Below are 72,089 nucleotides of genomic sequence, written 5' to 3'. Positions count from 1 at the left end.
GGAGCAGGTGGACGCGACGCTCCATGATGAAGCAGTTCTTAAAGCATGCATCCAGCCATGGATTAACGAAGCCTTCACAATCACAGTAGATATTGAAGGAAAGCTCGCGCAGATTTAGGGGATGCATGCACAAATGCAGTGCAACACACCAGAAACAAAGGGCTCAAAAGAGAAAATGAAGCAGGTACAACAAGCAGCAACTCAATGCACTGCAGACATTAAGACCGTTCGGGACCAGCTGGAGAGACTCCATGTCAAGATCGTCATGCCAACAGAGTGACTCGAGGGTGAGTCATAATGTTTTTGTTGGGGGGTTGTTGGGCATGGAATCCCCCCACAGCATGGTTTGGAGCTCAAAGCCCAAGTTTTGAGTAATATTATTGTAAAAACTCCGCGAATTGTGTGTGCGGAGTGTGAATTGTATGTTAGAGTCATAAGGTTGTCCACCCTAAGTTTTGAATGTAGTTTCGGCCTACCCATGGTCCGTGGACCATGGCATTGCATAAATAGAGCGAGACTCTAAGTTGTAAGGTAGTTAGTTAACCAACGGATGGAGTCTAAAAGATAGCGACCATAGAGCAAGAGTCTAAGTATCTTAGGTTGAAGTAGTAGGGACGGCTCTATAGCTAAGTGCGCAGACCCCTGCAGCTGAGTGCACAGGGCGGAGTCAAGTCTGTAACCAAGAAAGAAGAATAATAAAGAGAATTGTTATCTGAATTCCATGTATCTATTCTTGTGTTATTACTTGTTTGATATCATTTACAATTATGCTATTTATTTACTACGCGCATTTGTATGAATGGTGAATATTGTTAAGTATAACTAAAATCATAAAAATAAGCTAAGTTAATCGACTAAAATCGGGTTACTAATAAGGGCTTGGGTAATAACACTATTTGGCCCCCGAGTAGGGCTATGCGAAGACAGCCTCACAGGCTGTGAGGTACTGATCAATGCACATAGCAACGTGTGCATAAGGTCAAACCGCAGACCATTTGGAACCTATCAGACATCCCCAGGGTGTGGAAACTTGGTTCTAGCATCCTCCCATACTACTTCAGGTGAGACCTCAGTGTGCGCTCCACGGACTGTTTCTGAAAGGACTAGTAGTACTGGGATTTGTTTGGCTAAATCATCTCCGAACCTGGGTCAAACCCCAACAAGCCAACAGGTAGGGTTTTGGATGAGATTTTTTTTCCATTCCCAACTTCTTAATAGTTGATTTTAAAATTAGATTGACTTGAGAGCCTAGGTCAAATATTGTTTCTACTTTGGTATGTTTTACTAGAACCCTACTATGGAACAATTCAGTCTTCTTCCATTCGTCAACAAGAGACACATAAGTATAACTTGAATAAGCATGAATTTTAGAGTTTGAATTAACATGAAGAGAGTTGTTACCTTGTATGCCCAAAGTTGTAATATGTGTCTCTTCACTAGAATCAAATACAAGGTCTTGTTACATAGTTTCCATTGTCCTCTACCTCCCTTTTACACCAAATATCTTTAGCTTCAATTTTGGATGTAGCTTTGAAAAATGCTCTTCATCGTGCCCTTCCTTGCAATGTGTACAATATGGCTTCCTTTCTTCTTTCTCGGTTTTAGTTTTCTTCTTTTCCTTTCCCTTTCCTTTTCCTTTGAATTTTCTATTATGAGGTTTGGATGATCTTCCTTGTCATATTTACCCCTGATTTGAATATGGAGAACCTTCACACTAGTTACATCAATAGCAGTGGGTTCAAACAACAATAAAGAATGCAATATATAACTATGTATATAACCAATATATTTCATCATGAAATTCAGTGAATCTAAAGGAATGCCCAATGATAAAGTTTTCTTCATAAATTCCTTTGTGAAAATTTGAAAAAAATTCCCTTTACCTTGCCTCAAATATTTCCATTCATTCATGGCTTTTTGTCAATAGCCCAAAGGATAGAATTGATCTCTCAATGCAAAAATGAATTCAAATAAGGAAGAAAGAAGTTTACCCAAATGTTTTCTAGCTTTCTAACATTCCCTCTACCACCATATGAAAGAGGTGCCTCACAACAAAAGATATGCTAACTGGATATTGGCCTTATCTTCTTCGATATGTTTGATCCATAAATATACTTCAATCTTTATGATCCAATTATTTATTTTTTATGCATTACATTCTTCGTTAAACATGGAAAAAATAAACTTTACATCTGACTTAAAAAAAAATCTTCTTAGAAGATCTTCTAGGCTTATTAGTAGAATAATGAGAAGAAGATGAATAAGCAGAACATACAATGGAAGATGGAGATGGAGGTTCATTAGGTTCTCCTTCATTTTCCTAATTTACCGATGCATGATCATATTCTTTCTTTGCCTTCTTGTTTTCCTTGTTTTCCAATTTCTTCTCATAATTTGCAAACAATTTGTCTACCTTATTCTCCATGGTATAAAAATCTTTGCATAAATCTTGCTCCTCCTCATTATTGGCATTGTCATATGTCATTTTCCTTCTTTGTATTGCATGTCCAATCTCTGGATCAAAGGATTTAAGTTCACCTTCACCCTTTTTGAGCTTGGCCCGGATTATCATTCACACTCACAAATCACATCAACAAGAAGACCACTCTGATACCAAATATGATCCAATATATTTACCTCATTGATGTTTACATAATTGCATGAAAAACCACATGTGAAAATACTTAGAGAAGAGGAAACATAAATGAAACCATAAATACAATGCACACAAAAATTTGATAACAGAGTTTGTTTAGTGTGGACTATATCTCTAGGCCTTGCTTCAATAGTGGAGATACCTCTTCATTCATCCAAGCAAAAATAAGGAGAACATATTAAAATACATAATTATACGTCCACTCTTAAGAGTGACCTGAAAATGGATTACTGGGATCCAAAAACAAACCGCGCCAGTGAAATCATCTTGAAAATTTGAGTATAAACTTGACCATATTCGGTCACCTGCAAGTCTAGCCCCTTAGAGAATCTAAAAAATTCAATGCAAATTTTGTGGGAGAATATTCTTGGAATATTCCCCTATTGGAACCGTAAATCCTGGTTCAGGGTGCACATAGTTCTTCCCCTCGGCTCTTGGTTCCAAGCGTGGTTTTGGTCCACACAGGCACCATTTTGGTCCCTCCTCTCGTCGAATACACAATGGTCATTTAGATATAATTGGTGGGTGATATCACCAACATCGATTTGTTGGCCCAATAATGACCCTACCATAAATTGTCTTTTTCACATATGGTAGGTCAAGGGTTCAAACCCCATGACCATCAAGCATTGGTATCTTTATAAAATAAAACAAATGTTCCTCAATAACATATTTTTCCAACCAATCATTAATTGCTAATGTGACAAAATTCACCATTAAATCCTTTCCACTGGCCACTAGATTAACCATCCCATAAAATAAAAAAAATTCCATGTAGATTTAATCGGGCCCCATGGGTTGCCACCATGGTGCCATGTGGTGCCAACTAATTGGCCCATGTGGCATCATGCCATTGGTCTCCCTGTACCCAATCAATTTCCCAGTCACCGATCTGTACTGCCATGTGTTGTAATCTGATTGGACTAGGATTCGTACTATCGCTAACAAGATGTTGTCCATACTAATACATTGCAGCGTATGGGAGTGCCACGCGGCACCTTAAGGTACACCTGCAATTTTTTTTTGCTATTCGACAAAAACTTCATTTGGTCATAACTTTTGCATACAGTGTTAGATTGAGGCATTGTTTGCACTGTTAGATTTAGAATGATGATCTCTTCAATTTGAGGTAGGTTTTCCTGAGATTTGAAGACTTCAAAATTTTGGCCTTTTGGGATCCTCTTGTATCACTATTTGTGCAATTCATTCAATTCGTCAGGGTGATAGGTAATGAAAGTAAATGAGTTGGGTGTGGTATGTTTTTGACACACCACAAGCAACCTTTCCACTTCAAAACTATGAACTAGTATCCTCTCCTTCATCTCAATCATTAATTGCACTTAATGCAGATCCACATCTCTTTATGCAGATCCCAGTCTCAGCAACAGAACCATTTGTTAGCTTAGGGGGTCCTAACATAGGTTCAGAGTTAGTTGCACCAAACAAATCCCTACACTACTTGCCCTTTCGGCATTAATCCGCGGTGTGCGCACTGAAGTTTCACCTGAAGTAGTATGGGGGGACGCTGGAATCAAGTTTCCGCACCCAGAGATCAGTGTGATGCCCTTTTCACACTCTAGATTTGCCTTCGCACGAATCTCCAAGCCCTTAAGACCTGGTATTGTATCTTCCCTCTAATGGCCTTTAGACCTCTGCGAAGGTCTACGATTGTATTTTGCATACTCTAAATAGGAAAATTAGCTACTTACACGCACCATAGGTTGTCCTTAGATCAGTATTTACTTACTTCTAACTAAGTACTTGATAAACATAATAGAAAGTCCTATTATCTTCGCGTAATCACTTATTATTAATTGCGTTCAGTTAATTGACTGTATCCAATAAATTCGTGCATCAATACAACATTATTTCATAAAGACATCATTCATCATAGCATATATCACAAAAGTAAGGAGATAAAACACAGGAATTTCTACAACAGTCATCTTTATCGATCTTTAGTAAAGGTTTATAGACTCAATCTTCCCTGCGCACTCAGCTATAGGGGTTTGTGCACTCAGTTGCGGACACTACTCTAGGCCTCTGCGCACTCAGCTTCAGAGCCTTTCTTCCCCTATTTGACCTACTTCTCTGTGCTATTACTTCACTTCTATTGACCCATTACTTCTAAGAAATCTCTCTTAGACTCTCTCATACGCCTATTTATACAATCCCATGGTACACAGACCATGGGTAGATCTCAAAAACCGACTCAAGTTTACATAAATAAGGGTAAAGACCATATTTGACTCCTGACTAGCTACGTGCTCTGTGTCCATAATTTGCGGAGACTTTACATCTTTTTACATCAAAATTTGTGCTTTTGCCCCAAAAAACTGACCCAGGGGACCCCATCCGAACACTTAATAAACAAAAAATGTATGCTTATGACATGTGCAGAGGTGAGTTGAAAATAAATGGCGTAGTCTAACTTATAGACGAAATGGTCTCTTTCACGACATTTTTCCTAATTAATTTTAATCAAAATTCAACATGGATTTTTAAAAACTTGATTTTAAATGGTTTAATCTGCATAATTTCACTGTCTCAAGAGTTTTTCAGAGTGTTGAATCCATTTATGCATTCAAACATGTATTTTAAACAACAAAAAATCTTGAAATTGTAATGCCGGATTTTGATGAATTATGGTGAAAAAAGTTATTTGGTCTATAAATTAGTTTATGTTAGACAAAAAAAAATTGGAATCATAAGTTTGAGTTATAAACTCTCCAAAATCTGAATGTCTCAAAGTTTTTAACAGTACAGAATCCATCAAAACCCATTTTACAACATAAAAAATAATATTTAACCAATCTCTTTTAACAAATTCCAATCAAATAATCCAAAATGTAACATGTTTAAACAACCTTTTTACTGTGTTAAATATTACCACGTGACATAAATTAAAAGTTTTGTAAAACCTTTTTACTGTGTTAAATATTACCACGTCAGAGTGTAGTGAATAATGATATCCAACAAAATTAGAGGCGACAAACCGAGAAAAAACATTTGAATAATGGAAATAATAAATTTATGAATTTTCATAAACCATATGAAATGGAAAATGACAAGTAGTGTTAATATAATTAAAAGTGTTTCTCGATGTGTAAAATAATAGCACGTGATAGTTCCACAGCATACGAGTCTATATGCACCAGCTTACAGTGGGGCACATGCTGAGGGTATAGCCATTGCAAACACCTGCAGGCTGTAACAAACCTCAATTATTTCTGAAGTTCACCATTATACAATCTCTATGCATCCCTTTCATTGCAGACAAATCCATTACTGAACGGTGAATCTAAATATTGGGACTCTGAATTCCTGACTACAATCTTGATATTTGCAGAAGTGCTGACACATTTGTGAGCCCCTCTGCCATCACATGCTGAATTAACTCCAAATCACTATATTGCTCCAGAAAATGTCTCATGGACTCCTCGGCTGCCTCTCTTCGTGTAGCGACCAATGATATCCAACAAAATTAGAAGCGGCAAACCAAAAAATACATTTAAATAATGGAAATAATAAATTACTCAAAATCTGAAATAATAAATATTAACTCTCACGTAGTGCATCCTTGTCTCCAATGAAAATGACGGCTTCACAGTTTAGTGGTGCACTCATTCAAATAACATTGCATGAAAAAAGGTGATGTGACTCGAACAACAATACTAATATTTTAATATATGAGATTCCAAGATAGGCATAGAATCATTAGTAGAGGATCTTTGAATTTTTTACAAGAAAATTAACTTTTAAGCACACTATGTAATCTTGAGTTTTACATACTTGGGTCTAAACCATAAACATTGAAAATTGAAGCACAAAGTTTGAGACTCGCACAACATGTCTATGCTCATGGGTCATTGGTATTAGATCCATTGCTATTCTATATAAAACATTAACTAGTTTGTGAAATAGTAGTTCTTTGTTTGATTTTTAGAGTTTATGTAGTTTTTTTAGTGTTGGCACACTCTTGATAGAGCTAAGCTTTCATAAAATGGATCTATTTATTAGTTTGATTAGAAAATAAATGCTTTTGTGGTTGTATATGAGAACCTCAAATGTGTGGTTACCAGGGTTATAATATCTTCCATACATTCATACTCGAATCAAATGTGTGGTTACCAAGATTATGATGCCTTCCATACATTCATACTTGAATCTAAACAACATTAGGTGTGGATATTTTAGGTGTTAGTATGTGTGTCAAAAACATGAATTTCTTCAAAATGCATGCCCTCCTTATTATTGTTTGAAATGTTACAATCCTCTTAATTTCTTATTTAAAAGTGGTTTCAAACTGGTTCTATTATTTATAATATGCTCCTTAAGTCCAACTCATCACATGGAAATCTAAAATGGATAAATGGTCTTCAAAATACATTAAAGTTTAATGGTTTTGACCAAGTTACTTGACAGCCTTTCAAGAATGGTCTAGCATATGTGTAAAATCTTTGAAATTACATAAATAATGATTATACATAATTGCATTGAATCATTGGCTAGTTTGGTAGTAGGAATGAACATGGTTGACTAAGTTTTATCTTTCTAAAGTAATGTAAAACATAAACCTCTATGATACTATTTGGTTGAATAGTATTTTATTTGGTTAAAAAAATTACTAAGGCAAAACACAAAGCTTATCTTAATAAAAGAGTTGTTTTTAACTTCATAACAAAAAATTAACAAAAATACATATTCATGACATTTAAATGATGGGTAAAAATAAAGATCAAACCTCATGAAGGAGAATTTTAAAAGGAAAATCTTCATAAAAAATTTACTTGATGGCTAGAAGTTCCAATCAAATTTATTTCTTGTCCCTAAATGAGGTTCAAATTCTTTCCCCTTTTTTTTCTATTTTGTAATTTAAAACTTAAAGGTTGATTTTGAAACCTTACATTTTATTAATTCGTAAAAATATTAAAATTTAGTAATCCCATCACAAAATGTGTTAAGTATCAACTTATAATAATAATAATAATAATAATAATAATTTAAATTCAAGGTCATGGTTAAGCCATAGACTAGATTAGTGTATGAGACCCCTTTGTTTGTGGGACAAGCAACCCATTAGAGATCAAGTTAGTGTATGAAGCTCCATTGTCCTAGTGCATAAGAAGCCTCTTGTTCATGAGACAAGGGACCTGCGAGACACCAAATTGGTGTATAAGGTTCCCTTGTTTATGGTACAAGGGATGTGCCTTCGTGAAATAATTTTTCTACCAAAAGTATACAAAGGTGTACAAAGTCTACCCCCCTTTGGATTTAAACTTGCAATCTCTTGGGAGGAAACACATTTCTTAATCATTAGGCCACTCAAGATTATATAAAAAGATTTATTTAAAGGTAATGCTTTATGCACTCAAGGGGTAGAAGGTGTCGAAGATGGGGAATTATTCAACCACAAAGGAAAATTTGAATTAACATATCCCTAGACCTTGGATATTGTATCAAAACAATCAAACAAAGTTGTATGTTATGCTACAAGATATTAATCCAGCTAGGAAATCCTCAAATTCACAAGATAATTATTGTAGGTGTCTCCAATAACATTATAAGGCACCTAAGACAGATACTACACACTCATATCTAAAGCTATAAATCATTTATAGGTGGACTAAATCAAGCCTATCCTCTATTCCAAAATACCAAACTATACATGTGTTACAAATGTTAAACCTGTTGGAAAAATCATTGGAAAACTAGGTAACTTTCACTTGCTTAGAACATTGTCGATGAGTTGTTCCACTCAAGTCCATCTCGCCCCTTGATCTAAGTGTATGGTTCATGGAGATGGACTAGTTAGTTGAGTGTTTGTACTTCTAGTCACATCGAGGAAGATGTTAACACAATGCTTGAGGTCTAAACATCGTGATCCCATTAAGAAATTTGCAAGGAAGATCTCCATCATGTATGATCTAGGTGGAAAATAATTACCGCAGTTATTTTTATGTCAATGGTTATTTTTTTTGTTAGTCAAATTTCTTTAGTTATATTGTCATAAACATAGACAGTACAAAATGTGTCTCTATGGCCCCCTGAGCCTCATTCTAACCAGACTTGTTGGCATTGGGGGTTAAAGTATGCCAAAGATTAATTCTTACAAGCATTATCTTCTCTAGGCTTAAGAGCCATACATCACAAAAAAAGAGACAAAAAGAGCACAAATACTAACAATGTCATATTAAGGAGGGGGATGGGGCGGAACTATAGGAGTTCTAACATGAAAGTAAACACGTTCATGCATGTGGAAGTCGATATGTTCAACTCAAGCTTCCAGATCGCGAAGATGCTCATTCGTGTGATGGTGACTTTGAAAAAGATTGTCCAGCTGCTTGAGAATCTCGTTTTGGCTAAACTGAATGGATTCATATATGCAACCAACTCATTACAGTCCTCATATAGGTGTTCTCGAATAATGTCCATCTTTTCCTGAATTCCTCCAAGTTTCTCTACAATGGAATCCAATGAAGCTAGAATGTCCACCTGACCATGAAAATGAACCAAAGCGTGAGCCACCTCACTGTCATGTTCCATACATGTTGAATTGTCTAAAGGAAAGCTTTGGTTGTGTGCTAGATGACCTGCAAGGGTATGGTGGTTGCCCCAACAACGTGGCCTCCCATGATAGCGCGACATGGCCATTAAACAATGAATAATATCGAGTAGTATGTGATAAGGGACTCGACACCCCCTAACAGAGAAAAATATAAAGCCCCTACCAAAAACCCATAGGGTCCTGCCTAGTTTTGAAGCATTACTCACCTAGCGAGGAGAAGCCCTTTAAAGAGAAGAAATAAACTTATTCCAAGCTAAAATTATGACAGGGATGCCTTCAAAAACTATATAAAAAACCATCCAAATTATCATTGCATGCACCCAATTAATCGGAGAACCTACCCATAGGGAATTAACCCCATACCAGCAACAACACAGAGAAAATAGAGGGAAAAAGAGAGCTATAAGAAACCACTGACACAAGACAATGAATAAGGTGGACATGAGAGCCATATTAGAACAAAGAAGGTGGTAAAATTCAAGTGGAGATAGACATAAGCTAGAAACTATGCCAACTAGGGCTTCAGCAGTTGAAACCCCCCAACTTAGACCCCCTAAATCCCCACTGCAAGAATTACCATTGCTACTCTCTTGGTCAATTTTCCACCCCACGAGACTCCATCCGGAAATGACCTAGAGAACATCCACTGAACAAACAAAAACCCATCCAGAGTATCAAATACAAAGTAGAGGGGTTACCTTCACGAAACACAAAAACTAGTCCACCTTAAACCTGCTTTCAGAATTGATGAGAATTTGCCTTATTTCCCATCCAAGATCAACACTAAGAAGAATTCTGCCTCTCAGAGTTATGCCCAGGTCCCAAATACTTATTTTAAAATCAGTGTGAAGCAAGACTACAACAAGACAGTCGACCATTGTGCTGAGCCAGCTGAGCCAGCACCCAGGCAAGCACACATGGTCTTTGTCGTGAACCTTACAGCTCTCCCTACGCACAAAACCCACCACCTGTGTTATGAACATTAGGTAATTACCCAATGCAGCATTTAACAACCAAGACTTAGCTTTTGAAGGGTTTTCACGATATGATTACTGTCATCGTGAACCAAAATTAATAACTAGCATGTTTGCTGCATGGGATGAGGGCATAGCCCATGTCCACCCCCATTGGGGATCTGTCAGTGGTTGTTAAAACCATGGATAATGCATGATAATAAACAAAATAAATCATAACATTAAAGTGAGAATCTAATCGCACAATGATTTCAATTGTACTATCGTAATTATGATACTCATCCATGGTATTCACCCATGGATTTTATAAACCATGGTATTTACCCATGGTATTTGAAATGTAATAAGAGGCATGAATCAATGAAAGATACACATAAAAAATTATAAATACGAAACTTCGCGTAAAGTAAATCATCCTTTTTTCTCATAATGTAATCTCATGGTATATTACCCATTTCAATAAGTATTTGATTTCCTCTTGCGTTATTTTTATGCAATATTTGTGTTATGCATTGAGTTCTTAAAATAATGTTTTTATACAATATCTCTTTTATGCATCATGTCATATTCTAAGTTCTTAATATACTATTGTTGTGCAATATTTCTCTTAAGAGTCTTGACATATTCGTTTTTCATTCATGAAGTTTCCTTTATTAAATAACTTGGATCACATTGACATTAATGTATTATATCTTATAAAAAATCTACAGTTGAGTGCACCTGGGTTGGAGTAATATTGGGATCAGTGACTTGCCAAGAAGTTTTAATTTTTTATTCTTGTGTCAATATTTAAGTCTCATTCCTCCAATGATATAGATTAGTGGTATTAGATTGTTCATGTCTATTTTTTTGCACCTGTGCCCAATGAGGTCAGGGTATAATGATCTCAAACTCAAACTATTGCAGCCTTTGCAATATTATCCTTGCCAACCCCAACAAACTCACATGGAAGCTGAAAAGAAAAATGAGAGAGCAGGGGATCCTGTTAAATTGTTGCTTGAGGAAGCACTTACACAACAGAGGAGTGAGATGATGGAATCCCTTGTAACAGCTCATTGGATAGTGAGAAGCTACAAAGATAAGTCATCAGATCTCTACTAGGCAGATCAATAAGTGAACTATCTTAGCACCGTTATGGATCAACCACACAAAACTGTTGCCACCGAAGTCCATTTGTTAGGCCACACACATTCAACATCACAGCTGGCCCACAAGCATTACAAGGTATCTCTATCCTCAAATCTTTGTTCATTGTGGTTATCAGTCAACCACACAAAACCATTTCCACCGAAGTCCATTTTCTAGGTTGCACGTTGTCAGCATCACGACTGGCCCACAAAAATTACAGGGTATCTCTATCCTCGGATATTCATTCATCATGGTTAAGGGTCATCCACAAACCCATGGTTATGTGTCAACCATGCAAAACCTTTGTCTTAAAAAATAATTGGTTTTGGGTCATCCACAAACTCACATTTATGCTCTTATTCAACAAAGGCTTCCCTGGAAGGAAATTTACATTATGGGGACCATTTCTTCTCAAGAGGGGATGATTAATCCAAGTGGAAAATAATTACCATAGTTAATAACTATTTTTCTATCAATGGTTGTTAAAACCATGGATAATTCATGATAATAAACAAAATAAATCTTAATATTACCATCGTAATTATGATACTCACCCATGGTATTCACCCAAGGACTTTGTAAACCATGGCATTTGAAATGTAATAGGAGGCATGACTCTCGGTGAAAGATACCCATAAAAATTATAAATACAAAACTTCACCATGGAGGAAAACACCCATTTTTCTCATAATATAGTCTCATGGTGTGTTACCCATTTCAATATTTGAGTTTCTCTTGTGTTATTTTTATGCAATATTTCACTTACGCATTAAGTTCTCATTATAATGTTTTTATACAATATCTCTTTTATGCATCATGCCATATTATGAGTTATTATTATACTATTGTTGTGCAATATTTCTCTTAAGAATTGTGACATATTCATTTTCCATACATCAATTTTCCTTTATTAAACAACTTGGATCACAATGACATTAATGCATTAAATCTCATGAGAGCACTACACTTGAGTGCATCTAGGCCAGAATAGTACTGTGATTGGTGACTTACTCGGAAGTTTTAATATTTTATTCTTGTGTTAATATTTAAGTCCCATTCCTCCAGTGATTTGGATCAACATACATGATCCACATGGGGTATTACAATTTAGAGATTGACATAGAATTGGAAATAAAAATATCCCTATAGACATAAAATAAAAATGGTCCATGGTATTAAGAACCCATGGTGTTCATGTGGAATATAACCAATTTAAAGGGGCAACTTAAACCAACCTGGATCCATCTTAACTCTATATCTACCAAGCGTCGATAGGGATCAAATCTCTTGATATGCAAACCTCTTTTAGAGTGAAAAAATATTTGATCCCTCTCGACCTTTGGTAGACCTAGAGTTAAGGTGGATCTAGGTTGGTACATCTAAATAGACGTTGAAAACATTGAATAAATACCATTTACTAATAAAAATAAATATGTATGAGCTTAATAAACAAACTGAGATATAGTTGTGACATGTGGCAGAGGTCAGTTGAAAATAATTTTTATTGAGATAAAGAATATTCTTAAAGTCATATTTTATCTGTTCTATGTTTTGGAGGGTTTTTGGCATATTTCCTGGTTCAATTTGCTTAGAATCTGACAAGGAATTCTTAGAATCACAAGTTTGAGTTGTAAACTCTCCAGAATCTGAGTGCCTCAAGGTTCTTCAAGGATTTGAATCCACATATGAAGTCAAAAACACATTTTAGATAATAAAAATTAAGATTTGGCAAAAACAAATTGCTAGATTCCAACCAAAAAATCCAAAACATAGCATGTTTAAAAAATTCCATTATTGAATGAGTCATCATATTATTGTGACATAATTTTTTTTTTTTGTAAATCTTTTCAATGTGTAAAATAATATCACATCATAGTGTAACAACAAATGATATTCAACAAAATCAGAGGAAACAAACAAAAAAAACACTTGAATAATGGAAATAATAAATTAATCAAAATCTAAAAAATAAATATATTAACTTGCATAAACCATATGAAATAGAAACTACCAAGCAGTGTTAATATATTTTTAAGATAAGATGCAGTCCATTTTAAAAGCATGGGGTGGAAGTATCATGTGAGCTTTGTATTTCCTGGCAAGTAATGGAGTGGGATCTCTAGTGTGGAGTGGCATCAAAGTTGTAGAAAAAAGCCTACAGGAGGCTAGGGCTTTCCTTTCGACCTTGATTTCAGTGACCTAATCTCTAGTTCCTTATATTTTATCTTCTGACAATGTTATCTCCTACCTTTTCTTTCTTCTCATTCCTCGAAGGTGTTTCTAGGTAGGATTTTGGTGGTTAAAGCTATGGACTGGTCCACATCTATGGAATTTTCACCCAAATAGGTACTACAAAAAGCATAAAGAATCCTTCACACTGAGTTGGGACTGATTTTCCCCAATGGTTAGAATGGGGTGCTCATTATTGATGGGCCTCTAAATTAGACATAAATTAAGGCCCATATCTCTAAATTAAACATTAATTCAAGGCCTATGACCATCATTAAGCACATTAAACCTCACTTTATACATTAGATAATTTATTTTTAACTTTAACATATTCATTACGAAGTTTTATGAATAATTGGATATTTGTGCCTAATATTTTTTATTTTAGTGGAATTATATGAGAATATTGAGCAGATTATGAAGATTTGGAGGAGGAGATAATTTAGGGACTTGTTCCCTACTACAGGAGGATCAATAATAAATAATAAATCAACAAGATATTATGGAATTATGGCACAGGTTGTGGAACTCCAATGATTGAGAAATGTGTTCCACTAATCAAGGGACCAGATCCACTAATCAAGGGATTTTAGTGGGGAAAGCTTCCTCCATTCATGGGGAATGATTCCTAATCATTTTGTATAAGTACCAAGTCAAATTTTCCTCTAGGGATATATTTTAATTAGTGTTATTGTGGAGAGAACTCATATTTCTGCAGCTCCATTATATTTTGTTCCAGGGATGTAATTGTATTGATAAAATAATGAAGATTGGTGTCATGTTCAACTTCTAAATCTTGTTCTCCTCCATAGGTCTCTAATTTTCCTTGGTTTTGGCCATCCCAATAACCTCAAAGCCCTTTTGTATCATTTTCTTTCCTTCTTTTCATTGCTTATTCACATGCATCTCTAGTTTTTATTTCTTTCTACTTCTGCATTTAGAATTAATGATTTCTTGTTGTAGGATTAAGTTAAATGGTTGATGTAAGTTCTTTTGCAGAATCACAAGCACTATTTCATCCTTAAAAAAGCTTTGGAAGTTCATAGTAATCATTGAGCTGCTTGGATTAGTCTTCTTATTCCCAAATCTAGATTGCTGGACCTCCTTTTTAGCAAAGAACAGTAAATTTCTGCTATTTTTTAGAGCATGATAACAAGCTTCAATAGAGTTAGTTCCAACCATTAGATCACAAAAACATTCTAGTTTAGAACAAAAACTACCCCATTGCATTTGCACTTGATTGGTTAGGAATTTTTTAGATTTACTAGCTCACTAGTTCTCGAATTTCTATATTTTCGACTACTAATGTTTTTTATATTTTTTGCATGTGTTAACAGAGATTTTTTTTGAGCGATTCCACTTGGAATAGGGACCTAAGACATCATATCTAATAACAAAATTTATCCCATCCAATTTGGATTTGATTTTCTTGGTCATTAAACCCTCACAAATTTCATCATTTCACAAGGAAACTTCTCCAAGCTTTTTGAGCAAATCCATCCATCTCCCAACTTTGGTTTTGAGTTTTGAAGTGGTCCTAGGCACTCCATTGACTCATTACATCCACCAAACACCTTCCCTAAGCTTTCCATCACCTTCAAAATCCATAATTTTTCTCTCGGCTGTATCCTGTAGGTTTTTAGGGGATCCTATAGGTTTTTAGTACATCCTGTAGGTTTTCCTGTAGTGGCCTGTTTTGAGGCCAAATTGAGGGAAAACCTCCAGGAAGCCACACAAGGTCACCTAAGGGTCTCCCAAGCCTTCCAACCATCCACCATCATCTCCAAGCCACCTGCCACATCACCAAAAGAGATTAGCTTTCACACTCTCACGTGAAAAAAGGCAAAAATAAAAAAAGATTTATTTTATTCATTTACATGCATAGTAGTAGAAGGTTTGATGGTTTGAATATGCATGCTTAGGACAATAGGATTGCATACATGTTAACTTAGAATTCTTTTGAAGCAAATCCTCTTAGCAGTTAGTTAGAAAATGGTGTGTTTTAGCATTTGATTTCAGTCTCTTTCCTTGTACTTTCTTTCTTGCAATAGGTTAAGGTTCCATTTCGAACATTTCATTTTCTGGAATTAGTTTAGGATTTGACTTTAGTACATGCACTCCATTACATCATGACAACAAAGGAAGGACACATTGTATGCCACACATATAGTGTTGATACCTCTTAAGTTTGTATGAACCCCGAGTTGATAATTAAAGTCGGTAGCCTTGGGAGTTGCAACATTCTTGTTGCAATATCGAGACTCATCACTTTTTGGCACCGTTGTCGAGGAGGTGTCAAAGTATGCATTGTTTTCTTCCCTAGTTGATTCATTCTTTTTCACTTTTTGAAAAAACAAAAAAATTAATTGCATTAGGCATATTTCATTTCAAAATTGCATTGCATTAGTATTTTCATTCAATCATAAAAACAAAAAAAATCTCCAACACCAACCCACCTCGCCATTTGATCATGTGGTGCAGTAAGAGCCACATCACCATTCAATTTTGCAGGTAAAAGAAGAATATGGCAAAGAATGTTGAAGAAATGGATGGAGATGATGACAATGAGGAAGATCCTCTCAAATTTTCCATTCAAGGTACTGATGGTAGTGTGCACATGAAGAATGTCCCTCCATCTTTTCTTCCAAAATTTCATGGTCTAAGGTCAAAGGATCCATAAACCTTTCTCCGTGAATTTGAAATTGTTTGTAGATCTTATGGTTACTTATTAAAAACTCAAAAACTGAGATTGTTTCCAGCAACATTGAAGGATAGAGCTCTTAAATGGTTCATGATTTTAGGGACTAATTCAATAAGATCATGGAATGATATGCAAAATATAGTTCTAGAAAAATATAAAGATCATGATCTTAAGGAAGAAATCTTTAGAATAAATCAAAGAGAAGATAAGAGTCTAGAGGATCTAATAGAGAGGTTCATGTATAATGTTAACAGGGGAAAACTACATCATTTAGGATCCAACACACTAAAAACCCTCTTACTTAGAACAATTAGTGATGAATGGATTGATCTCATTAATCTGATGAGTATAGGTGATGTATATCAATTATCATTTGCGGAAATTTGTGAAACATGCAAACACATATCAAGAGGAAAAGCAAGAGTAGGTAAATCAACATCAAGATCGGTAAGTCAAGCTAAACTTGGAAATTTGTTTGATGATTTTAAAACAGAACTTCTTAGCAATCTAACAAAACAAGTAGAAATGTTAAGAATGCAAGATGAAGGAAAATAAAATGCTAATATTTGTGTTCAGAATCATATGATGTTAAACATTTTCCATCATTACCAAGGTTGAAAGAAGTTTACCAAGAGGACAATGGACAAAGTCAATCACAAATGCAGCTATGTTAAGTAGCTCCAAGAGGACCATGGCAGCCTGTTCAACCTAGTATGATGCAAGAGCCTAATTCACAATTTCAAGGTTATGCATATCCACCTCAAAGTAATTGGAACACACCCTCTCCTTGGCAACATTGGTCATCTCAACCCCAAACCCAATCTTGGCAACAAGGTTTTCAAGGAACTTATGGGAGCCATCCATAATATGCTCAATATTTTCCTCAATATCCTCCATACCCAACTCCATGTTATCCCTACCATTCACCTCCACCACAACCACAACCCCATCCACATCCATCTCAAATATACACTCCCACTCAACTACCTATACCACCATTTCCAAACCCACACATTGAAGTAGCTCAGCCCACTTACAATGCCGAGGTACAACACTTCCAAACATCTCCTCTTGAGATCAATGGTATTCACCATAGCTCAGGAAGAGTATTTCAAAAAGGAGATTGTCTTGATATCATTGAAGGACCACATCCAGAAGAAGAAGATTCAAATGAGAATACCATAGAATCATGGGTTGCGCTTGATGAAGAGTAGACATCAAAATCATATATTGAGAAAGCTCCCTCATGGTTACCATCAAATCCTCCATGTATTCAAGAGAACAATCAGCAAAAAGAGGAAGATTTGAAGGTCATGGTAGAAGAAGACATGAAGAATGATCCAGATCAGCAAAAGGACCAGGGACATCACAACTATATTGAAATATGGTTCTAGACAGTCACTAAGTTGCGGCAACACTCTCTTCTTCAATTGTGCTTGATATCATCAAATTCAAATCATTTGATCTCTCAAATTCAGGTACATGTCAAACCATACATCTCAAGCCTACACATAAGTTTTTCTATCATGTTGATGTGCACATGAATCCATTGGAAGTATTCTTATACTTGAAAGTGATTTTGTTTTTCAAGCAGGGTAGGGTAGGGTTAAAAAAAAAAAATCTCAGGTGAAAACCTCCTTTGAGGCACCTCAGATTGGCTCATTGATTGAAAACCTCCATGAGGCAGTCAATGGGTTGGGAAAAAAGAAAAAAATATCCTAGGTGAAAACCTCCTTTAAGGTGCCTAGGCAAACCTACTAGTTGAAAACCTCATTGAGGCAGCTAGTAGGCCTAGAAGAAAAAAAAGAGGAAAAAAAAAATCCTTGCTCCATGCATCTCTTTGATGAATGCATGTACTCTCCAACATTTGCAAACAACAAGAACAAGTTGGTACCAAAAGGAAAATTGGTCAAGTCTAGTCAAAAGAAGTCAAATTATGATTTTCTTCTCCATGCTCCAACAAGGCCAAGGTCATGATAATCCATCACCCTCATCTATTTTCACCATCCACCCATCATTCTCAAGCTTCTACCATTTAGTTTTCTTGTTGTCCTAAAAAACTACAGGATGCTCTGTTTTACTACAGGATATAAAAATACATAGAGAAGATTTTTTTTTTTTTCCATAACTTGAAAACCATGCATCCATTTGCCAAGCTGTTTTAGGGGGAGATGCATATACATGATGGTAACATGCTCAAGAAATTTCAGCAAATTCTAGTGCAAAGTTTTCTCGAAATTAGCCTCCATCACCTACATCCATTTTTTTATTTTCTCGATATCTGTACATCCATTTAAAAAGTTGTTTCATGGGGAGATGTATATGGATTATGGTAACATGTCTAAGAAATTTCAGAAAATTCTAGTGCATGGTTTCCAAGAAATTGGCCTCCATCACCTTCAGCCATTTTTAGTTTTTCTTGAGATCCATGCATCCATTGACCAAATTGTTTTTATGGGGAGGTGCATAATGATGATGGAAACATGCTTTGAAAGTTTCAGATCAATCCATTCTACTGTTTGGGAGATATGGGCAAAACAAGTCATTATCCTGAAAACCTACAGGATCCTATAGGATACAAAACATCACCTACAGGATTGAAAATGAACAATTTTATAAGGGAAAAATACAGGTTGGCTTCATCAAGTAGTGTTAAGGAGGTAGGCTCTACATTTCCCCACATTTTTCCAATTGAAAGGAACATGAAAAAAAAAAAAAAAAACCTTAGTTTGTTGAAAGCGATTACAACTTAAGGGAATTGTATACACGAAATTTTTAAATTTGGTATCAGAAATATACAAACCTCCATCCATCAGGGAAAAATGACAGGGGGAACCAATCAACACAGTGAGGATTCATCAGCACCTCCTGTACTAGAGATATTCACAAGGAAAAATTGGATGGGTTTCTTTGAAAAATTGAGGGGATATGAAGATGAAGTAGCCAGAGATTTGCAGTCAGCTTCAACATGGAGATCCAAAGGTCAAAGAAGCTCGTCTAGAGCTTAGCAATAGCATTAGGATCATCAACATCACCATCCAACACCTGCACATCAACATCAACTCAGCAACATCATGCATGTCTCTCCAACAACCATCAAGTAGGTACAGGTATGCAATATTCTTGACCTCTTCTCTTGAGCATATTATAGTTAAAAATTTCTTATCAATGCATGAGAGATGAGGTTTTATAAGCTAAGGATGGGTCAGCAGTCTTAGCTACCTTCAACTAGTTAATTGCAGCTCACTCCTTCACTCATGCAATATTGAAAAGTCTAATTATGAAGGGTGATGATTTCAAGGAATGAGGACAGCAGTTAAAAGAAGAATTTTTTCCAAAGGCCAAAGTCACTACAATACTCCAAGCCTCCATCCACTTCATATTCACTATCTATTCATCATTCATCAATCCCATTTCATTCTTGAAAAAAACAACAAACAGGGAATCCTCTCCATTTTCACAAACCTACACTACTCCCTTGGAGCCTTAGAATCATCATCCAATCCCTCTTCATCGTTTCTCATCACTCCCATACAGATAAAAGAACCTGAAAGAGGAGGAATGACTACTACAGGAAGGAAGAATGTTGCTACAAGAAGGAAGAAATGAACAAATTATGCTAAACCCCAAGATGGAAAAGCTTCAAAGAAACCTAATCAAGACAGAGAACTCCAAGGCAATTAGGCAGTCATCTAGGCCACAAGAGAGAAGAAGAAGGCAACAAAAGGAAATAAGGCATTCACCATCAAAACAAAACTCAAACTGCAGTGATGAAAAGAATTTTTCCAAGAGGTCTCCAATCTCTTGCTAGCTTTTGTCTAAGGCCTAAAAATGGGAAAAAGGCATGGGAGTCAAGTTGAGAACCTTTCCTAGGCTCATAATATCATTTATGCTCAAAAAGGGGTTTCCTGTAGTTTTAACAGGGTTTCCTATAGGTTTCCTATAGTTTTGACAGGAATTAATACAAGATGTCCTAGTTCTCATCTAAATGCATTTTGAAGGTGTTAAAGGTGTCTAAATGGCGGAACAAGGTAGCAGAAGGTTGATAAGGGTGTGGAAGACCTTGCCAAACTGAAAGATATTCAAGAACCCATCTTGAATAAGGGGAAGAAGGAAAGCTAATGGTCTCAAGAAACAATGATTTTTCTTTACAAAAATATGTTTTTTGGCTTGTCCTTGCAGAACTTACAGCCAATATTCTTAATGCACAAAAGAGAGGCCACCAGGGCCATGAATGAGGCACAATGAGGTCACTAAGTTGCTCAGAGGATGAGCAACACTTTCAACAGGGGGGTATGATGGGCCTCTAAATTAGACATAAATTAAGGCCCATACCTCTAAATTAAACATTAATTTAAGGCCTATGACCATCCTTTAGCGCATTAAACCTCTCTTTATACATTAGATAATTTATTTTTAACTTTAATATATTCATTATGAAGGTTTATGAATAATTGGATATTTGTGCCTAATACTATTTCTTTTTGTGGAATATTATGAGAATATTGGGCAAATTTTGAAGATTTTGAGAAGGTGATAATTTAGGGACTTGTTCCCTACTACAGGAGGATCAATAATAAATAATAAATCAACAAGATATTATGGAATTATGGCATAGGTTGTGGAACTCCAATGATTGAGAAAATCTAGGAATGTGTTCCACTAATCAAGGGACCAGATCCAGTAATCAAGGGATTTTGGTGGGGGAAGCTTCCTCCATTCTTGGGGAATGATTCCTAATCATTTTGTATACGTACCAAGTCGAATTTGCCTCTAGGGATAGAATTTCATTAGCATTATTGTGGAGAGAACTTGTACTTCTGCATCTCCATTGTATTTTCTTGCAGGGATGTTACTATATTGATGAAATAATGAAGATTAGTGTCATGTTCAACTTCTAAATCTTGTTCTCGTCCATAGGTCTCTATTTTTTCTTGGGCTTGGCTATCCTAGGAACCTCAGAGCCCTTTTGTATCATTTTCTTTCCTTCTTTTCATTACTTATCACATGCATCTCTAGTTTTTATTTCCTTCTACTTCTGCATGTAGAATTAATGATTTCTTGTTGTAGGATTAATTTAAATGGTTTATGTAAGTTATCTTGCAGGATCATAAGCATTATTTCATACTTTGGAAATTTTTGGAAGTTCATAGTAATCGTTGAGCTGCTTGGATTAGTCTTCTTATTCCCAAATCCAGATTGTTGGACCTCCTTTTTAGCAAAGAATAATAAATTTATGCTATTTTTTAGAGCATGCTAACAAGCTTCAATCGAGTTGGTTCCACTTTCATTAGATCACAAAAGCATTCTTGTTCATAACAAAAATCACCCCATTGCATTTGCACTTGATTTGTTTAGGCATTTTTTATATTTACTAGCTCACTAGTTCTCAAATGTCTAGATTTTCGACTAGTAATGTTTTTTAGTTTTTTTGCATGGTTAACAGAGGTCTTTTTAAGTGATTCCACTTGGAATAGGGACCTAATACATCCTAGTTAATAAAAAAATTTGTTCCATCTAATTTCGATTTGATTTTCTTGGTCATTAAACCCTCACCAATTTCATCATTTCACAAGGAAACTTCTCCAAGATTTTTGAGCAAATCCATCCATCTCCCAACTTTGGTTTTGAGTTCTGAAATGGTCCTAGGCACTCCCTTGACTCATTCCATCCACCAACCACCTTCCCCAAGCTTTCCATCACCTTAAAAATCCATCATTTTTCTCTTGTTTGTATCTTGTAGGTTTTCATGGGATCCTGTAGGTTTTTAGTACATCCTGTAGATCTTCCTGTAGTGGCTTTTTTTGAGGCTGAATTGAGGGAAAACCTCTAGGAAGCCACAAAAGGTCACCTAAGGGTCTTCCAAGCCTTCCAACCATCCACCATCATCTCCAAGCCACCTTCCACATCACCAAAAGAGATTAGCTTTCACACTCTCACATGAAAAAATACAAAAAGAAAAACAGATTTATTTTATTCATTTACATGCATAGCAGTAGAAGGTTTGAATCTACTTGCTTAGGACAGTAGGATTGCGTAAATGTTAACTTAGCATTCTTTTGAAGCAAAGAATCTTAGTAGTTAGTTAGAAAATGGTGTGTTTTAGCATTTTATTTAATCTCTTTCCTTGTACTTTCTTTCTTGTAATAGATTAAGGTTCCATTTCGAACATTTCATTTTCTACAATTAGTTTAGGATTTGACTTCAGTACATGCAGTCCATTACATCATGACATCAAAGGAAAGACACATTGTATGCTGCACATATAGTGTAGATACCTCTTAAGTTTGTACGAACCCTGGGTTGATAATTAAAGTCTGTAGCCTTGGGAGTTGCGGCATTCTTGTTGCAATACTGAGGCTCATCAATTATCTCAAAGAAACTCCCACCAATCAGTGGAAAAGTAGTGTCCTCTTGACTTTGTTAGTGAAGAACAACTTGGTGATGGTTTCGCTAATGTTCCAGGAGCAAGAGGAGAAGGGTTTTTTTCAAACTTTGGTAATAGGAAGTAAAAATAGAAACACATCCAAAAACATGTAGAGGCGATGGTTGCAATGAAGGAATTAACCCTAGGGGAAGACATCGACTTGGATAGAGTGGAATCCCTTTCTAAGAGAGCTTTAGTGGGTAGGCTTAGTTACATAAAAATGATGCATGAAAACCTATAACCTTGGTTAGGGTGACATGGAAACCATTAGTAGGTTATACTCCGATTGTGAGTATATTGGTTAACAAATGGATCCACTTTCACTTTCTATCAAAGGATGATCTTGAACTAATCCTCTGTAAGCCTTGGGTTATAGGCAGGGACTCTCTCTAGATACAACAGTGGCATCCTTCTTTTTTTAAGAGGACCAAATGATCCAGGTGGATATTGGTGGCCACCCACCTATTCTGTTGAAAATGCAACAAGATGATGGAGCTTAGTAAATAGAAGTCGCCTTCACTAAGTGGGCCCGCAGGCTATTTTTGGCGCAAAGTCTATTTTTAGACTATGTCCATTTTTAGACATATGGATCATGGTATATGAGTTGCAAGATGCTATTTGTGGATGATTGGTCATGTTGGTAAAAATAGATGGACTTATATTTTTAGACATATGGGCAAAGTCTATTTTTAGACTGCCAGTCTAAAAGTAGAACAGTCAAATATTATTAGCTCATAATAATATTTGGACTATAAATATTATCCTATCCTCTTGGAGCACTTTAGTTTGAGCTACAGATGTGGCACATGCAGCTGTCAGAAGGAAATACGCTTTTCTTATGAGTTAGTTGAGCTATTGCATGGTGGACTTCAGTTAGAACTCATGTGGTTGAGTTTGGTGGAGTTGATTGAGGAGTTGATGGAGTTGTGTTCAGTTTGACTTGGTTAAACTAGTTGTATTTTAGTCTAACTAAAGAATACACTAGTGATGAGTTGTGTGAATTAATTATTAATTAATTCACTAATTATTAACTCATAAAGAAACTAAAGAATACATCAGTTAACTCAGTGCATGGATAGTTCAGTGGAGACAAGTGTTAGAGGTTGAGATTGCTATCAGTTGTGACTATAGTTGTGCATGAGATTTGCACATGCATGGATGGAGATTGCCAATGAGGCTTGCGTAGTATAACTAAGGGAATTCGAATTCATAGAGTCATATATTCTCATTTAGGATTGTGCAGTGGAGGCAGGCAAGCAGCGGAGGAGATTTGAACCTATGATTGATTCAGATCTGAGCTAGTTTGTGTGTAACAGGTGGAGATAATACTGAGTACTTGCGAGGAGTATTGTACTATGTATTGTTATATGTTCTCAATCAATATAATATATAGATAGTTGGGGGTTTTCAGCTATATGCTTTCCCCGGGTACATACTGTGTTGATATGTGCGATTGATGTTTCTATGTGCGCATGCAATTGTTTCTGATTCTGCAAAATTGATGATCAATAGTAGAGGAGGTTATGTGTTATGCATGCATTCCGCAAATAGTGTATAATCAGGATAATCTCTGTGAATAAGTGTTATATTATTCAAAATTTCTACATTGTATCAGAGCAGAGTTGATCATCAGATCTATTATTCAGAAAGTTATTACATTTTATTTCTTCAGTCAGAGTCTGTAATTGGGCCAAGTAGCCTCTGGATTCATCCTTCTTTTGGAAGGTGAGATATCTGGTAAAATCCCATACAGTCAATCTTTGTATGAGAAATACTTTGTTCTCACGAATTTTACATCAGAAGCGGTTGAGTTTTTGAGCTAGTGGAATTCGAATTTGCAACAGTGTTTTCTTGGTGTCAAAGTTGAATTGCGATTGGAGTATGCCCTTGAAGGCAGCTTGAATTATATTGCATGGAAAGACAGGATGGAGGCGGTGTTAGATGAAAATGGGTTGAAGAAGTTCATAGATAATGATGTCCCAAAGCCTACTGATGCTGCTCATGTTGAGGCTTGGCAAAAGAAGACAGCAAAGTGTCGAAGGATTCTGTTGGAGGGCGTGAAGGATCACATTGTATCCAACCTGCATGGAAAGGCTTCTCCATACTTGATGTGGAAAGCATTGACAGATTTATTCCAAAGCAAGAGCGACTAGAGGAAGTTGGCACTCAAGGATAAACTCAGAAACATTAAGTGTGAGAATGGAGACAGTATGCCCAAGTATCTCACGAAGTTCACCCAATGTCGGGATGAGCTGGGAAGTGTGGGGGTAACTGTCGATGATGAGGACTTGGTGAGCTTGGCTCTCCTTGGTCTTCCGAAGAGTTGGCATTCCTATCAGGACTTTGTCAATGGTTGGGAGAAATTGCCAGGATGGGAGAGACTTTGGTCAGATCTTGTGCAAGAGGAGATCAGGCGGAATACCAGGGATGGATCTTCATCAAAGGCATCTGATGAAGAAAATTGTGCTTTGGCTGCCAAAGAAAAGAAGGGGAAGGAGAGGGGTTCTCTTTCCAAATCCAGTTCTTCCAATGATGGGAAGAAGGTTGACAAATCGAAAGTGCAATGCTTTCGTTGTCATGAGGTGGCCATTATGCTGCAAATTGTCCACAGAGGAAATCCAAGAAGGGATCCGGGGAAGGATCTGAAGGTGAGGCACTTGCTTCAAAGTTTGAGTTGGATTTCACACTCTTCGCATGCATGGTTTCATCCATGGTGGGAAGTGGTTGGTTTCTTGACAGTGGAGCTTCTTTCCACATGACCGGTGACAAGAGTTTGTTCAGCACTTTGGAGGAGAAAGATCTCCAGATACTCATAGCGATGGGTAATGATGAGAAGTATAGTGTCTCAGGTGTAGGCACAGTTTTTTTTTAGAGGGCGCATGGAGCTCGCCTTAGCTTGACCGATGTCAAGTATATACCAGGACTGAAGAGAAACTTGGTGTCGATCACGATGCTGGAAGACAGAGGCTATGATGTAGTCTTTAGTAAGGGAAAGGTTTTCCTTGGACACATCATCACTAGACAGTTGAAGCAGATTGGTTCACGGGTCAAGAACCTGTATGCTCTTGAGGTTCAAGAGGCATGCAAAGCCTTGAGAATCGAGGCAACTGATGGAGACTTGGTGGTTGAGAGGGAGCGTATATTACCTCTCAACATGTAGAGCCAGAAGAAGTCTCAGACGATTGTGGAGGAGCCACAATTGGTGCAGCAGCTTCAGGAGGTTGTGGAGCAACCACAACAAGGGAAGCTAAGAGGAGATTAAGTAGAGACATCTACTCATGCAAAAACCTCCAGTAGGGGTAAACTTCGAGCCAGGTGGGTTGAGGGATCGCATGAAACCATGCCTCCAGGTAGGAGGTGGGGTAATGTGGATTGTTCGTCCCAAGGAGGAGGGGCAGGATCCTTGAGGTACCCAACCTCTTGGATGAGACCTTGCTACGGGAGCCCTGATGTGGAGTAACAGGAACTGACTGATTGGATAGAGACAGATACGGATGGAGCAGCAGAGAGAGCGACAATGTAGGGAATCCCAGGACAGCGCATAGCTAGCAGGCTGCAGCAATGCGAGAGGCACAAGTGTTTTGCACAGTGCTAGGTGGCACAGAGAGGTGTGCAATGGTGCGAGATGCATGGAGACGTTGCAGTAGCGCAGATGTCAGAAAGGGAGCACTTGTCAGCAGCAGGTAGAGCTTCAACATCAGAGTATGTTCCTAGCCCAATGGAGTGGTCAGTTGGGAGTGTTTTCGTTCCAAGTGTTATTGGAGCAAGTGGACCGGGCAAATGTGTTGCATGCAGAACATTCCAGAGTTGCAGGATAGGGGTTGCAGAAAATCCATATCTTGTTGAGAGGGAGTGTTGAAAATGCAACAAGATGATGGAGTTTAGTGAATATAAGTCGCCTTCACTAAGTGGGCCCGCAGGCTATTTTTTGCGCAAAGTCTATTTTTAGATATATGGATCATGGTCTATGAGTTGTAGGATGCTATTTGTGGATGATTAGTCATGTTGGTAAAAATAGATGGACTTCTATTTTTAGACATATGGGCGGAGTCTATTTTTATACTGCCAGTCTAAAAATAGAACAGTCAAATATTATTAGCTCATAATAATATTTGGACTATAAACATTATCTTATCCTCTTGGAGCACTTCAGTTTGAGCTACAGATGTGGCACATGCAGCTATCAGAAGGAAGTACACTTTTCTTATGAGTCAGTTGAGCTATTGCATGGTGGACTTCAGTTAGAACTCATGTGGTTGAGTTTGGTGGAGTTGATTGAGGAGTTGATGGAGTTGTGTTCAGTTTGACTTGGTTGAACTCGTTGTATTTTAGTCTAACTAAAGAATACACTAGTGATGAGTTGTGTGAATTAATTATTAATTAATTCACTAATTATTAACTCATAAAGAAACTAAAGAATACATCAGTTAACTCAGTGCATGGACAGTTCAATGGAGACAGGAGTTAGAGGTTGAGATCGCTATCAGTTGTCACTATAGTTGTGCATGAGATTTGCACATGCATGGATGGAGATTGCCAATGAGGCTTGCATAGTATAACCAAGGAAATTCGAATTCACAGAGTCATCTATTCTCATGCAGGATTGCGCAGTGGAGGAAGGCAAGCAGCGGAGGAGATTTGAACCTGTGATTGATTCAGATCTGAGCTAGTTTGTGTGTAACAGGTGGAGATAGTACTGAGTACTTGCTTTCCCCGGGTACATACTGTGTTGATATGTGAGATTGATGTTTCTATGTGTGCATGCAATTGTTTCTGATTCCGCAAAATTGATGATCAATAGTAGAGGAGGTTATGTATTATGCACGAATTCTGCAAATAGTGTATAATCAGGATAATCTCTGTGAATAAGTGTTATATTATTCAAAATTTCTACATATTCCAACTTGACCCCTAGGCAGTTTCTTCTATTTCCTTGATTATTGCAGCATTTACTTTTTTTAGTAATTTTTTGAGTCTTAAATTTCTAGAGTTGTTTTGACCCCCTAAACATCATTTTATGAGCTCTGTAGCAGAATTGTAGCCATAGGTTGGGGCTTGTGACAAATCCTGTAGTATTCAAAGAGAAATTTACAATGAGGTATCTTACGTGGAAAACAAAGATCATATGACCAAGTTACGACCTCAAGAAGTCGGTTGCCCAACTAACCCCAATAGGACCCACAAGCTCTTGGCATTTCACCTCCTCGGGTTATGGCCTTGGTTGTTTAGGGTTTTTCCTTTGATGTTCAATAATAGAAATGCCCTTGAGCCTCATTGTAACATAGTTCAGAGGCATGTAGCTGCAATATGTTGTCTCAGAGATAAGCTACCATCGCTCGAGATATTTTATTTCCATTATGTATGTAAACATATTTCAGTCCTTGGAGATTAATGAAATGAATTTTTATTTTTGCTACATCTCTATGTCTATGTTTATATATGTATTCTATTGCATTCCTTCATAAGTCTAGATCAATGGTATCAGAGCGGTCTGCTCTTTTTCTGTTTTTCTTTGCGTGTCCCTAATGAGGTTAGGGTATAAGGAGTTAGGGCTCAAATTGGTTGAACCTTTTCAAGATGAGCCTCGCAAACATTGACAACCTCCCATGGTGGAAGAAATGAAATACGATGGAGCAAGAGATCCTTTTAAAATACTGCTCGAGGATACCCTTGATAAACAGAGGAACACGATGATGGATAACTTTGCCTGGATCCTTCGATGACTACCCACATGTGATGCAACTTCATCCAGTAGCCACTTTGGGGGCACCACTCCTTTTAAGGTACAAGTTAATTTTGACATTCCCATATTTGAAGGCTAGATAGATGCAGATGTCATAGATAGATGGTTAAATCTGTTGGAAGGATATTTTTCAGTTCATGACTTTTCCAATCTGGAAAAAATTACTTTTTCACTCTTCAAAATTGCCCCCTGGGTCAAGGATTGGTGGGAAACCTACTGTGAGAAAAAGAATGAGAGGGAATCCTAATTATTTTCAGCCACACCCACTTGGAATTCTTTTTGAGATGCCATCAAGGAACAATATTACCCTGTTGGGAGATATGAAGATAAATACATAAAGTGGACCACACTGTGGCAAGGAAAGGACCAAGATGCACCAAAGTTCACAAAATTTTTTCATGCCCTTCACACGAATTTGGGTATCAAGTATTCTGAGCGACATTTGGTACTCATGTACCATGGTTTTTTACATAAGTACGTCTAGCATGAAATGGAGTTCCTAGAAATCTCCACTCTCAGTTCCACCTATCGATATTCTATCAAGATCAAGCATAAGTTTAAACAAAAGAAGAGAGACTTTGGATCTACAAATCTGAAGCAAGGGAAATGCACCCCCAAACCACAAAACAAAGGAAAAATCCAAGGAGGGGTGACCCAGGACAACACTACAAAGACAAAGAAGGACATGGGAAAGTGGTGTGAGTTCCATAAGAGCCCGACTCACAACATGAGTGAGTGTTGAGCCAAGCAGCCCCTGGTGGTCGAGTTGAACGCTTTCGAATCAGATGCATGTTCTAACTATGATTCAAAACCCAACAAGGGGAATGAAAAAGGGAAACATAGTATTTATGCGAGGCCCAGTGCCATTATTTCCACCACCAACATTTAGAAGATTTAGTTTGAGGATCCATAGGAGGGAGAACACCTCTTCCACTCACAAATGTGGGTGAAGGGTTCCTCATTGTAGTTCATTGTTGACAATGGGAGCCAAAATAACCTCATTTCAATAGAGGTCATGAATCCACTGAGCCTACTGGCCACACCACACCCACAGTTGTACACCATCGGGTGGCTTCACTAAGGACGAGATATTTGCATCAGCCAACAGTGTCGCCTCCCCTATAACATCAAGCCCTTCACAGATCAGGTACTGTGTGATGTTTCTCATCTTGAATTTTGTGATGTATTATTAGGCCAACCATACTTATGGAAGCATGATGATGTATATGAGTCTAGGCCTCACATTGTTATTATTACTTTTGGAAATAAGTTGTACATGATACCGGTGGTAGCATCACTTACTGCCATCTATTTGACACTGTAAAGTAACGCAGTAAGATCATTTCTAAGATGAGGAAATTTGTATTCCTCATGATTTTCCCTCAAGGCAAGAAGAAGATTGTGGCCACCTCCAAGACCTCCAGACAGGGCTCCTCTACACAACAACAACAGATGGCCAAGGTAATGGAGGAATATAGGGACATCTTCACCTCACCCACAATGATACCTCTACACTGTCAATTCAATCACTCCATCGGCCTGACCCCGGATGCGCTGCTACCTAATGGAACAATCTATCGATACTCTGTTATGGAGAACTTCAAGATCATAAGGTAGATTCAGGAGCTATTGCAGAAAGGACACATCGGGGCAAGTTCATCACCCAATGCGAGCCTGATCATGTTGGTACTAAAGAAGGATGGAACTTAGAGGCTCTGTATTGAATATCTGGTGCTCAATAAGATCACTATCTAGAATAGGTATTCAATCCCATAGATTGATGACCTTCTGGACTAGCTAAAAGGTTCCAAATACTTCATCAATATTGAGCTGAAGTTCAGTTATCACCAGGTACCTATTGAACCCTCTGATGTTTGGAAGATCACCTTCAAATCCAAGGAGGACATTTTTGAATGGTTGGCTATGCCTTTTGAGTTGAAAAATTCCCCCACAACCTTCATGCAGATGATAGAAAAATCTTGTGGCCCTTCACCAACTCATTCGTGGCAGTGTAACTGGATGACATCCTGATCTCCAGTCAGACCTGGGAAGATCACATACATCATATTCGATAGGTCCTCCAAACTGTGTGACAACACAAATTGTGTGCCAATTTAGAGAAATGAATTTTTGGTATGACCCAAGTTCAGTATATGGGGTACATCATTTATGAGTGAGGTGTGCATGTGGACCCAACTAAGATACAAGTTATTCGAGATTGGCCAGCCCCAACTCCTCTAACAGAGCTCCACAACTTTCTAGTCTTGCAAATTTTTATCACAAGTTCATGTTGGGATTCTCTCATATCACATTGACTTTGAGTCAAGTCACCAAGGGCAACACGAAAGAAAATTTATTTTGGTCTATATCCTAGCAAAATGTGTCTATCGATTTGAATCATCGTCTCTACTCTACACCAGTGCTCACATTGCCATACTTGCAACAACCATTTGAAATTGAGATAGATACCTCTGACTATGATATTGGTGTAGCTCTTACCCAACAGGGGCATCCTATGGCATATCAGAGTGAAAAACTTTTAGATACAGTCCAAAATTATCCCACTTATGAAAAATAGGTGTTGAATTGTGTAGTTTTGCCGACAATTGAAACGTTACATTATGGGGAAGGAAACGGTCTGTTAGGATATTCCGACACATAGGAAATAGTTAAGTATAACTTGGTCTAGTGTATAGTTAGGTAAAGTGTGTTTATTTACTATGTACTTTTGTAACTTCAATCCAACAGTCACGATATGTAGTGATCTAACGGTTCATTCTCTCCTCGGTATTACCTACACTTGATCTGTGGCTTAACACCAAATTGGTCCATGATCTCTATTTAAAGAGCATGGAGGGTCATTTTTAGGGTGACCCTTCATGAGAGAAGCTTATGTAAATTTTCATTCTTTTATTAATAAATTTCCTGAAGTGGCCGCATTGGTTCAGGCTGTGGACTGTTTCCCTCTTTGAGGGTTTTAACCACGTCAAGAATACTGGTGTATTGATCTGTGATCTATTTGTGAGTGGTGTAATTTGGTGTTTTGTCTGAGGAACTTACCCTATAAATTCCTACATGGTATCAGAGCTATTTGAGGGCTGTATCTGTTGGTGATCCAAATCTAAAGCTGGTAGAACTGCATCTGATTGTCGTTTCCTAGATCTACTGTTTCTAACTGCTTTCGGGCCAAGAGGACTGCTCTATTGTGTTAGGATCATCTGTTCCAGGGAGGAACCCCTTTTGTTTGATGTGAAAAGTTTTCTGGTAGCCCTAGCTATGTCATTTTTAAGATCTGGAGGTATACAATGTTCATTTGTAGTTTTTAGCTATTTTCTCTCTATTTATTTAGCTCTCTGTTTTTTATTACCAGATCTATACCTTTCATTTTTGTGTATGCTCTTTGCCCCATGACTCTATGCGATCAGGGAAAATTAGAAACATAAAGGAAGGATTTTTCTCATGCGTATGCTCTTTTCTGTAGCGCCTTAGTGTGATCTCGGAAAATCAGAAACATTGAGGAAAATATTTAGTTTCCGGCTCAAGCTAACTTCAAGCCGTAAGGTTTTTTTTTTTTTGTATGTTCATGATGGTTTTTGTGTTTTTTGTTTTGTAGGCAAAAAAGAGATTCCTCAAGTAAGCATGCATTGTTATCGGGAAATCTAGTGTCCACTCGGAGTTGCTAGTCCCACTAAGACGGGTAGCTATCTTAGAAACAAACAAACCAAAGCTACTTTCGTTTTCCTTTATGAGAAGTAGATAAGAGGGGAACAAAGGAGACCAACCTCAGTCTTGCGCTTGGTTCCTTGCTTGGTTCCTCTCCCTTCTGACAGATCTTTGCCACTCCTTCCTTGCTTACCCAGCTTCAAAGAGCACCTGTAGAGTCAAAGCAGCATAACACTATCGAAGAACAGAGATCTACAATCATAAACAATATAGGACCAGATATATATTGACCACACAAATGAGTATATCATCAATCGTACAAGAATGTGGAGGAAAACTCGAATAGCTTTATTAATATCAAGAAATAGCAAAGAGGATTACAACCTGTTATTCTAACCCAACATCATCCTCCCAGCATGAAAGCCCTTCTTCACCTCATGAAAAGCTTAAATCACCCAACACTATGATATTTCACCAACAAACCAGCAGAACTTCCTTACAAAATACAAGACTCTAGCCTCTGGATCTCTGTGATGAGGGATCCAAATATAGATGTTTGCAGGGGGGTGAGTCAGCTGTTGGGTTTTTTATTAGTGTCCTCTCTCTGATAGTTCTTGGTTCCACTTGGAGATTCATGATCTCTTACTCATCCCTGGGTGAATTCAGAGAGGCAAGTGTCATAGGAGAAGTTTCTGGAAGATTCCATGATCCTCCACCTTGCAAATTGTCTCTGCCATTTGTCCATTCTCGCTCATCGCACCCTATAGAAGGGCTTTGCAGTATGCATCACACTTTTTGCACTGAGCAGGTGAGATGCATCGCACCCTTAGGATTGAGCAGCTCGTATGGTCCAGTTTTGACCAGTTTTGAGTAGTTTTCCATGGAGAACTTCTGGGAGATGATGTAATCAGTTGACCTTGTTCTTTTAGGGTGTGAAGCAACACTTTTAGGGACTTAGAAGCCCTTGGTTTATAGACATGTATGATTGGGCTTGCAGTGCCCAAAAATGTATATAACAGTTGCCCCCTAAAACATGAGGTCATTAATCTTTTGATATCGGGTGAAATGCTTTATCATGAGGATCCGAAGTTTTTTCGAGCTAGAAGGCGACCTGTAATAAGATACAATACAATACATTATATTCATAATATTTTCATGATCTAGCTGACATTCCCATTCTTAGCTTTATAAATTTTCATTTTCATGTACATAGTATAGATGACCGTCTGTGTAGCAGAATGATGATTCAGATGGAGTCATCATCCTTTGATTCGGATGATCATCTGTTCGGCAATGATGTACATTTGATGTCTTTATCTCCCTGAATATATCGCAGCCCGGATGGATGAAACTAGATCCAGGGTCTTCAAACTCGTTCAATCTTCGCCCAGAGTACAAGTCGATCCATGTGAAAAAATGTTTTGGAGTCGAACATGGAAAGACATCACCTGATTGCCAGCCAATGATGTAAGTTGTTAACATGCGAGAGGAATCACCGATAATGATGATGACCCTCAAGGTACGATAGTACAATTCACGTGGTGTGAAAAAGGGACTTGGCGTCGAACACCACGTAAAATCTTTCAGTCGAAGGCCATTGATGTAAACCTATCGCCGGAAGTGAGAAACTTGCCATTGAGGCACGCAAGCTTCAAAGTACTGAAAGGGTTGTTCCTAGGTTGACTTCTTGGATAATGAGTTGACGTCGACAAGAAGAGACCCATCGTAGGAGGGCCTTAATAAATCCCACATCTACGACACGGAACGGAGCAAATGATTTTGGAGGTGAAAACGATCTGATGATACAAGGTTCAGGGTGGCAGTCATGAAAGAATGGAGCGTAAATGTATTGTAGCGGATGAGACACAGGTGAATTCTCTGAGCGACTTCTCTTGAACATATCGGCAACATTGTAATGGATTGGTAGTGTTAACCCCAAAGATGGATGGTACGATGGACTAATGGCGATATGACCGGTGGACGGAATAACCCAACCCGACTCGGACGTGGAGTGAAAGTGTCATGTTCAAGAGCGACTTGCCACCAATAAAGTTTCTTCAAGTTTTCTTCCCGATTTTCCCCTATCATTGCTGACCAGTACCTCTTTATTTTTATCAAGCTTGAGGAGGATAACATATGCTTGTTCTATAATTTTCCCTTCGGGCAAACCCGTCGCTATGTTTTAATGAGCCTAGCGACAGTGAAACTCGTTCTTGTCTATATGACAAGTTTGTCGCTATTGATTTTAACGAGTTTAACGACAATGATAACTCGGTCCTTTTTCAATTTTAGAGAGTCTGAAAAGGGATAGAAAGGAAACTCCAATAATCCTTTTTCGTCATATAAACCCTTTAGTATGAAAAAGTGTAAAATAATATGAAATGGATGAGTTTTCGATAGTTTTAACGAGTCGAACAAGACAAGCGCTCAATCTTTTTGTGTAATAATCCCTCAGGTCCAAAAAGATTAAAATCTAGAGGAGGGATAGCACTTCTGGTAGCTTTAACGAGCTGGAGAGGCATTTCGCTCGGCAATCTTTTCATTTTTTACGAGTTAGATGAAAAGAGCTTAGAGGAGGCTTGTTTTTTGAGGAACGAGTGATGATTTCGGGTAGTTACTGATTCCAGGTAAGGTTTGGAATTTTCCAATCATGGCGGTGTCACAAGGATGGCTAACAGAATCACTTGTCGCAGATGTTCCTCAAAAGGGTAAACAATCAAATGGAGGCGTATGATCGGCCAAAATAGAGTGGGGGTGATGATGAGAACATGACCAAGGCTCAAATAGCTGATGATAATGCATTCACAATGGTTATTTACCAAAAATTGGTTCTTTTTTTAATGAGCTTAAACTCTGGGGGAAACATTTGCTCATTGCTTAGGTTTAATTTTTAACAAGCTCGAACTTCACATAAAAACTGCTTGTGCCAGTCATATAATAAGGACATCTCATCGATAGATTCCATTTTTATGGAGCTTGCACCTTTCGAAGCTTTTCTCTACTGCCTCTCACATGCAAGCTAGGAATGACCAACTACTGTCCTAGGGGTTAGTTAACTACCAAGGTCAGGTAGGAAAATTTTTCCTTTACTTTGCTGGTGCCATTTGGCTCCTGTGAAGGAGAGCAGTCGATTCGACTACTCACCCAACTTAAGCAGTTAAAGTTAGCAGAAATATAGAGGTCATTTTTCACTCATGCACAAGAGGTTTGCATGCCCCCAGGTATAGCGAAGTAGAGTTTCTAGGTTACCCCTCAATTTGCAGACAAAACCTTTGTTCTATCGGGAAAAGCCTACCTTTCCCAGGTTACTCTTCAATTTGCAGACAAAACATTTGTTCTATCGAGAAAGGCTTACCTTGACGGAGGTATCTTATTCTAGTCTAACTCCCTTTCCCTATACGGATGTGTGTCAGACCAATCATATATCCTCCGCGGAAACCTACCCTATACCTGAAGTTTCCCTGCCGAAGCAGGACAGGGTTCATGCCCCTTGGGTTTCAGTCATGACCCCCCGAATTATTAGCGCTCTTCAAGTGGTCGGACTGGATATTGATGAGACATTACTTGCACGAAAAGACAATTTAGGGATGGCATTTGACCATTTGCTATGTGTGAGCTGGGGAACGAAAGTGTTGGAAATAATACTGAGAGGGGGGGTGAATCAATATTATTAAAACTTTTCAATATACCATCCAAATTTATACTTTAAATTATTCTTCAGATATTGATGATTAACTTATGCATAATAATGAACAAGAACATGAAAAACAGATAGTCACACCATAGAACACCAGATATAAGGTGGAAACCCAATGTGGGTGAAAACCACCTGCTGCAATATGTCTCTATCTTCTTTCAATTAGAAACTTCTTTTACAATGGTTTTGTACTGGTGCAGTCCTTTACCAGTACGCAGGCTGCAACCTGCAGAGAGCCACAACTCTCTCTCGTTTTCCAGTCTCTCCTGGAAGGGAGCTACAACCCCCTACTTCTTTTCTTTCAAGGACCACTTTTCATAAATTTTCAAACTAGATCCATGAACATCAAATGATCATCAAATACATGTAAATCACCCAGTCAGCTGCAGTAACCAGATCAACAGTAACAGTAAACTAAACCCAGAACACCTTATCAACAGAGAAAAGTCAGCCAATAAATGCCTTAAGACAGATCCGCAGTTTCTCTTTGAATGGCCTGCGTGGTTCTGCACTTCACCTTCAGCACCTCTGCGTATCCCCGCAGAGAGCCTTCTACTGCACCGTGTACACATGCACCTGTGCCTTCACTGGTGTCGTGTACTTACACTGTGCCCCCGCACCCTCTGCTTCTATCGCGCTGCGTACTTTAACTGTACCTCCGCACCCTTCTCTTCTATCGCGCTGCGTACCTACGCACCTGCGGCTACGGTCGCGCTGTGTACATTTACTGTGCCTCCGCACCAGAACTTCCTATCACGCCGCGTACCACCGCACAAGGACTTTTGTACAACTGCGTACCCTCGCAGTCTCTCGGTGTATCACCTGCGTATCTCCGCACCAGGGCTTTTGTTGTACAGCGTATGCCCGCACTTTCACAGTGGATGGTCTGCGTACCTCTGATTAGAACCCAATCAACAGTCCTCTTATGTGCCACTGACAGTCAGATTCATAGATCTGATCTTGCGCTCGAGAGATCACACTCCATAGATTCACTTCCAACTTCACTTTTATAAAGATCAAGCTTTCAAACCGATAACCCAAAATTTCAGATCTTCAGATATTCAAGATTCAAGTGTGTATAGCCAAGTGATCTCCTTTCCCTTTTATAGGTGAGCCCTTACTAAAACCATGAATCAAAACCATAGAGAACCAATACAAGGGACCCAAAAACCTTGGGCTCAATAATAATAATAATATAGAAACAATACCACGGATCAAAACCGTAGGATCATGATCGACGGGCTAAATACCACGGGCCAAACATAAGAAACCCCACGTGAGCGTGCTTCTCTGCCTTGGAGTGAGTGAAATGGGGGACCGCACCTTCTGAACGGGGCACCTGCGTATATGTACGCACTTCTTGGTCAGCATACCTGCGTGTATGCACCTTTTTCACTGAGCACCTGCGTACCTCTTATTTTTCATCATTTTGAGAGCTTGATCAGAGATTTTCCACCTGTATGAGTTGCCATCAAGTACAACACTTGTACCATAGAGCCAAACCAGAAACATAATGCCAACAGAAAGCTGGTCTATGAGCTAGACCATTCTACCTTCATGCGGAAAACACATTTATCGAAAGAGTGAGGAGACAATGGCTCCCATGCAATAAATATAGTCACGCCCAAGGAGTAGATTATAGTCTAGAGGTCCTTCGACTACCATTACATTCGCATAAACAGTTTTCCTTCTCAATGTTATAGGCACATTGGGAAGGATCCATAACGGTTGACTGGTTCCTTTGTTGAAGCCTGTTAGATTTCTCATCTGAGGCAGAAGTGATGGTGAACCAAGTGCTTCCCAAGCAGTCGAGGAAAGGATACTCACGAAGCCTCTTCATCTATGATGGTACTGACCGTGACCATTCTGTATGCTTGTACAATGATTCGGAACGGTACACTAGCCGGTAAGCGGGGTCTGCGTAGTGGATTCCAATCGAAGGAAACAACTAGGCTGCTTGGAGGTGGGACCGAATATACAGCCAAATATGACTCTGAAGAACTTCCTTCCTGCGGTAAAGGAACGGGTAGATTGCCCCCATGTTCATCGGAGTCTGTGTTTATGAAAATAATTTGAAAGGTGTCATTCTCATTCTCTTCAGTGATGGTATCATTTGAAGATGGACCTTCTGAAGGCAAGACTGGGTTGACCGCTACCTCGACCTTTTGACTTTCGTCTGGTGTGGATTCGGAGGGTTTATCTTTAATGATAGATGCTTCAACCGACAATAATAGCGTGTCAGTCGGATTTTCAACTAGTGATGGACTCGGCAAGAGTTTCTTGTATCTAGGAGGAAGCCGTATCGGTGAATCTGGACGATTATTCAAGACTATTTTAGCTTCGTCTAGGAAGGGACAACGGTGGACGACGTGATCGCCTTCACACAGTTTCCAAGGAAATTTACATTTCCTCTTCTATCCAAATACTTTGCTTTCACTAGTTGACGGTGTACTTTCAACATGATCTTCAGGGGTTGATGACACCGGGTTGTGCAAACGAGGAGACCAGTCCCTTAAGATCCGAGGGATGCAAGGACAATCTCGATGATAGTGGTCTCCTTTGCAAATGACACATGGAGATTTAGTCTTAGACAGTGTAGTGTGTGGATTTTCAATAGATGATGCACGGTTACTCCTTTTTGCCTTTGGCTCCTTCTTCTTCATTTCCTTCTTCTCCTTCTTAGTTACTTGATTTTTGGCTTTACCAGCTTCATCAAGCGAAGAGGAAGGAGGAGAGGGAGAAACGGACAAAGTAGAAGGTTGGTGGGTAACTTTAGTATCATCTAGTTGTTGACTTGATTGTTCAAGAATCACGGTGTTCTGAATGATGGAGGTTGAGAAGAGCCATATTGGCAAGCCAATCGTCAATCCTGGAAGTGACAATGTGGCCATATGAGGTGCACCAACATCTCCCCAAGAGGAGAAAGGACAAGAATTTCCTCCAAGGGGAAATCCTTAGTTGGTGGACTCCATTTTCCTCAACCTAAGACCAACACAAGAATAGTGATATTATTTCGATTAAAATAAATTTTAGATGCCTTTTCACAACTTGCTTTTTCATTTTTTAAGAGTTGAGAAAAAACAAAAGATGACTCTAGTCGCCTTCAATTTTTAATGAGCCTGAAGTGACAAGTGCTCAGATGGACCTTTTCCTTTAAGGAGTCTGAAAAGGAATGAAAGAGACTACTTTGGAAATCTAGACAGAGGGATTACCAAACCAATTGCAAAACTGCAGAATACTTTTTACGGTACGGCAGTCAATCTTCCCGAATGTTGTGTTCAGTGCATTGTGATCAATAGGGCGGCAGACACGGCTTCCTAAGGATAAAGGAAATAGCCTATTGTGGTCTCCCAATATATACTCGACGGTATGTGGGAGCACAAGTCTGTACTGGCACTTGTCGTCTCAGAGAGGAGGAGTCACCCAACCAGCAATGAAAGCGATAGTTATAGGCTTTACGACGCCGGAATACGTCTCTAGCATAGACTTCAAAATGTTGTGCGTTAGGTTCCAAAGTGTTTTATTGTTCATTGAATTTATTTTACAATTGATCTTGCTTAAGAATTTTCCTTTTAGGTTCACCGCGTGATGTAGATATATAATTCCTAAAATGCAGCCTAAGATGATAAACAATCATTTAATCTTCTTTTTGCAATGAAAATCCTAGCTACTAAGAGAAATGAGGTTCTTTCACCATAGAGCACAGAGCACACACTATATGAACTGTCCTAAATCGAACCAACAAGTAGTCTAAATGCAAATGCACATGCATGTATTTGTTTTTTGCTTTATTAATGTGTGAATGACAAAAAGAATGCTGAGCACAAATTTGAATTATCTTTTCAAAGTGACAGTACTAACAAATTTCTCTTCAAAACGAAAGGAGGATAATGATGATACTTTGCGATTTTGAATTAAAAATTGCTTTCGACACTTGAAAAAACAACTAATTCAAATCAAATACAAGAGAAACAGTATAATCGACCATCAATAACAATAGGATTCTTTTATTTGACTAAAAATGACACTTGTGACACTTCTAAATCAAGAAACGACAGTTTGATTACACTACTTCTTTGTAAAAGAGAACTGAAAACGGCGCACAATACATAAAAACATTCACAGTTCTTTGCACAATGGAGGTGGAATGATGGAAAGGAAGGGGGTTTCCATAGTGGTATATTGATCACAGACAACAAAACTCCTTAATAGAGCTGAAGAGAGTGAAGAAAAACCAAAGTCTGAAGGCAAAATTAGCCTTGCCTGATCATTGCACCTGCTACACAGGGAAAAAAGTATGCATCTCACCTACTGCACACAGGAAGTGCGATGCATATAGACTTCCTTGAAGAGAGGGTGTGATGGTACCAGTACGAGACTTCAACTTGGTCTTTGATCACAGTTTGCAGCTCAGTTTAGGGATTTAAGCCGAGCAAGTGATAGTCAGTAAATATAAATCACGAGGGCTAATCTAATGAGGTTACTAGAGCCACCACTAGGGCAATTAGAATGTTTTCAAATCAATTTTTCAATTTATAAACAAAACCCGGAGATAGACTGAAGCAGCATTGATCTACTTTGCACTTGCATAGAAAATGTAGTTCGAAGGCGAGCTGGCTTGACTTTAGGGTCTGTCTGTAAGTTTATAAAGCAAACAAATATAGACAAGCAAACAAGCTATTCATTCCCCAGTGGAGTCGCCATTTTGTTATCGGGAAATCTAGTGTCCACTTGGAGCTACTAGTCCCACTAAGACGGGTAGCTATCTTAGAAATAAACAAACTAAAGCTACTTTCGTTTTCCTTTATGAGAAGTAGATAAGAGGGGAACAAAGGAGACCAACCTCAGTCTTGTGCTTGGTTCCGTGCTTGGTTCCTCTCCCTTCTGAAAGATCTTTGTCGCTCCTTCCTTGCTTACCCAACTTCAAAGAGCACATGTAGAGTCAAAGTAGCATAACACTATCGAAGAACAGATATCTACAATCATAAACAATATAGGACTAGATATATATTGACCACACAAATGCATATATCATCAATAATACAAGAATGTGGAGGAAAACTCGAATAGCTTTATTAATATCAAGAAATAGCAAAGAGGATTACAACCTATTGTTCTGACCCAGCATCATCCTCCCAACATGAAAGCCCTTCTTCACCTCATGAAAAGCTTATATCACCCAACACTATGATATTTCACCAACAAACCAACAACACTTCCTTACAAAATACAAGATTCCAGCCTCTGGATCACTGTGATGAGGGATCCATATATAGATGTTTGCAGGGGGGTGAGTTAGCTGCTGGGTTTTTTATTAGTATCCTCTCTCTGATAGTTCTTGGTTCCACTTGGAGATTCATGATCTCTTACTCATCCCTGGGTGAATTCAGAGAGGCAAGTGTCATAGGAGAAGTTTCTGGAAGACTCCATGATCCTCCACCTTGCAAACTGTCTCTGCCATTTGTCCATTATCTATCATCGCACCCTACAGAAGGGCTTTCCAGTATGCATCGCACTTTTTGCACTAACCAGGTGAGATGCATCGCACCCTTAGCACTGAGTAGCTTGTATGGTCCAATTTTGACTAGTTCTGAGCAGTTTTCCATGGAGAACTTCTGGGAGATGATGTAATCAGCTGACCTTGTTCTTTTAGGGTGTGAAGCAACACTTTTAGGGACTTAGAAGCCCTTGGTTTATAGACATGTATGATTGGGGTTGCAGTGCCCAAAAATGTCTATAACAGTTGCCCCCTAAAGCATGAGGTCGTTAATCTTTTGATGTCGGGTGAAATGCTTTATCATGAGGATCCGAAGTTTTTTCGAGCTAGAAGGCGACCTGTAATAAGATACAATACAATAAATTATCTTCATAATATTTTCATGATCTAGCTGAGGCAGGCATTCCCATGCTCAACTTTATAAATTCATTTTCATGTACATAGGACAGATGACCGTCTGTGTAGCAAATTGATGATTCGAACGGAGTCATCATCCTTTGATCGGGATGATCATCTGTTTGGCAATGATGTACATTTGATGTCTTTATCTCCCTGAATATATCACAGTCCAGATGGATGAAACTAGATCCGGGGTCTTCAAACTCATTCAATCTTCGCCCGGAGTACAAGTCGATCCATGTTCTGGAGTCGAACATGGAAAGACATCGCTTGATTACTAGCCAATGATGTAAGTTGTTAACAGGTGCAAGAGGAATCATCGATAATGATGATGACCCGCAAGGTATGATAGTACAATTCACGTGGTGTGAAAAAGGGACTTGGCATCGAACACCACGTAAAATCTTTTGGTCGAAGGCCATTGATGTAAACCTGTCGCCGGAAGTGAGAAACTTGCCATTGAGGCATGCAAACTTCAAAGTACTGAAAGGGTTGTTCCTAGGTCGACTTCTTGGATAATGAGCTAACGTCGTCAAGAAGCAACCCACCATAGGAGGGCCTTAATGAATCCCACATCTACGACATGGAACGGAGCAAATGATTTTGGAGGTGAAAACGATCTGATGATACAAGGTTCAGGGTGGCAGTCATGAAAGAATGGAGCGTAAATGTATTGCAGCAGATGAGACACAGGTGAATTCTCTAAGCGACTTCTCTTGAACATACCGGCGACACTGTAATGGATTGGTAGCGTTAACCCCAAAGATGGATAGTACGATGGACCAATGGTGATATGGCCGGTGAACGGAATAACCCAACCAGACTCGGACGTGGAGTGAAAGTGTCATGTTCAAGAGCGACTTGCCACCAATAAAGTTTCTTCAAGTTTTCTTCCCAATTTTCCCTAGTCATTGCTGACCAGTACCTCTTTATTTTTATCAAGCTTGAGGAGGCTAACATATGCTTGTTCTATAATTCACCCTTCAGGCAAACCTGTCGCTATCTTTTAACGGGACTAGCGATAGTGAAACTCGTTCTTGTCTATATGAAAAGTTTGTCGCTATTGATTTTAACGAGTTTAACGACAATGATAACTCAGTCCTTTTTCAATTTTAGAGAGTCTGAAAAGGGATGAAAAGGAAACTCCGATAATCCTTTTTTGTCATATAAACCCTTTAGTCTGAAAAAGTATAAAATAATATGAAAGGGATGAGTTTTCGATAGTTTTAACGAGTCGAACAAGACAAGCGCTCAATATTTTTGTGTAATAATCCCTTGGTTCCAACAATATTAAAATCTAGAGGAGGGATATCACTTCCGGTAGCTTTAACAAGCTGGAGAGGCCAATTGCTTGGCAACCTTTTCATTTTTTACGAGTCAGATGAAAAGAGCTTAAAGGAGACTCGTTTTTTGAGGAACGAGTGATGATTTTTGGTAGCTACTGATTCCAGGTAAGGTTTGGAATTTTCCAATCATGGTAGTGTCACAAGGATGGCTAACAGAATCACTCGTCGCAGATGTTCCTCAAAAGGGTAAACAATCAAATGGAGGCGTATGATCGGCCAAAACAGAGTGGAGGTGATGATGAGAACACGACCAAGGCTCAAATAGCTGATGATAATGCATTCACAATGGTTATTTATTGAAGATTAGTTCATTTTTTAATTGCTTAAAATCTGGGGGAAACATTTGCTCATTGCTTAGGTTTAATTTTTAACGAGCTTGAACTTCACATAAAAACTGCTCGTGCCAGTCATATAATAAGGACATCTCATCGATAGATTCCATTTTTATGGAGCTTGCACCTTTCGAAGCTTTGCTCTGCTGCCTCTCGCATGCAAGCTAGGAACGACCAACTACTATCCTAGGGGTTAGTTAACTACCAAGGTCAGGTAGGAAAATTTTTCCTTTACTTTGTCGGTGCCATTTGGCTCCTGCGAAGGCGAGCTGTCGATTCGGCTACTCACCCAACTTAAGCAGTTAAAGTTAGCAGAACTATAGAGGTCATTTTTCACTCATGCACAAGAGGTTTGCATGTCCCCAGGTATAGCGAAGTAGAGTTTCCAGGTTACCCCTCAATTTGTAGACAAAACCTTTGTTCTATCTGTTATAGGGAAAAGTGTCTATATAGAACTGCTCTATCCCACTAAGGTGTGGTAGCTGCCTTAGAAACAACAGAGAAAAGTCTACTTTGGTCTCTTTTATAATAGATAGATGAAAGAATAATAAGGAGGCCAACCTCTGTCTTTTGCTTGACTCCTTGTTCGGTTCTTCTCCCTTCTTACAGTCTTTCACTGCTTGCCCTCTCGTACACCCAGCTTCCCAGAGTACCTGCAAGATCACAGCAGCACAAAACTATGAAAGAGCATGGATCCACTATCATAAATAATCTAGGGTCAGATACAAATTAACCATACAAATGCATAAAACATGAATTACACAAGAATATGGAAGAAAACAAGAATAGATTTATTGATAATCAAAGTAGAGTCAAGAGAGTTACAACCAGCTGTTCCGACCCAGCATCATCCTCTTGACAACAAAAGCCCTCTTTTCACCTCATACAAAGCTTAGATCACCCAACATACACTGATATCACCTCAAGAAACTAACAACAATTCCTTACAAGATGCCAAATTCCAACCTCTGGATCTCTGGGATGAGGGATCCATATATAGATATCTGTAAGGGGAATGAGTCAGCTTTGTGTTTTTGATTAGTGTCCTCCCACTGATAGTCCTTGCTTCCACTTAGAGATTGAGCATCTCTTACTTATCCTTGGTCGAATTCAGAGAGGCAAGTGTCACAGGAGAAAGTTATGGAAGATTCCATGCCTTTCCACCTTTCAAAATGACACTGCCATTTGTCTCTTCTCGCTCAACGCACCCCCTAGAAGGGCTTTTTGCATTGCAACGCACCCCCACAGTGTATTTAGGTGAGCTGCAGTGCACCTTGACCATGGAGCAAGTGCATTGATCCTGATTTGACCCATTCTGAGCAGTTTTTCATGGAGAACTTTTGGGAGAAGCTGTAATCAGTTGACCTTGTTCCTTTAGGGGTTGGAACAACACTTTTAGGGACTTAGGAGCCCTTAGTTTATGGATATTTATGCTTGGGGTTGTAGGGCCCAAAAATATCTATAACAGTTTCCCCATAAAGCATGAGGTCATTAATTCTTTTTTTTTTTAAATGTCGGGTGAAATGCTTTATAATGAGGATCTAGAGTTCTTTCGAGCCAAGAGGAGACCTGTAATAAGATACAACACAATACATTATCTTCATAACATTTTCATGATCTAGCTGAGGCGGGCATTCCCATGCTCAGCTTTATAAATTCATTCTCATGTACATAGGACAGACAATCGTCTGAGTATAGACTGATGATCCGGATAGAGCCATCATCCTTTTGACTGGATGATTATCTGTGCCGTAATGCCGTACTTTTGATGTTTTTATTTTCTTGAATATATATCGCAGCCCGGATGGATGAAACTAGATCTGGGGTCTTCAATCTCATTCGATCTTCACTCAAAGTACAAGTCGATCCATGTGAAAAATGTTTTGGAGTCGAACATGGAAAGACATCACCTGATTACCAGCCAATGATGTAAGCTGTTAACAGGCGCGAGAGGAATCACCGATAATGATGATGACCCTCAAGGTACTGCAGTACAATCTACGTGGTGTGAATAAAGGACTTGGCATCGAACACCACGCAAAATCTTTCGGTCGAAGGCCATTGATGTAAACCTTTCACCGGAAGTGAGAAACTTGCCATTAAGGCATGCAAGCTTCAAAGTACTGGGGGGGTATTCCTAGATCAACTTCTTGGATAATGAGCTGATGTCGACAAGAAGTGATCTGTCATAGGAGGGCCTTAATGAATCCCACATCAATGACACGGAACGGAGAAAATGATTTTTATGGAGGTGAAAATTGTCTGATGATATAAGGTTCAGGATGGCGGTCATGAAAGAATGGAGTATAAGTGTATTGTGGTGGGCGAGACCTGGGTGAATTCTCTGAATGACTTCTCTTGAACATATCGGTGACACTGACATGATGGATTGGTAGCATTAACCCCAAATGTGGATGGCGTGATGTGACCATGGTGATGTGACCGGTAAATGAAACAACCCAACCCGACATGGAAGCGGAGTGAAAGTGTCATGTTCAAGAGCGACTTGCTACCAACAAAGTTTCTTCAGGTTTTCTTCCCAATTTTTCCCCAGTCATTGCTGACCAGTACCTCTTTATTTTTGTCAAGCTTGAGGAGGATAACATATGCTTGTTCTATAATTTTCCCTTTGGGCAAACCCATCACTTTGTTTTGCCGAGCTTAGCAATAGTGAAACTCGTTCTTGTCTGCCACGGACAAGTTTGTCGCTATTATGCTTTTAACGAGTTTAACGACAAAGATAACTCGGTCCTTTTCAATTTTAGAGAGTCTGAAAAGGTATGTAAAGACAACTCCAACATTCCTTTTTCGTCACCTAATCCCTTAAGTTCGAAAAGGTATAAAACAATACAGAAGGGATGGATTTTCGATTCTTTTAACGAGCCGAACAAAACAAGCGCTCGATCTTTTTGTGTAATGATCCCTCAAGTCCAAAAAGATTAAAATCTAAAGGAGGGATAACACTTCCGATCGCTTTAACGAGCTGGAGAGGCCAATAGCTTAGCAATCTTTTCATATTTTACGAGTCGATTTTGAAAAGAGCTTAAAGACGACTCATCTTTTGAGGAACGAGTGATGAAATGGGTAGCAGCTGATTCCGGGTAAGGCTTGGAATTTTCCAATCATGGCAGTGTTACAAGGATGGCTAACATGATCACTCTTCGCAGCTGTTCCTCAAAATGGGTAAACAATCAAAATGGAGGTGAATGATCGACCAATGCAAAATGGAGGTGATGGTGCAAACATGCCCAAGGCTTTAAAGGCTGAAATCTTACATTCACGATGGTTATTTACCAGAAATTGGTTCATTTTTTAATGAGCTTAAACTCTGGAGGAACATGTGCTCATTGCTTATATTTATTTTTTAACGAGCATGAAGTCCGCATTAAAACTGCTCGATAAATCCAGTCGTATAATAAGAATGTCTCATTTCATACGGCAATTTTTCAATTCTTTGCCCTTGAGCCTCTTACATGCAAGCTAGGAGCGACCAACTACTGTTTATGGAGTTAGCTGGCCACTAAAGCAAGGTAGGAGATCTCTCCTTTAATTCGCCGAGCCTTTTCGAAAAAAGGCTCTGCAACGAAACGAATGGTCGATTCGACCATTCACCCGACTCGAGTAGTTATGGTTAGAGAACGAATGAGGTTAGCGTTACGCTGGTCACTCTTCACTTGCATGCCAAAAGGTTTGCATGCCCCCAGGTATAAAATAGAGTTTCAAAGTTACCCCTACTTCTATCCGCTAAAACATTTGTTTTACCGAGAGAGGCCTACCTCTTACAGGTTACCAAAGATTGTTTTATTCACGTTGCAAATGAAACACTTCTTCGGCGATGTCTACTGAAATAAACAAAGGTGAGTGACGAGGCCCGCCAACCCACATAACTTTGACAAGAGAATCTTTTTCTAGACCAACCCCCGTTTCCAATCTCGGAGGGGAGTGTCAGACTAGTCATATATCTCTCACGGAAACTTATCCTATACCTGAAGTTTTCCTGCCGAAGCAGACCAGGGTGCATGCCCCCTGGGTTTCAGTCACGCCCCCGAATTACTCGCGCTCATCGGGCTGACGGACTGGGTGTTGAGACATTCCTTGTGTGAAAAGACCATTTAGGAATGGTGTACGACTATTTGCTATGTGTGAGCCGGGTAATGAAAGCTGGTCTATGAGCTTGACCACTCTTCCTTCGTGCGGAAAACACATTACTCTAAAGAGTGAGGAGACAATCGCTCCCATGCAATAAATATAGTCTCACCGAAGGAGTAGATTATAATCTAAGGGACCTTGGACTACCGTCACGTTCATTTGAACGGTTTTCCTTTTCAATGTTATCGGCACATTGGGAAGGATTCCTAGAGGTCGACTGGTTCCTTTGTCAAAGCCTGTTAGATTTCTCATTTCAGGCAAAAGCGATGGCGAACCAAGCGCTTTCCAAGCAGTCGAGGAAAGGATACTCACAGAAGCCCCTTCATCTATGATGGTGCCGGCCATAACCATTTGATATATTTGAACAATGATTCGAAATGGTATACTAGCCGGTAAACGGGGTCTGCCTAGTTGATTCCAGTCGAAGGAAACAACTAGGTTGCTTGGAGGTGGGACCGAATAGACGGCCGGATATGACTCTGACGAACTTCCTTCCTGTGGTAAAGGAATGGGTAAATTGTTCCCTTGTTCATCAGAGTCTGTGTTCACGAAAAGAATTTGGACGGTGTCATCCTTATTCTCTTCGGTGACGGTATCATCCGAAGATGGAACCTCTGAAGGCAAGACCAGGTCAACTGCCGTCTCGACCTTTTGACTTTCGTCTGGTGTGGATTCAGACGGTTCATCTTCAATGATAGATGCTTCGGCTGACCACTTGAGTGGGCCAGCCAGATTTTCGACTAGTGATGGACTCAGCAAGAGTTTTTTATATCTAGGTGGATGTCGTAATTGCGAAACCGGACGATCTTCCAGCACTCTTTTAGTCTCGTCTAAGAAGGTACAACAGTGGATGGCGTGATCGCTTTCACACAGTTTACAAGGAAATCTATATTTTCCTTTTTGTCCATGGGCTTCACTCTCACTAGTCGACAGTGTGCTTTCAACATGATTATCAGAGGTTGACGACACTGGATTGTGAAAACGAGGAGACCAGTCCCTTAGGATCCGAGGGATGCAGGGACAATCTTTGTGATAGTGGTCTCCTTTGCAAATGACACATGGCGATTTAGGCCTAGTCGGTGTAGTGTGTGGATTTTCGCTAGATAATGATTTGTTGCCCCCTTTCATTTTTGGCTCCTTCTCCTTCTTCTCTCTCTTCTTCTTTTCTTTCTTCTTCTTGGGTACTTGATTCTTGGCTTTACCAGCTCCATCAAGCGAAGAGGAAGGAAGAGAGGAAGAATTGGATGAAGTGGAGGTTTGGGGGGTAACTCTTGGATCGTCTAGCTGATGACTTGATTGTTCAGGAATTGCGGTGTTCATAACGACAGAGGTTGAGAAGAGCCATACCGGCAAGCCTATTGTCAACCCTGGAAGTGACAATGTGGCCATGTGGGGTGCACCAATATCTCCCCAAGAGGAGAAGGGACTAGGATTCCCTCCAAGGGGAATTCCTTGGTTGGTGGACTCCATTTTCTCAACCCAAGATCAACATAGGAAAGGTGGTGATTATTCCGTTTAAAATAAATTTTAAGACGCTTTGACACAACTTGTTTTTTCAATTTTAAAGAGTCGAGAAAAAACAAAAGATGACTCTAGTCTCCTTCGATTTTTAATGAGCTTGAAGTGACAAGTGCTCAGATGGACCTTTTCTGTTAAAGAGTCTGAAAAGGAACGAAAGGGACTGCTCTGGAGATCTAGGTAGAGGGTTTACCAAACCAATCACAAAACTGCAGAATACGTTTTACGGTACGGCAGTCAATCTTCCTGAATGCTGTGTTCGGTGCATTGCGATCGATAAGGCGGCAGACACGGCTTCCTATGGATAAAGGATAGAGCCTATAATGGTCTCCCAAAATATACTCGACGGTACGTGGGAGCACAAGTCCATATTAGCACTTGTCATCTCAAAGTGGAGGAATCACCCAACCAACAGTGAAAGCGATAGTTACCACGTTTTACGACGCCGGAACACGTCTCTATCCTAGACCTCTAGATGTTGCGTTAAGTTCCAAAGCATTGTTAGATTCATTCAATTTATTTTAGAGTTGATCTTGTTTATGAAATTTGCCTTTTGGGTTCACCGCGTGATGTATAGATATAATTCCTAAAATGCAATCTAAGATGATAAACAAACTTTTATCTTCTTTACGCCATGAAAATCCTAGCTACTAAGGAAAGATAGACAGATTTCTTTCAACAAATAGCAAAGAGCACACACTATATGCACTTTTCCTAAATCAAACCAATCAGACTGTCTAAATGCAAATGCACATGCATGTATTTTTTCGACTTTCTTAATATATAGATGATAAAAAGAAAGTTTAATGTGCAAATTTGAATTACTTTTAAAGCGACAGCAATTTAACAATTTTCTTTCCAAAAATAAGTGAGGGTAAAAGAGACACTCAACGATTTTGAAAGGAAATATTGCTTTTCGACACTTTAAAAATCACACCAATTCAAATCATATGCAACAGTAAATCATATAATCGACTACCAACAGGAGGATTGTTGTCTATGGCTGAAAACGACAGTTACGACACTTTCAAATCAAATAACGACAGCTCGATTATGTTACTTTTTACAAATGAGAACTGAAAATGACTAAAATACACTCAAAACACTGACAGTTCTTTGCACATTAGAGGCGGAATATCATCAAGGAAAAGGGTTTCAAACAGAGGTTTACTGATCATAGGCTGCAAAATTCAAGAATAGAACTGAAAGGAGTGAACCCAGAAACCAACATCCAGTGGCAAAGTCCAATCTGATCAGCGCACCTGTAACACAGGGAAACTGAATTGCAGCGCAGGTTCCTCACTCGGGAAGTGCGCTGAAATGGAGTTTCTCAGAACAGAGGGTGCGCTGGTCCAGAGACGAGACTTTGAACAAGCTCCAGGTCACAATTTGCAATTCAGTTCAGGGTTTTTGGCCGTGAAAATGATGATCAGTAACTTGACAATCAGGGGTAGATCTAAATGAGGTTACTAAGGCCACCACAAAGGGCAAGTAGAGAGCTTGTAGATCAAATGTTCAAGTTATAAACAAACCCGGAGATTGATTGAAGCAGCGTTGATCTACTTTGCATTCGTAAAACGAATGCAGTTCGAAGGCTAGCTGGCTTAGCTTCAGGCTCCGTCTGTGTGTTTATAAAGCAAACAAATGTAAATGAACAAACAATCTATTCGCTCCCCAGCGGAGTCGCCATTTTGTTATAGGGAAAAGTGTCTATATAGAACTGCTCTATCCCACTAAGGTGTGGTAGCTGCCTTAGAAACAACAGAGAAAAGTCTACTTTGGTTTCTTTTATAATAGATAGATGAAAGAAGAATAAGGAGGCCAACCTCTGTCTTTCGCTTGACTCCTTGTTCGGTTCTTCTCCCTTCTTACAGTCTTTCACTGCTTGCCCTCTCGTACACCCAGCTTCCCAGAGTACCTGCAAGATCACAGTAGCACAAAACTATGCAAGAACATGGATCCACTATCATAAATAATCTAGGGTCAGATACAGATTAACCATACAAATGCATAAAACATGAATTACACAAGAATATGGAAGAAAACAAGAATAGCTTTATTGATAATCAAAGTAGAGTCAAGAGAGTTACAACCAGCTGTTCCGACCCAGCATCATCCTCTTGACAAGAAAAGCCCTCTTTTCACCTCATACAAAGCTTAGATCACCCAACATACACTGATATCACCTCAAGAAACTAACAGCAATTCCTTACAAGATGCCAAATTCCAACCTCTGGATCTCTGGGATGAGGGATCCATATATAGATATCTGTAAGGGGGATGAGTCAGCTTTGTGTTTTTGATTAGTGTCCTCCCACTGATAGTCCTTGCTTCCACTTGGAGATTGAGCATCTCTTACTCATCCTTGGTCGAATTCAGAGAGGCAAGTGTCACAGGAGAAAGTTATGGAAGATTCCATGCCTTTCCACCTTGCAAAATGACACTGCCATTTGTCTCTTCTCGCTCAGCGCACCCCATAGAAGGGCTTTTTGCATTGCAACGCACCCCCATAGTGTATTTAGGTGAGCTGCAGCGCACCTTGACCATGGAGCAAGTGCACTGATCCTGATTTGACCCATTCTGAGCAGTTTTTCATGGAGAACTTCTGGGAGAAGCTGTAATCAGTTGACCTTGTTCCTTTATGGGTTGGAACAACACTTTTAGGGATTTAGGAGCCCTTAGTTTATGGATATTTATGCTTGGGGTTGTAGGGCCCAAAAATATCTATAACACTATCGGGAAAAGCCTACCCTTTCCAGGTTACTCTTCAATTTGCAGACAAAAAATTTGTTCTATCGAGAAAGGCTTACCTTGACAGAGGTATCTTATTCCAGTCTAACTCCCTTTCCCTATATGGATGGGTGTCGGACCAGTCATATATCCTCCGTGGAAACCTACCCTATACCTGAAGTTTCCCTGCCGAAGTAGGCCAGGGTGCATGCCCCCTGGGTTTCAGTCATGACCCCCCGAATTACTCGCGCTCTTCAGGTGGTTGAACTGAAGATTGATGAGACATTCCTTGCATGAAAAGACCATTTAGGGATGGAATTTTACTATTTACTATGTGTCAGCCAGGGAACAAAAGCTGGTCTACGAGTTGGACCATTCTGCCTTCATGCAGAAAAAACATTACTCGAAAGAGTGAGGAGACAATGGCACCCATGCAATAAATATAGTCACGCCCAAGGAGTAGATTATAGTCTAGAGGTCCTTGGACTACCATTACGTTGACACAAACGATTTTCCTTCTCAACGTTATAGGCACATTGGGAAGGATCCCTAATGGTCGACTGGTTCCTTTGTTGAAGCCTGTCATATTTCTCATCTGAGGCAGAAGTGATGGTGAACCAAGCGCTTCCCAAGCAGTCGAGGAAAGGATACTCACAAAAGCCCCTTCATCTATGATGGTACTGACCATGACCATTCTGTATGCTTGTACAATGATTCAGAACGGTACACTAGTTGGTAAGCGGGGTCTGCCTAGTAGATTCCAATCGAAGGAAACAACTAGGTTCCCTAGAAGTGGGACCGAATATACGGTCGGATACGACTCTGAAGAAATTCCTTCCTGCGGTAAAGGAACGGGTAGATTGCCCCCATGTTCATCGAAGTCTGTGTCTATGAAAATAATTTGAACGGTGTCGTTCTCATTCTCTTCAGTGATGGTATCATCTGAAGATGGAACTTCTGAAGGCAACACTGGGTCGACCGCCACCTCGACCTTTTAACTTTCATTTGGTGTGGATTCGGAGGGTTTATCTTCAATGCTAGATGCTTCTACTGACCATAATAGTGTGTCAGTCAGATTTTCAACTAGTGATGGACTCGGCAAGAGTTTCTTGTATCCAGGAGGAAGCTGTAGCGGTGAAGCTAGACGGTTATTCAAGACTCTTTTAGCTTCATCTAGGAAGGGACAACGGTGGACGACGTGATCACCTTCACACAGTTTACAAGGAAATTTACATTTCCTCTTCTATCCAAATACTTCGCTTTCACTAGTTGAAGGTGTACTTTCAACATGATCTTCAGGGGTTGATGACGCTAGATTTTGCAAACGAGGAGACTAGTCCCTTAAGATCCGAGGGATGCAAGGACCATCTTGATGATAGTGGTCTCCTTTGCAAATGACACATGGAGATTTAGGCTTAGATGGTGCAGTGTGTTGTGGGGAAAAATGCCTATGCAGGACGATCCTATCCACCTAAGGCGTGATAGTGCCTTAGCAACAAACGAATGCAGCTACTTCGGTTTCTTCCTTTATGAAATATGAAAGAGAGGAGATCAGTAGACTTACCGTTATCTTTCGGTTGTCCCTCGATCTAGATCCTCTCCTCTTTGTGTGTCCACAGCTACTTGCCTCCTCGCTTTTGCTCCCACGAGATCACAAGAGAACAACTACCTGTGACAAGAGAACAGCTACTTGCAGCAAGAGAAGGACACAATACAAAGGCAAATATACATATTCATAAATGATTCAGGATTAGAAATAAATCAAATACACTAATGCAAATCATACAATAAACACCAGCATATAGGAAAGAACCAAGAAGATTTATTGATTGATAAACAAGGTTCAGGAAGAGATACAACCCATAGGGTTCCAACCCAGCATCTCCTTCCCAGCAGAATGGAATTCCTTCTTCAGCCCCTTTCAAAGCATAAACACCCAATGATCTAACCACAAACCAACAACAATTCTTTGCAAATACAATATTCCAGCCTCCTTTGACCTCATGAGAGAGATCTATATATAGGAGTTTTGGAGAAAGGATGAGTCAGCTTGAGGCTGGTATGAAGCTGACTAGTGTCCTCTCCCACTTCAGTTCTTGAGTCCACTTGGAGGTCCTTGCTTCCACTTGGAGATTTGGAACCTCTTACTCATCACCAGTCGAATTCCCTGATCCAAGTGTCATTTTGGAAGCTTCCTGGGCATTGACACCTTGAGAAATGAGTTTGCCACTTGTCCAGTTACGCTCAGCGCAGGTAGCCTTCTTTGCAGTTGACGTTCCGCGCAGGTAGACAATGGAGCAGTTGACATTCAGCGCAGATGCTCAGTGGAGCAGTTGACATGATCCAGAATTGCCTTGTTTTTGAGTGTTTTCAGGTGGAGAACTTTTGTAAACTGCTGTGGTTTGCTGGCCTTGTTCCTCTAGGGGTAGGAACAACATGTTTAGGGACTTTGGATCCCTTAATTATTGACATTTCATGCTCAGTGATGCAAGGCACAAAAATGTCTATAACAGTTGCCCCCTAAAGTATGAGGCCGTTTATAGGGTGAAATGCTTTATCCAGGGGAGTCTGAAGTTCATCCATTCGCTGGGAGGAGACCTGTAATAAGATACAATACAATACATTATGATTCATTCTGCTTTCATGATCTAGCTGAGGTGGGCATTCCCATGCTCAGCTTTATAAATACATTTTGGTACATAGAACAGACGATCGTCTGATGGTACACTGATAATTCTGGCGAAACTATCATGCTTTGAGTAGGATGATCATCTGCTGCAATGATGTACATGTCAAATGTCTTTATTTTCCTGAATATATATCGTAGCCCGGATGGATGAAACTAGATCCGGGGTCTTCAATACTCGTTCGATCTTCACTCTAAGTACAAGTCGATCCATGTGAGAATTGCGCTGAAGTCGAACATGGAAAGACATCGCTTGATTACCGGTCAATAATGTAAACCGTTAACAAGCGCGAGAGGAATCACCGATAATGATAATGACCCTCAAGGTACTACAGTACAATTCACGTGGTGTGAATAAAGGACTTGGCGTCGAACACCATGCAAAATCTTCTGGTCGAAGGTCATTGATGTATACCTGTCGCTGGAAGTGAGAAACTTGCCATTGAGGCATGCAAGCTTCAAAGTACTGAAGGGGTTGTTCCTAGATCAACTTCTTGGATAATGAGCTGATGTCGACAAGAAGCGATCTGTCAAAGGAGGGCCTTAATGAATCCCACATCAGTGACACGGAACGGAGCTAATGATTTTAGTGGAGGTGAAAACAATCTGTGACATATGATTCAGGGTGGTGGTCATGAATGGATGAAGGATAATGTATGGCAATGGATGGGACCTGGTTGACTCTTTCTGAATGACTTCTCTTGAACATATGGCGACACTGATGCGATGGATCGGTATCATTACCCCAAGTATGGATGGTGTGGCAAAGACCATGGTGATGTGACCGGTGAATGAAACAACCCAACCCGATGTGGTATGGAGGAAAAGTGTCATGTTCAAGAGCGACCTGCTACCATCAAAGACTTCTTGATTTTTTCCCAATTTTTCCCCAGTCATTACTGACCAGTACCTCTTTATTTTTGTCAAGCTTGAGGAGGATAACATATGCTTGTTCTATAACCTACCCTTCGGGCAAGCCCATCGCTATGTTTTAACGAGCCTAGCGATAGTGAAACTCGTTCTCGTCTAAAGACAAGTTTGTCGCTATTTAGTGATTTTAACGAGTCTAACGACAAGGAAAACTCAGTCCTTTTCATTTTTAGAGAGTCTGAAAAGGTACATAAAGTTAACTCCACAATTCCTTTTTCGTCATCTAATCCCTTAAGTCCGAAAAAGTATAAAACAATACAGAAGGGATGAGTTTTCGATAGTTTTAATGAGCCGAACAAAACAAGCGCTGGATCTTTTTGTGCAATAATCCCTCAGGTCCAAAAAAGATTAAAATCTAGAGGAGGGATAGCTCTTCCGGTCGTTTAACGAGCTGGAAGGCCAAAACTCGGCAATCTTTTCATATTTTACGAGTCAGTTGAAAAGAGCTTAAAGAAGACTCGTCTTTTGAGGAACGAGTGATGAACAGGGTTAGCAGCTGATTCCAGGTACAGGTTGGAATTTTCCAATCACGGCAGTGTCACAAGGATGGCCAGGTGAAATCACTCTTCGCAGCTGTTCCTCAAAATGGGTAAACAATCATATGGAGGTGAACGATCGGCCAAATGAACAGTGGAGGTGGCAGGTGCAAACACGACCAAGGCTTTTATGGCTGATAAATTTACGATCACAGTGGTTATTTACCGGGATAGGTTAATTTTTTAGTTAAAAATGAGCTTAAACACTGGAGGAAACTCTGCTCACTGCTTATATTTATTTTTTAACGAGCATGAAGACCGCGTTAAAACTGCTCGGATCTTGCGTTTATTTTTTAACGGGCATGAACTTTATGCTAAAACTGCTCGATAATACCAGTCATAAGATAATAGTGTCTCATGAAAGATCCCATTTTTTATAGAGCTTGCGCCTTACCAAAGCTATGCTCACTCTCCTTTCTTTATGCAAGTTAGGAAACGACTAACCCAAAAAACAGATAAATAACCGCTCTTTGCTTGCACTCCAAAAGGTTTGCATGCCCCCAGGTATAAAACAGAGTTTCAAGGTTACCTCTACTTCAATTCCATCGAAACTTTCGTTTCACCGGGAGAGGCTTACCTCTTTCAGGTTACCCAAAGATTGTCTCGTTAATCTTTCAAACAAAACACTTCCTTGGCAATGTCTACCGAAATAGACAGAGGTGAGTGATGACCCTCGCCCTCTCACATAACTTTGACAAAAGAATCTTATTCCAGAACAACCCCTCTTCCAACCACGGACGGGGTACGGACTAGTCATATTCTCCCGTGGAAACCTACCCTATACCCAAAGTTTTCCTGCCGAAGCAGGCAAGGACGCATGCCCCCTGGGTTCCGGTCATATCCTCCCGGATTACTCGCGCTCATCAGGAGGACGGACCGTGGGTTGAGAAACTTCTTGCGTGTATAGACCATTTAGGAATGGTACATGACTATTTGCGATGCGTGATCCAGGAAATGAAAGTTGGTCCACGAGCTTGACCATTCTTCCTTCATGCGGAAAACACATTACTCTAAAGAGTGAGGAGACTACAGCTCCCATGCAATATATATAGTCTCGTCCAAGGAGTAGGTTATAATCCAAGGGTCCTTGAACGACCATCACGTTCATTTGAACGGTCTTCCCTTTCAATGTTACAGGCACATTGGGGAGGATCCCTAAAGGTCGACTGGTTCCTTTATCAAAACCTGATAGATTTCTCATCTCAGGTAAGAGTGCTGGTGAACCAAACGCTCTCCAAGCAATAGAGGAAAGGATGCTCACAGATGCCCCCTCATCAATGATAGTGCCAGCCATTACCATTCTGTATATTTGACAAATAATTCTGAATGGTATACTAGCTGGCAACCGGGGTCTGCCTAGTTGGTTCCAATCAAAGGACACAACCAGGTTGCTTGGTGGTGGGACCGAATATACGGCCGGATAGCGCTCTGATGAACTTCCTTCCTGCGATAAAGGAATGTTGGCATTGCCCCCTTGATCATCAGAGTCAGTGCTGATGAAGAGAATCTGGATGGTGTCGTCTTGATTCTCCTCTGTGATGGTGTCATTCGAAGATAGAGCCTCTGAAGGCAAAACCGGGTCAACTGCCGTATCAACCTTTTGACTTTCGTCAGGCATGGATCCAGAAGGTTCATCTTCAATGACAGGTGCCTCGGCTGACCACCTAAGTGGCTCAGCCGGATTCTCAACTAGTGAGGGACTTGGCAGGAGTCTTTGATATCTGGGAGGGAGATGCGCTCGTAAAATCGGGCGATCTTCCAGAACTCTTTTTGCCTCGTCTAAGAAGGGACAACAGTGGATGGCATGATCGCCTTCACACAGTCTGCAGGGAAATTTAGCTCTCCCGTTCTGTCCTGGAGCTTCACTCCCACTAGTTGACGGTGAGCAGTCGACATGGCTATCAGAGGTCGATGCTACTGAATTGTGCAAACGAGGGGACCAGTCTCTTAGTATCCATGGGATACAGGGATAATCTCTATGGAAGTGGTTTCCCCTACATATGACGCATGGCGATTTAGGCCTTACGAGTGCGGTGTGTGGATTTTTGTTAGATGACACTTGTTTGCCCCCAGTCGCCTTAGGCTCCTTCTTCTTCTTCTCTTTCTTCTTCTTCTCCTTCTTCTCCTTAGGAACCTGGTTTTTAATTCGACCAGTCCCGTCAAGCGAAGAGGAAGGAGGGGAGGAAGATGAAGTTGAAGGCTGGGAGGCAACTCTTGTCTGATCTAACTGTTGACTCGACTGTTCAGGAATGGTGGTATTCTGAACGACATTTGTTGAAAAGAGCCAAACTGGTAGGCCAATTGTCAGTCCTGGAAGCGACAATGTGGCCATGTGGGGCGCACCAACATCTCCCCAAGAGGAGAAGGGACTAGGATTTCCACCAAGGGGAACTCCTTGGTTGGTCTGCTCCATCTTTTCAACCTACAGACCAACGCGGGAATAATGGGTGATTGTTCCGTTTAAAATAAATTGTTAACGACGCTTTAGACACAACTTGCTTTTTCACTTTTAAAGAGTCGAGAAAAAGCTAAAGATGACTCTAGTCCCCTTCGATGTTTTAATGAGCCCGAAGTGACAAATGCTCGGATGGAATTTTTCTGTTATAGAGTCTGAAAAAGGCCAAAAGAAACTGCTCTGGAGATCTAGGCAGAGGGTGTGCCAAACTTTTCGCAAAACCACAGAATACTTTTTACGGTACGGGTGGTCGATCTTCGTGAATGCTGTGTTCACTGCATTGCGATCAGTAGGGCGGCCGACACGGCTTCCTAAGGATAAAGGATATATGCCTATAGGGGTCTCCCAATATATACGCGACGGTACGTGGGAGCACAATCCGTACTAGCACTATCATCCCTCAGGAGGAATCACCCACCTTCCACGAGATTGACAATCACTAGGCTTAACGACGCCGGAACACGTCTCTACCTAGACCTCTATGTTGTGCGTTATGTTGCAAAGCGTTGTTAAGTTCATTCGATTTATTTTATGTTGATCTTTTTAAAGTTTGTCTTTCAGGATCACCACGAGATGTATGGTACAAATTCCTAAATGCAGTCTAAGATGATAAGCAAGCTTTATAATCTTTCAACTTTGAAAATCCTAGCTACTAAGGGAAAAGAGAGCGACTATCTTTTCTCAAAGAGCAATCAGCACACTCTAATGCACTCTTCCTAAATCACACATGCAAACTTATCAAAATGCAAATGCACAATGCAGGTGTTTGTTTTCACTTTCTTAGTATAAATGCCTACAAAGAAAGCTTTTTGTACAACTTTGAATTTGCTTTTAAATGACTAAAAATAAACAAGTTTACTTTTTCCAAAATCAGCAAGGGTAGAAGAGATTACAATCACTTTGCGATTTTTCGAAAGGAATACTTGTTTCGACACTTAAAAGTGACAAATTCAAACAAATAAGCAAAAGAAAATGATAATCAAACTGCAAATAGCCAATGAACTCTCTCCTAAGATCACAATCAATCAATCAATCAATCAGATCTGAATCAAAGGCTACAGGATGACAATTTCGCTCATGCAAAGGAAAACTGTAAATGACACCACAAACACATAAAAACACTTACAGTCTTTTTGTACAAAAATGAGGCGGAATTCAAGCAAAGAAAAGGGGTTATCAGAGGTGGTACCTATGCTGGTTAAAGGCAGCAAAAACAGAGATCAAAACAGGGCAAAAGATAGCTAGGAATCCCAGCTGCACAAGGCCACACTGGTTCAACGCAAGTCTAACACTGTCAGTTTGACATTCAGTGCAGGTAGCCTTCACGGGACCTGCGTTGAAATGCAGACTGCCTTCACAGTGTCTGTGCTGAAAGGAGAAACTCTCGTTTCTCTTGGATTCCAGGTCATAAAATGCTCAAAAATCAACTGTTTTAAGCCAAATCAGAAACACAAGCAAGGTATAAACAGAGGGATACTTTGATAGGGTACTAAAGACTATCACAAGGATCATCAAATCATTTGTGGATCTAGTTTAGATCATAGACAAGTCCAACAAACTGGATCAAAGCAGCAACTTTTACTTTGCATCTGGGAAAGATGCAGTTCAATAGTTGCTGTCAAGTCTATGAAGTAAACAAATGACGGAAACACAAATGAAATGAATAAACAAGTTCTTCCCCAGCGGAGTCGCCAATTTGTTGTGGGGAAAAATGCCTATGCAGGACGATCCTATCCACCTAAGGCGTGATAGTGCCTTAGCAACAAACGAATGCAGCTACTTCGGTTTCTTCCTTTATGAAATATGAAAGAGAGGAGATCGGTAGACTTATCGTTATCTTTCGGTTGTCCCTCGATCTAGATCCTCTCCTCTTTGTGTGTCCACAGCTACTTGCCTCCTCGCTTTTGCTCCCACGAGATCACAAGAGAACAGCTACCTGTGACAAGAGAACAACTACTTGTAGCAAGAGAAGGACACAATACAAAGGCAAATATACATATTCATAAATGATTCAGGATTAGAAATAAATCAAATACACTAATGCAAATCATACAATAAACACCAACATATAGGAAAGAACCAAGAAGCTTTATTGATTGATAAACAAGGTTCAGGAAGAGATACAACCCATAGGGTTCCAACCCAGCATCTCCTTCCCAGCAGAATGGAATTCCTTCTTCAGCCCCTTTCAAAGCATAAACACCCAATGATCTAACCACAAACCAACAGCAATTCTTTGCAAATACAATATTCCAGCCTCCTTTGACCTCATGAGAGAGATCTATATATAGGAGTTTTGGAGAAAGGATGAGTCAGCTTGAGGCTGGTATGAAGCTGACTAGTGTCCTCTCCCACTTCAGTTCTTGAGTCCACTTGGAGTTCCTTGCTTCCACTTGGAGATTTGGAACCTCTTACTCATCACCAGTCGAATTCCCTGATCCAAGTGTCATTTTGGAAGCTTCCTGGGCATTGACACCTTGAGAAATGAGTCTGCCACTTGTCCAGTTATGGTCAGCGCAGGTAGCCTTCTTTGCAGTTGACATTCAGCGCAGGTAGACAGTGGAGCAGTTGACATTCAGCGCAGATGCTCAGTGGAGCAGTTGACATGATCCAGAATTGCCTTGTTTTTGAGTGTTTTCAGGTGGAGAACTTTTGTAAACTGCTATGGTTTGCTGGCCTTGTTCCTCTAGGGGTAGGAACAACATGTTTAGGGACTTTGGATCCCTTAATTATTGACATTTCATGCTCAGTGATGCAAGGCACAAAAATGTCTATAACACAGTGTGTGGATTTTCTCTAGATGATGCACGATTACTCCTTTTTGCCTTTGGCTCCTTCTTCTTCTTTTCCTTCTTCTCCTTCCCCTTCTTCTCCTTCTTAGTTACTTGATTTTTGGCTTTACCAGCTTCATCAAGTGAAGAGGAAGGAGGAGAGGGAGAAACGGACAAAGTAGAAGGTTGGGGGGTAACTTTAGTATCATCTAGTTGCTGACTTGATTGTTCAGGAATCACGGTGTTCTGAACGACAGAGATTGAGAAGAGCCATATTGGCAAGCCAACGTCAATCCTAGAAGTGACATTGTGGCCATATGAGGTGCACGAACATCTCCCCAAGAGGAGAAAGGACCAGTATTTCCTCCAAGGGGAAATCCTTGGTTGGTGGAATTCATTTTCCTCAACCTAAGACCAACACAGGGATAGTGATATTATTCCGATTAAAATAAATTTTAGACGCTTTGACACGACTTGCTTTTTCAATTTTTAGGAGTCGAGAAAAAACAAAAGATTACTCTAGTTGCCTTCAATTTTTAATGAGCCTGAAGTGACGAGTGCTCAGATGGACCTTTTCCTTTAAGAAGTCTGAAAAGGAATGAAAGAGACTACTCTGGAAATCTAGACAAAGGGATTACCAAACCAATCGCAAAACTGCAGAATACATTTTAGGGTACGAAAGTCAATCTTCCCGAATGCTGTGTTCAGTACATTATGATTGATAGGGTGGCAGACACGACTTCCTAAGGATAAAGGAAATAACCTATTGTGGTCTCCCAATATATACTCGACGGTACATGGGAGCACAAGTCTGTATTGGCACTTGTGGTCTCAAAGAGGAGGAATCACCCAACTAGCAATGAAAGCGATAGTTACCGAGCTTTACAATGCCAGAATACGTCTCTAGCCTAGACTTCTAAATGTTGTGCGTTAGGTTCCAAAGCGTTTTTATGTTCATTGAATTTATTTTACAGTTGATCTTGCTTAAGAATTTTCCTTTCAGGTTCACCGCATGATGTAGATATATAATTCCTAAAATGCAGTCTAAGATGATAAACAATTGTTTAATCTTCTTTTTGCAATGAAAATCCTAGCTACTAAGGAAAGAGAAATGAGGTTATTTTAACATAGCGCACAGAGCACACACTATATGCATTGTCCTAAATCGATCCAACAAGCAATCTAAATGCAAATTCACATGCATGTGTTTGTTTTTCGATTTCTTAATGTGTGAATGACAAAAAGAATGTTGAGCACAAATCTGAATTATCTTTTCAAAGTGACAGTACTAACAAATTTGTCTTCAAAAGGAAAGGAGGATAATGATGACACTTTGCGATTTTGAATTGAAAATTGCTTTCGACACTTGAAAAAACCAGTAATTCAAATCAAATACAAGAGAAACAGTATAATCGACTATCAAGAACAATAGGATTATTTTCTTTGACTGAAAACGACACTTGCGACACTTCCAAACCAAGAAACGACAGTTCGATTACGCTACTTCTTTGTAAAAGAGAACTGAAAATGGCGCATAATACATAAAAACATTCACAGTTCTTTGCACGATGGAGGTGGAATGATGGAAAGGAAGGGGGTTTCCACAGTGGTATACTGATCACAGACAGCAAAACTCCTGAATAGAGCTGAAGAGAGTGAAGAAAAACCAAAGTCTAAAGGCAAAATTAGCCTTGCCTGATCATTGCACCTGCTACACAGGGAAACAAGTATGCATCTCACCTACTGCACATGGGAGGTGCGATGCATACTGACTTCCTTGAAGAGAGGGTGAAATGGTACCAATACGAGACTTCAACTTGGTCTTTGATCACAATTTGTAGCTTAGTTCAGGGATTTAAGCCGAGCAAGTGATAGTTAGTAAATATAAATCACAAAGGCTGATCTAATGAGGTTACTAGAGCCACCACTAGGGCAATTAGAATGTTTACAAATTGATTGTTTAGTTTATAAACAAAACCCGGAGATAGACTGAAGCAGCATTGAACTACTTTGCACTTGCATGGAAAATGCAGTTCGAAGGCTATCTGCCTTGACTTCAGGCTCCGTCTGTAAGTTTATAAAGAAAATAAATATAGACAAGCAAACAAGTTATTCGTTCCCTAGTGGAGTCGCCATTTTGTTATCGGGAAATCTAGTGTCCACTCAGAGCTGCTAGTCCCACTAAGACGGGTAGCTATCTTAGAAACAAACAAACCAAAGCTACTTTCGTTTTCCTTTATGAGAAGTAGATAAGAGGGGAACAAAGGCAATCTCAGTCTTGCACTTGGTTCCTTGCTTGGTTCCTCTCCCTTCTGACAGATCTTTGCCACTCCTTCCTTGCTTACCCAGCTTCAAAGAGCACATGTAGAATCAAAGTAGCATAACACTATCGAAGAACAGAGATCTACAATCATAAAAAATATAGGACCAGATATATATTGACCACACAAATGCATATATCATCAATCATACAAGAATGTGGAGGAAAACTCGAATAGATTTATTAATATCAAGAAATAGCAAAGAGGATTACAACCTATTGTTTTGACCCAGCGTCATCCTCCCAGCATGAAATCCCTTCTTCACCTCATGAAAAGCTTAGATCACCCAACACTATGATATTTCACCAACAAACCAACAACACTTCCTTACAAAATACAAGATTCCAGCCTCTGGATCTCTGTGATGAGGGATCCATATATAGATGTTTGCAGAGGGGTGAGTCAGCTGCTGGGTTTTTTATTAGTGTCCTCTCTATAATAGTTCTTTGTTTGACTTGGAGATTCATGATCTCTTACTCATCCCTGGGTGAATTCAGAGAGGCATTATCATAGGAGAGGTTTCTGGAATATTCCGTGATCCTCCACCTTGCAAACTATCTCTGCCATTTGTCCATTCTCTCTCATCGCACCCTACAGAAGGGCTTTCCAGAATGCATCACACTTTTTGCACTGAGTAGGTGAGATGCATCGCACACTTAGCACTGAGCAGCTTGTATGGTCTAGTTTTGACTAGTTCTGAGCAGTTTTCCATGGAGAACTTCTGGGAGATGATGTAATCAGCTGACCTTGTTCTTTTAGGGTGTGAAGCAACACTTTTAGGGACTTAGAAGCCCTTGGTTTATAAACATGTATGATTGGGGTTGCAGTGCCCAAAAATGTCTATAACATGCACCCCAAAGCTTTAGTGACTAAAAAAAAATACCCCTCCTCTTTTCCACAAATTACTAACCTTTTAAACTAGCTCACTTGGTCCAAAATTACTTTATGAGAATAGAGGTCTTGAGTTCAAGTCTTTCTTTTAGTTGAGTTACTTTTTCAAAAGGCACATGTAACATATGTTTTAAAGTTACTTTATGTAAAAGTGTTCTCACCCATTCGAAAAATGAGTCACTTATAATTCTAAAGTCTCTTTATCTTTTATTTAAGTTACAATTTAGTGGGTATCTCATAAAGTACCATTGTAAAAGTGACTTTCACTTATTTATAAAAGTGAGTCTCATAATTTTTTTTTTAAGTGAGCTAATTAGATTAAGTTTGGAAAATGGGGGATTTCTTTTTAGAAATAACATTATCATTCATTTCTGCACATTCACACACTTCATTGGCATCTTCAACAACTTTTATTCAAGAAGCCATAACTGCTTCATCCGGAAGCCGTTTTCAGAGCCGTTTTTTTTAATCAGCCTATTTTTTTGAGATATTTCCATTGGAACATTTATTTTAATCATCTACAACTTTAGTTTCTATTAAAATGGAAAGTCCATGCCAAGTTATTCTTGACAGCACCAACTACTTCCAATGGTGGTCCTACATTATGGATTTACTTAGAAGTAAAGGTCTTTATAGAATAGCCTCAGGCCAAGAAACCAAACCTAAAGATGAAGATAAGGTAGCCAAATGGAAAAATAGGCATGATCAAGTGCATGGATTGATAGGGATGTTTATTTCTCTAGAGCTTAGATTCCATATCGCAGAACTTGATACCCCTAATGAAGCAATAAAACAACTCACTAAAGTTTTTGGAATTAAAAATGAAATTAGAGCCCATCAACTTGAAAATGAGTTGCTTATGTTGGACCCCAATAATTTTTCTTCCATTGAATATTTTTTGTCCAATTTCAAGACCCTTAGACTTCTCTTGGAAGGTGTTAAGTTTAAGAAAGAAGATGGTAGCCTTATCTATTCCATTCTTACTAAGTTGGGACTAGCCTACTCTATTTTTGTTTCCACCTTCCATTCTACAAGAGAAGCCTTCATTTCTCAAGGACAAGACTACAAGTCCCATTCCTTTGATTCCTTTTGTGATTCTTTAATAAGAGAACAAGCAAAACTCTTACATCTTGGTCTTCTTAATCTTGGAAACTCTTCTAAGAAAGCCTTAGCCGCCTAGCAGCAACCAAATTCAAAGAATCCTAAGAAGCCATATCCTAAAAATAATGGTCCTAAACCAAACAAGGGTCCTAAGAAATTTCAGTCTCAAAATGAAAAATCATTTCAACAAAATGATAAGGCAAATAAAAAAAATGGAAGAAGAATGATAGACATTGCCACTTTTGTAATCGAGATGGCCACTTAGAATCCAAATGCTTTAAGAAGATGGAAGCCTTGGAAGTAGCAATGAAGAACCATAACATCCGTTTGGAGTACTCTTCAACTTCAACTTGATCTTCAGGAATAGCACTTTCTGCATGTGGTTGTCAAGCATCTCAGTCTGGATATGCACTAAATGTATCTTCTTCTTCTCATTCTCATGAGTGGCTCATTGATTCTGGAGCTTCTTATCACATGGCCAAAAACAAAGCCATGTTTTCTTCTTTAAATGATTGTAACACCAAAAATATATATGTTGGTGATGATAGATCTCTTAGTGTTGTAGGGACTGGAACTGTTCATATAGACAATGGTCAATTTAATGATGTATTATGTGTTCCAACCTTATCCTGCAACCTTATATCTGTATATCAGATAACTCATTCAGGTGAAGGTAAAATCGTTGAATTTTCACCTCACGATGTTTTAATTAAGGACCTAAGAGATCCTAGACAAATTTTAGCTATTAGCATTGTTGATGATTCTACAAGTTTGTATAAGTTTAACAACTTTGGGTCATCAAATATTCCCTCAATATCTGTCGCTCATAATGATGAAGTGAGATAACTTTGGGATGAGCGATTTGGTCACTTCAACTATCGCTCCCTTCAAAATTTATGTAAAGAAAATATGGTGATAGGTCTTTCAATGGTATCTTGCAGAGATGGTGTTTGTTCTAGATGTGTACTTAGAAAACATCATCACGATAGTTTTGAAAAATGTGCCTCTTGGCATGCCTCATCCCCTTTACAACTTGTGCATAGTGATTTATGTGGTCCACTTCCAGTTATTTCATTCTCTGGCTATAAATATTTCTTAACTTTCATTGATGATTTCTCTAGACGCACTTGGATATACTTCTTAAAACTCAAGAGTGAAGTATTTAACATGTTCTTGGCCTTTAAGGACTTTGTTGAAAAACAATCTGGACATCAAATTCTTAAGATAAGTGATAATGGTCGAGAATATGTTAACAACAAATTCATCAACTTTTTCACTGAGAATGGAATTCAAATGCAACATATTGTTCCATATACTCCATAGACTGGCGGCCGGAGTTCCCGAGGCCAGGGAGGAAACGGAAAAGGTTCAGTTGGAGTTGAACCTGCAAATTTCCGAGCTACAATTGAAGGCACAGCCGTCCACACCCCCAAAAGTCAAAGAGTAGCGCGCCCACACTATCCAAATGGGGTTGGAGAAAATTGGCCAGGCAACACAGGATTACACCAGGCTGTTGGAGCAAGCACTCACCATGTTAGTGCACCTGCAAGAAGACCCAAACCTACAGTGCCTAGAGACAGAGGCATGCGAGTTGCAGTAGGAGTACGACAGTGTCCGAGGCACCGTACAAACGGTTTTCCCCACTCAACGACTCGCCAGGCTACAGTAGGCAAGGGCACTGAAGGACCAATTAGATGCCGCGTGCCAAAAAGAAGCCCTGCTTAAAGAACACATCCAACCATGGATTGATGAAGCCTTCGCAATTACAATTACCATTGAAGGGAAGCTGGCACAGATGCAGAAACTTTATACGGTTGGACAAGAATGTGACCCTGCTCATGAAGGTTCAGAGATACATGTGCAACAAGTACAACAGATAGCCAAATAGTGTGCTACGGACACCCAAGCTGCGCGAGACCTCTCGGATGGACTTTGCGCAAAGATCACCGTACCAGTAGAGTGACTCGGGACGAGTCACAATGATTATGTTGGGGTCCTGTTGGGTAGCGGATCCCCCTGTAGCATGTTTTCGGGGCTTAAAGCCCGAGTTTTGGTCAATGTAATGTAAATACTCCGTGAAATGCGAGTGCAGAGCATGAAAGTCTAGGATGAGTCATAGGGTTGTCCACCCTAAAATAATGCAATTTAATGTAAAGTTGTGTCAGCCTACTGATGGTCCACGGACCATGGGATTATATAAATAGATCGAGGCTCTAAGTGTAAAGATAGTTTTCTGGAGAAGAAAGTAATAGATATATACGAAGGCATGGTTAGAGGATAGAAGTGGATCCAAAGTGTATTGGGTCATAGTAGTAGGTAGAGGCTCTACAGCTAAGCGTGCAGAGGCTTAGTAGAGTCCACAACTGAGTGTGGGGTTCCCTACAGCTGAGTGCGTACGGCAGAGTTGGGTCTATATTGAACTGAACTTGAAAAGGATCATTAATAAAGCTAAGTTGATTCGGCATATTGTGCATCTGTTTTGTCGATTTGTATTTCTATGTCCTGGCTATCTTTATGCATTTATATGTTTTTTGTTATCCACACTTATCTGAAAGTGAATAAGTAATAAGAATATCGGGCCCATACAAACTACGTTAAAGCACTAATATAATAGCACAGTAAGAATCAGGATCATGATAATACAAAAGGTGCGCATGAGTTGCGAAGGATAGAAAGTTGCGCGGGGTAGCGCAGCACGCAAGTTAGGATCGCAAACCTCCAGAACCTTCATCAAGACATCCCTAGGGTGTGGAAACCTAGTTCCAGCACCCTCCCATACTACTTTGGGTGAGACCTCAGTTCGCGCTCCACGGACTGTTGCCGAAAGGGCCAATAGTACGGGGATTTTCTTGGCTAAACTCACTGCTGAACCTGGGTCAGGCCCCACGTAGCCAACACGCACCTTAAAGGATATGGCTAATTGTATGCTTCAATCTAAAGGACCTAGTCTTAATTTTTGGGCGGAAGAAATTAACTGTGCAAATTACATAGTAAATCGCACTCCTACTAAGGTTTTAAATAATATCACTCCAGAAGAAGCATGTAGCTCAATTAAACCAGATGTAAGTCACTTTCATGTTTTTGGAAGTGAAGCATGGGCCCATATTCCAGATGAGAAACATAAAGCTTTAGAACCTAAGAGTGAAAAATGTGTTTTTGTTGGATATTCTAAAGATGTCAAAGGATATAGACTTATTCCACTTAAGTCCAAAAATGTTATCATTAGAAGAGATGTAAAGTTTGCTGAAAATATATCGGCCTACGAGCCTAGTTCGGTGGATGTACCACCTCTCTCTATCCCTTCTACTTCTAAAATATTTCTTTAGATGATGACAATGAGGATGACAATCCTCCCCCACCTTATTAGGATCCTCCTTCAGCTCCTCAGCTTCCAAAATGGGTCCGTGCTACTCAGTATGTAGCAGGTGCTCTTATCAGTGATCCTACGGATCAGCGACGTACACGTTCTTAGTTCGATAAAGCCTCTTCTTTACTAGCTCAAGCTTAGGCAAATTATGATCCTAACACCTTTGCAGAAGCTTCAATCCATCTAGATTGGGACGCAGATATGAATGAAGAATATCGTTCATTATTGGCAAATGATACATGGGATCTTGCTCCTCTAACAAAGGGACAAAAACTTGTTAGATGCAAATGGGTTTATAGAACCAAGTATGGACCAGACGGAAAAGTTGATAAACATAAAGCTCATCTTTTTGCTAAGGGTTTTTCACAAGTAGAAGGCATTCACTATACTAAAACATTCTCCCCTGTTTCCAAAATGAACTCTATCTGCCTTGTTCTTTCCCTTGCTACCTCTTTCAAATGGGAAGTCCATCAAATGGATGTTAAATCTGCCTTCTTGCATGGGGACTTGCATGAAGAAATATATATGGAACAACCTACTGGCTTTATACAAACAGACTCCAGCCTTGTATGTTGGCTTAAGAAATCCCTTTATGGTCTGAAGCAAGCCCCTCGGGCTTGGTATGCCAAAATGGATAGCTTTTTTTAGAAACTGGTTTTTCTAGGTGTCATTCTGACAATACTGTCTACACCAAGAAAGTGAGCAAGTCTCTTATCATTCTTGTTCTTCATTTTTATGATCTTATCCTTACTGGTAGTGGTCCCAACCTTATAAACCATGTGAAGTCCAACCTTAAAAAGAAGTTTGAAATGATAGACTTAGGACACTTGCATTATTTTCTTGGTCTTCAAGTCTTGCAATCCAAGGAAGGTATATCCCTTTCCCAGTACAAGTATGCCTGTGATCTTCTACAACAATTTCACATGGAAGAATGCAAGCTAGCCCCTTCTCCCTTTCAGTCTAGAGCCAAACATTTAGTCACTTGTACTTCCCCTGAAGTTGATGCTACCTTATATCGTCAACTTGTAGGAAAACTTTTGTATCTGACCCATACTCGTCCTGACCTTTCCTTTGTTGTTGGCCTTATTTCTTGGTTTGTGCAAAACCCACATGAAAGTCATTGGAAATAAGCTAAAAGAATACTTCATTATGTTCAAGGTACAGTTCAGTTTGGGATTCATTACAGTGCAGAAGCATCTCCTTATTTGTTGGTTTCACTGATTCTGATTAGGTTGGTGACCCTAATGATCGGAAGTCTACTACAAGTTATGTGTTCACTCTTGGTTCAGGACCTATTACATGGGATTGCAAGAAACAAAGTGCCATTTCTCTTTCTTCAGCAGAAGCAGATTATCATGGTGCCGTAGAATCTAGTAAGGAAGCCCTGTGGCTTCATCAGATCCTGTCAGAGTTTGGCTTTCAGCAGCAGCATCCGACTACACTTTGGTGTGATAATCAAAGTTCCATTCAACTATGCAAAGATCCAGTCCAACTTCAGCACAGCAAACACATTGAACTTCACATGCACTTCATAAGAAAGCTCATTCATGACCATGTTCTTGAGGTGCAATATCGTTCAATAGATGATCAAGTTGCAGACATCTTTACAAAGGCTCTCATAGAGGCGAATTTTACTAAACTTCGATTTATGGTTGGAGTTCAGGAAGTTGTCACTAAGGGGGGATAGGCTCTAATGCCTCCTTCCTTCTCCTATTGTGTCATATTTGTACATCCTTCAATCCTATCCCAAGTTGTTCTTAAGGGGGGATGTTAGGATATTCCGACACATAGGAAATAGTTAAGTATAACTTGGTCTAGTGTAGAGTTAGGTAAAGTGTGTTTCTTTACTATGTACTTTTGTAACTTACAATCTGACGATCACGATATGTAGTGATCCAACGGTTCATTCTCTCTTCAGTATTACTGACACTTGATCCGTGGCTTAACACCCAATTGGTCCATGATCTCTATTTAAAGAGCATGGAGGGTCATTTGTAGTGTGACCGTTCATGAGAGAAGCTTATGTAAATTTTCATTATTTTATTAATAAATTTCCTAAAGTGGCCACGTTGGCTTAGGCCGTGGACTATTTCCCTCTCTGAGGGTTTTAAACACGTCAAGAATATTGGTGTATTGATCTGCAATATGTTTGTGAGAAGTTTCCTTTGGTGTTCTGTCTGAGGAACTTACCTGGTAAATTCCTACATGGTCATCCACACAGACCACCACGCTTGTAGTTCATACAGACATAAGGAAAGTTGTAGAACGATCGCCATCAGAAATGGTCCACATATCTACAATAGTTTCATTTGAACATCAAGTACAAGAAGGGCAGTGCCAATAATTTTGCAGACTGTCTTAGTTGACCACCGGTTATGGCGCTGACACTATGCTCGACTCTTATCGGCTCGAGACTTCAGGATGGCTGCATCTTTACAAGAGTGATCTAGAATTTGGCAACACGTATCAGATGCTCCTTGGAGGCAAACCAGTTCCTATTTTCATCTCCATGGCACACTGTTATGCCACCTAGGACACCTCTGTGGTCCTTTAAGTGAGCGTGCCAAGATGATTTGGTAGGCCCATTACAATCGTGTCGCTCAACATTTCAATGTAGGGAAAATGGTAGCAGTACTGCAAAAGTATTTTATTGACCAAACCTTCGATAAGATGTTGGGAAGTACATCAGATCCTACACTTATGTGACACCCTCCTCCCACATCTACCCAAGTAACTAGACAACTCGGGTAAACATGCGACGAGTGGCTACTATGATTGGACTCGACCTCCTATATGACCTTAAGGAAGTGGAATTGATGGAAACATAACACATAGACATCCAACATTAGCTTCAGGACCCACAGGAACTAATCCAACACTTCAGACAACTTGACCTTGGGTCCTACTAAAGTTTTGACTAACTTAAGCCTCAGTCCCTCTCTTGCTATAGGCATGACAATGTCTAGAAACCCAAAGTTGCTCTCACATGCTTATGTGCCAACATCCAGAGAAAATTTTCTAGTTTTGTGCCATCGACCCCAGGATTTGAGCCACTTTTTCATGCCTAGAGCCTAGGTCACTGCTTAGAATGGAGTGATAGCTTAAGGTCAATAAAAGAGTCAGAAAAAAATAATGTAAAAACAATAATTTAAACAAGACCTTAACAAGACCCCTACTAGCCTTGACATGAATTTCGTCAAACATATCATCAACATGTAACCTATAGGAGTAAACAACATGATTAAGTGTAGGGATCTCATACTTATCTGAGAAT

This window comes from Pinus tabuliformis, chromosome 2_1, assembly GCF_031772625.1.
Source record: "Pinus tabuliformis cultivar Carrire ecotype Pingquan chromosome 2_1, CPIR1, whole genome shotgun sequence".
NCBI lineage: Eukaryota > Viridiplantae > Streptophyta > Pinopsida > Pinales > Pinaceae > Pinus > Pinus tabuliformis.
Note: the sequence above shows the minus strand (reverse complement) of the source record.